The following is a 72089-nucleotide window of genomic DNA, read 5'->3' on the forward strand; positions in this document are numbered from 1 at the left end:
AATGGATTCCTTGAGATATAGTATACGAGACCCATTTTTGCACCTGGCATATGTTCGATTGTGAAGTTGTGCGGAAGTAATCTGTCTATCCATCTTGATAGTCGGCTGTTGTACGATTTATTTGATCTATGCTCTTTGAGTATGGACAGTAGGGCTCTATGGTCCGTCACCACAGTAAAATTTTTTCCATACAAATAGTATTTGAAATAGTCAATTGACCAAACTATTCCTAAAAGTTCCAGTTCGTTAACACTGTAGCGTTCCTCTGTTGAATTAAGAAATCGTGACGCAAATGCTGTTGGTTTCCAACCGTCTGGTGTATTTTGTTTCAGTGCTGCTCCCAATCCGGAACGTGAGGCATCACATTTGACTCGAAGATCAAGTTTTGGGTTATAATGGCTGTTTTCTGTGCTGTTGGCAATTTTTTCTTTGATCAAATTAAAATGTTTTGTGTGTTCTGCTGTCCAATCAAACTTTGCTGATTTTTTTAGTAGTGGTCTAAGTGGGTGACATAATTGTGCAAGATGTGGTATGAATTTACCAATATAGTGTACTGACCCTAGGAATGGTCTAAGGCGTTTTAGTGTTGTTGGTGGTGGTATTGTTAGAATTGCTGCAGCTTTACTTTCTAGAGGTGATATTCCAGTTTGTGTAAACTTATAGCCCAGCCATTCATTTTCGGTTATTGCGAAATGACATTTCTGAAGATTAATTCTTAGATTATCTTCGTCTAGCTTTTTTAAACATTTGAATACATATGCCAAATGGTCTGCTTCAGTGCCGGCACTGACGATTATGATATCGTCTAAAAAACAATATGTGTTTTGTAGACCTATGAGTTTATAGTCCATAGCTTTCTGGAATTCTGCCGGCATATCTGTAAGACCATAAAATCCAGTTTTGTATCTATATGTACCAGTAGATTCTCCACAGATGACGTTAAAATTACAGTGTTTTGCTGTGTCGTGGTGTAATTTTAATTGGCTATATGCATACTTTAAGTCTAATGTGGTGAAATACGCTGAATGTCCGTTTTGTGTGTTGGTACGGTGTTGTGATATTGTATCAATTAACATGTCAATATTGGGCATTTGATATTTATTTTTATGTATTGCTTTTTTTAGTACTTTAGAATCTAAAGCTAGTTTTATAGACTGATCTTTCTTTTTTGTGATTACGATCGGAGAGATGAAATGTTCGTCAGAGCAGCTAGATAGTTTTTCAATATGACCTTCAGTCTGTAATCTTTCCAATTCCGCCGACACTCTAAGTTGTAGATTTATCGGAACATGTCGATCTTTTTGATGCTTTGCTTTAAACTTTGCCGCTTTGCTGATGAAAATTTGATACATGTGTTTTGGACAAACCAATTCTTGATACTAAATGGGGAAATTGCTTCGCGATTGTCTCTTTAATTTTACATGTAGAACTATTAATGTTATTAACACATTTACCATTTTCTGGTTGTTATTGTACCACCGCAAGTCCAAGGGTTGTGAAAAGATCCCTCCCGATGATGTTTTTGTGACCATCTTCTACCACAGTGAACATTGCTGCTCTATCTTATCTTGCCAATGGTTGTATGCTGCTGTGGTTTCCAGATGCCCAAGAACTTTTATGGGTTCGTTTGAAAAAGTTTTTAGGTTCCTCCTTTCTTTCGTGTCTGTCCACTTGGCAGATTTTTTGGTTCTAATGATTTGGTTTGCCAATGTTTCCGTGATGATGCTAACCGCACTTCCAGAATCGATCATTGCCTGTGCTTTAACTTCTCCAAGTTGTACCTCAACATTTATTGGTTCAAGCTGATGTACTGAGTCAGACGAAATCGCCGCCACGTAATCATCCGAATCGCTGTCGTAGTTTGAGTCATACACCTGCTCATACAGTTGTTGGTAGCTTGTTCTGCAATTGACGGATTCTTCATCATCACTCTTTTCGGGAGACTGGTCAATTTGATTGACATTCGTTTGTTGAGCTTTCTGTGTCTGTCCCTGTGACGTTTTCGGTTTTCGGCATTTTCTTGCAAAATGGCCAATTATGCCACAATTATTGCCTTTCTTTCCATTCGCGGGGCAAATCTGCTTATGGTTATGACTCCAACGAAGGCCACAATTCATACAAGTACTTGTGTATTGATAATTCTGGGGCACAGTTGCGTATCGCGTGAAATCTCGCTTAGTTTGTTGAGCATTCGCGTTGCGATTCCGTCTTTGGTTACTGTTGATTGCATTCACAGAGTTTGTGCCCGACATCAAATTCTCGTTCATCATTGTTGATTCTGTGCTCCCATCTCCATTTGGATAGCTATCTCCAGTGCTTTGGACGGCTCGACTGTTTCTTTCAACAGTTCTTTCTGGGTCTCGTGATCAATCATATTCAATATGAATGCCTCGCGAATCAAGGTAGTTTCTTCACTACCTAGACTACAGTTTTCAGCAAGTTCTATAAAACGACCATAGAAACTTTCCACAGACTCCCCTTTTTGCTGCTTACAGGAATAGAAAACAAAACGATCGTAAGTTATCTTTCGAAGTTTCGTGAAATAATCCTCCATTGCCTGCCATAATTCTTTGAACGGTTGTTTTTCTATTTGAAAGTGGGGATGTTTACTCTTGAAAATTCGTCGTCCCTCCGTTCCAATACTCAAATACAATAGAGATATCGTTTTTTGCTCACACATTCCCCATGGTTTATCTCCACACAAAATCCCAATTTCCTCTATCTTTTTACAGCGATTTTGCCAGTTTACCTTCAACTGTTGATTGCGAACTCTTCGATCCCTTTCTGTCGCTTGAGTAAGGTTCTCCACCGGTTCTTCTTAGGTTGGTTCGGTCGGGTAGGTTACTGCTGCTGGTGGATCGTTTAACAGAATGTCTAATTGGATTCCCTCTTTAGCTAGTAGGGCCAGTTTCCACTGTTGAGTCCATTTGTCCCACGTCAGAGGAGGTGTTGCTGTCGGTTTTTCCCAGAATGCCTCTATATGAAGGGGTGTCTTCTTAGAGTCCGCTGCTGACTGCGCCATGTTATACTCAATTGCGATGGCTGGATCCAATTGAGTTGCGAATGCTTTATTACAAATCGAATTAGGCAATTGCGCCGCAAGTGGCAAGCCAATTTCTAATATCCGACTTTCTAATCTCTAGAGTAAACAATCGCGATGCGATTGGCACTTTTCAAATTTACTGAGCTTAATTGAAAAGACGTTTGCAAGATTTAAATTGATCTGAGTTATAGCGCTGCAAATGGGAGAATGAATTAAAATAAGTACAATTTAAAAGCAAAAGTTTTGTTCAACATGATCACGAAAAATGAAGTGAGTTACAAGGTTTGTTTACAGTATGAACAGATAATTTCCTGTGCAGGCAGTATGAACAGACATCAGATGACTAAAATTGGGAGGAAGTGAAGTTAGTTAAAATAGAAGTAGCACTTGCCCTTCAAATGGAAATAAATGATGAAACTGAACTAAATACGGTCATGGATATGTGAAGGGTATCCCTTGCCGTATGACAAAACTGGTGTTTGATATCTGTCTGCGCTGTTTTAATTCCTAACAAGCACGCCGTCATGTCTCGTAAATTATAATTTTTAGAAATATATTGCGTTACACTCAGCCTGACTACATAAAAGGTGGGAAAATTGCGCTCGATTATAATTTGCCTATGTTTATCCATGTGTCTTTACCCATGGACAGCAAGAATAAGTAAGTGTAATTCACATGACCGAAATGTGAGATCGGATCATATATGTTTGTAGGAATAACTACCGCTAGAAAAATTTTTATTGTGGTAGGTATTGAGGAAAGATTGCAATTTAATTCAGAAAAAGTTAAGTGTTGTTCCGGACCCCTCGAGCGGTGTACCTCAATTTTGTTAAGTGGACTTATTTGAGCTTAAAGAACCAAAGGATGCAGAGCGCGACCGAATCGAATTTGCAGGAAAGTTGCTCTAGCTTGGAAAAATCAAAATATGTTGCAAATCTTTATCTTTTGGTAGATAGAAATTCGATTTGCAAGATCACACAAAAAATAAATAGCTAGAGTTTTTCAAAGGATACAAGATGTCAATCTTTGATTGGTTAGCTGCAAAACTTATAAAATACCCAGCGACAGAATGAAAGAAAGTTGTAAAAAGGAAACGGAAAATAAAGAAATGAGCAACAATTTTTTCTACTTAAAATGCAAAGAAAGTAAAGATTGTGACATCGTGTCATCCCAAATTGAAGACATTGTCTATGGTCAAGCTAATTTCCAAGATAATTTTAAGATTGAGCCAATGTTGAGGACAAATTTCACGCAAAAAACACGCGAAAACAAAAAGTTGATGTCTGCACGATACTCTGATGAGGACACCTTATGTTCATAGGCTCTTTTTCGTATGCAATGACTTGGATATGGACAATTTGCCATTAGAACGGCATGGAAAAAGCAATTTCCGCCTGGCTTCACGGCCAACTTTTATCCCAACAATTTTTTTTCTATCGATCATCGTTTGATGACCAGTTTTCATGTCCAATATCGGTGGAGGGCAGCTTTTTCAGAATCTGAAAGTTGGAAAAGATAGTTGTTTTTTTTTTGCTTTAAAAAGTTGCTTTAAAATGTACGCTTTCAGATGTAGGTCCCGAGATGGTTTCAATTGGGTACCAAAATTGAAACCTTGTCAAATACCTGTAATTTTTGAGGGTGCGAAAACGAGTTCCTGATTGTTGTGTTCGCTCCCATACCACACGAACCAAGAGGAGATGACAACATTTCGTGAACAGACAGTGCGTGTTCACACAACGGTATGAACATGTTGAATGCATCATTGATCTCTCTGTCCGTTCTTATAAGGGCTAGGTTGTTGTCTGGTATGTCGTCCATAAAAAAGCTGAAAAAATCGATTTTTTATCACCGACAGCAAATTATAATTGACTCAATTTTTGAATTAGTTGGCAATAACTTGTCAGGTAAATAGAAATAACTTCCGATAACCCAGGTTGAGGTGCGCGTCAATGAACAGAACCATCCAGACGATAATCAGCTATGATCAGACATTAGCTCGTTTTTCATACGTGCTCATTCTTAAGTGGTTTTTATTGTTGATATGATCAGACCCATCGAGTTCACGGCCAGCCACGATCAGACCTTAGTTTTTTTTTGAAATTGTGCTCGTTTTTAACTCGCTGTTAAAATTTTGCTCGTTTTTACCGCGTTTTAAAATTTCTGCTCGTTTAACGTTTTTCAATAAGAACGAACATCCGAAATCAGGTGATTAGTGTATCAGTTGAAATCAGATCTTTGACTTAGTTTTTAATCAAGAAATAACTTCTAATAACAAAAATTTTTGCTGGGACTTGTCAATTAGGAGGAAAAAAGATGTACAATTGACATTTGATGACTAATATATACTTTGTAACATAACATTTTTCAATCAAATTGAGATAATTTTCCGACATAACTCCGCCGTAATTTTTCTCCACCGTAGCCGATTCCCAGCCCGGATAAGAAAAGAGGAGGGAAACACCACCAGAAAATAAAGGAAATTCCCAAAAATTGGTTTATTCAATCAACTTGAGATAATTTTTCAACATAATGTTATATTATTATCCTAATAGAAGTAATCTCGTTATTGATCAGAATTTATCTCGTTTATGATCACAATTTAGCTCGTACTTGTCAGAATTTACCCCGTTAACGATCGGAATTTAGCTCAATAATGAGCAGAATTTAGCTCGTTAATGATCAGAATTTAGCTTGATAATGATCAGACTTTAGGCTAGAAAGCTCGTTCATGCATGCAGACTTTAATTTGACGCTCGTCTATGTAATTAAAAAGGTACTTTACCCCCCCCCCCCGTGCGTTTTTAATTGTCTGATCATTAACGCGCACCTCGACCTGGGAATAGATATAACTTGATCATTTGGATAAATCATTCTAAAATTGAAAAATTGTATCAAAAAATTTTAACACGCGAGAACCAAACTTCCTATATTGATTGGAAAGATTCATAATGCATTTGGTCAAAATTTTTAAAAAGAGTTTAATCTGAAAATTTTTAGCTGGAAGTCCAAAAATTCTAACAGTTTACTCACTTGGGTGTGAAGAAGTAATCTTCAATATTGTAGATCTCCATTTGAGAGTCAACTTGAGAGAAATCTCCAACTTCAATGTTCGTGTCGTTCCCTAATTATTGTCAAATTTCAGGAAAAGTGCAAAAAAATTTAATCCGGACTTGTTCACACTGGAAGTGAGACCAGGTTGTTCAAATAGTACATACAAGAGGGTACAGATCCCATTCGAGATCCTCGTTCAAAATTACAAATGAAAAAACCAATCCAGACAAATTTTTTCTACGAAAACAACCAAACAGACCAAAATCACCATGATCCAGACTTTGACTCGTTCAATTTTTTGTGCGTTCATGTGCTCGTTCAAATATCCTTATGAAGACCCATCCTTACTCATATGCGATATGATCCAAACTCTTGCGCGTTCAAGGTATGAAAAGACTCATACAGAACGAAAAAGATCAGAATCCAGACTTTGCCTTGTTCGCATTTAAATTGTCCATGATGAAGACTCTGAAAAAGTTTTCTCAATTGATTATGCTGTCGATTTAGTTTGTATGTTCTTGTCCTCTATTTCTATGAATTAACTAAAATAGTCTAGACAGTTGAATATAGTACAAAAACGTGTAAAAAAATAGCTTTTGCGATTGCTTGCTTCTGTGTTTTTTAGCTGCAAGAAAGAATGTCAAAAAATTATTCCAGTGCTCTTGGACAGTAAAGAGAGCTCATGAAATGATAATATTTAGCTTTGACACTCAAATGGATTGTTATATTGAACCCATATATTGATATATGTTTTGTGTACCTTCGGTTTATTTGTCGGGTGCAAAAAGATTGTTTAAAAAAGGGTAAGGTGCAGACTTTAGCTCGCCTATGATAAAGTTTCTAGCTCGTCTGTGGGGCTAAAGGTGGCTAGTGTAGCTGACAGAACGTGGTTTGTCTATGTTCCAGAACTTGCGCGTCTATGGTGCAGATTTTTGCTCGACCTTAAGTACCAGGTGCGTTAATGGTGCCGCACCTGAATAACGTGGTGCATTAAAGGTGCTCGACCTGAAGTACCTGGTGCATTAATGTTGCGCGACATTAAGTACGTGCTCATTTGTGCTGCTCGTTAAATAAGGATCCTCGATCGTGTATTTTTTCAACGCACCGTACCCCCTTTGTGCGTTCAAAATTGGTGTGTGTCATAACGAGGACAAACGAAAACCTCGACCTGGGATAGCACGCTAATTCATTTCCGTTTTCAAAAATCTAATGTTGAATTTTTTTCTGTGAATACAGACTGTTTTCCTCCAGAATAGTACTTATCAACTATTTTGAGCAAAATATAAAGATTTTTTTGAAAAATCAAAAAGAGGTAAAAATGTGCTTAAACTGCATACAGCCCGAATTCAAATGAAATAAAAACAAAAAAAAATAAAAAAGATGTCACATCAATATCATAATGCAATCTAATCTAATAAATGCTTGTCAAGTCTTCAAATCTGCTTTAAATTTTTCCGTGTTTTAAAAAAATTATCTTTGAAGTTGAAAATTTTAACGTCAGTTTGTTTTTGGTGCGCATTTATGAGTTTACTGCCGCTAACAAAATTTCCAACAACCTGAAACAAAAAAAATATTTTGAAAGGGTTTGATGAAAGGTTTTGAAGACTACTTTTTATCTTCTTTTGGTATTGCTTAACTCAAGATCACATCCAGATGTAAATCTGTAATACATTTTTTCTCAACTCATATTAATTATGGTATAATTTTGTTTGGAGGCAATTACAATCAGACCACTCAAACAATCCCGAAAATCAATTAGAAAGCTCATTTTTGATGTGCTGAAATCTAATAGAACGACAAGGTATCATTAGTTTTTTTAATTGCTCCTATTCAAGCCTTTTCCTAATCTGCATAATTTTTTTTTATTGAAATCATAGTTCAGGCCAATCCTAACTCTTTATACCTTTACTGACTTTCGGATTATTCAACTTATTTCCAGTTTTTCAACGAGGTAAAGACACTGACCCATTTGACTTATTGTCCTTTCTCGGATTTTGAAAAAATAATTTATACGAAAATGTTCAGTTTGCTAGTCGCATAAGAGGTATCGATCGCATTAGAAAAACACAAAAAAACGAAGTAAGAAAAGACATTTTGAGATTTGATCTCATTTTTTGTATGTTTGCTTCATTGGAGATAATCTGATCACCCTCAAAATAAATAAGAGTTAAAAAAAGAACATCTAAAACAAAAAAATCTTTACAAGTTATTTTATGTTTTTCGAAAACACCTGGACTTGTTTTGCGGAGTTGCAATTTTTTTCCTTGCGTTGTTATTTTTGGAAGACGTTATTGTGTCAACCATGCGCACAGTCAATAATATATCCGCAAATAGAAAATAACAGTTTTTTGTTTGTTTTAAAAAAGTGTCTGATTTCTATTTCCGTTTTTAGTTAATTATAACAACATAGTGTTGTCATTTATTTTATGAATAGATAACAGAAACGTTAGTCAATATAGATAGAACAAGCATAACAAAGTTCTGCAGATTCTTATTCCTGGCTCCCACCAAATTCTCCTTGATGGCAAAGCCTGGACGAGAACTAAAAAGATTTTCGTTGCCTTTAAGGAAAATTCATGCCTTATATAACCCAGGTTGAGGTCCCAGACGGAAAGTCGATATGTCCAGACCGTCCCAGACGGAAAGTGCCTAAGTCCAGAACGTCCCAGACGGAAAGTGCCTATGTCCAGACTTTCGTGCGTTCACCAGACTTTCGTGCGTTCATGTCCAGACTTTCGTGCGTTCACCAGACTTTCGTGCGTTCATGTCCAGACTTTCGTGCGTTCATGTCCAGACCTTCGCGCATTCACCAGACTTTCGTGCGTTCACCGGACTTTCGTGCGTTTATGTCCAGACTTTCGTGCGTTCACCAGACTTTCGTGCGTTCATGTCCAGACTTTCGTGCGTTCACCAAACTTTCGTGCGTTCGCCAGACTTTCGTGCGTTCATGATCTGACTTTCGTGCGTTCACCAAACTATTCGTGCGTTCATGATCAGACTTTCGTGCGTTCACCAGACTATTCGTGCGTTCATGAGCAGACTTTCGTGCGTTCACCAGACTATTCGTGCGTTCATGATCAGACCTTCGTGCGTTCACCAGACTATTCGTGCGTTCATGATCAGACTTTCGTGCGTTCACCAGACTATTCGTGCGTTCATGTCCAGACTTTCGTGCGTTCACCAGACTTTCGTGCGTTCATGTCCAGACTTTCGTGCGTTCATGTCCAGACTTTCGTGCGTTCACCAGACTTTCGTGCGTTTATGTCCAGACTTTCGTGCGTTCATGTCCAGACTTTCGTGCGTTCACCAGACTTTCGTGCGTTTATGTCCAGACTTTCGTGCGTTCACCAAACTTTCGTGCGTTCGCCAGACTTTCGTGCGTTCATGATCTGACTTTCTTTTGTTCACCAGACTTTCGTGCGTTCAACAGACTTTCGTGCGTTCATGTCCAGACTTTCGTGCGTTCACCAGACTTTCGTGCGTTCACCAGACTTTCGTGCGTTTATGTCCAGACTTTCGTGCGTTCACCAAACTTTCGTGCGTTCGCCAGACTTTCGTGCGTTCATGTCCAGACTTTCGTGCGTTCACCAGACTTTCGTGCGTTCACCAGACTTTCGTCCCTTCATGTCCAGACTTTTGTGCGTTCACCAAACTTTCGTGCGTTCGCCAGACTTTCGTGCGTTCATGATCAGACTTTCGTGCGTTCACCAAACTATTCGTGCGTTCATGATCAGACTTTCGTGCGTTCACCAGACTATTCGTGCGTTCATGATCAGACTTTCGTCCGTTCACCAGACTATTCGTGCGTTCATGATAAGACTTTCCTGCGTTCACCAGACTATTCGTGCGTTCATGATCAGACTTTCGTGCGTTCACCAGACTATTCGTGCGTTCTTGTCCAGACTTTCGTGCCATGTAAACTTGAACGCGTTCTTTCCAGACCATGTAAACTTGAACGCACGACCCCCCCGTCGTGCGTTCATCTGAGTCTGGACATATCGACTTTCCGTCTGGGACCTCAACCTGGGAATGTGCTAAAATAGTAATCAGGAAAAGGGACTAGTGATCGCCAACAGTTCGTTTGCCTGAGTTTAATAAACAGAATCGCAATGGCATTGTCCAAAAGGTTTGAATTGACTCTAACTATAAAAAATCACAATCTCGAAATTTCTGATTAAGAACTTGAAAGAAATGGAACTAACATTAGCAATTACAAATTGATTTACGAACCTTTTTAAAGGCCTATGATACTGTGTTACCGGAACTTTTTTCCACGCTATTGGTTTTCTGCTTGCGTAAAAGAAAACTTATTTTCTTCCACATGTTGTTGACATAACAGACCAGTTGTGATTGGAAAAATGGGAAAATGATTTAATTGTTTTTTTTTCAAAGAAAAAAGTCCTATGAATTAGAATTTCTGCAAGCGTGCCAAGTTTTCGTCTACATAAGCTGTCGAGAACTGAATTTGAGTATGAACAAGATACCAATTATAACCCAGTTCATATTTTGAAGCACCAAAATTATAAATTGTGAGATGAGGCTAAGTTGTTCACAAAAGAGATATTAGAAAAAACTAACGAGTCAAGAACAGGAGACTGTAGATACAATTTGCAGCTGTTGCCAGGAATCGTTCGTTGATTATTGCAGCCCCACAGAAGGAATAGCCCAAGTTTACCCTAGCGTAGAAAACTCTAGGGGGGCTTTCCAGGCCATTAACGATAAAATTTTTTGTCTTTTCTCCAAATTTTTGAAGTTCTTTCGCGTTACCGTTTTGCTGAAGCGATACATCTGTGAATAAATTTATTAAAGAGAAATTGAGAAACAAGATTTTTGCATTCATTTTAAATTAACTCCCTGTTTAAAATAAACCAGAATAAATACTTTGAAAATGCATAAAACTAAACAATTTAGATTGACTGAACAAATCACCCAAAAGAGGTTGATCTAACTAATAGCCCCGGATCTTGTAATCAAAAGAACTTTGTCAACATTTCACGCATCTGATTTGATAATTAGAAGAGATATTTATTTGCTGGCACTTATATGTGTGTCCACACAACTGCCTTCGGTAAATATACAAAAACGAAAATAAAAGTCAAAGTGTTTGCGTCTTTATGACAATTTGGTTCAAAAATAAGATAGAAAGTTTATTGAAATTGTTTTATTTCGGCTTTCTGATGAGACAAACGGTTTATGTTTTAACACTTTATATCGATAATTTATCGAAGTAGAATAAAAAATATTGCAAAATTACTACAGTTTCTTTGGATAAACAGTTATTCAACATGCGAAAATTGTTCCTATTAAATGTAATTTACACGAGGCCAATATTTTACAATTCTTCGAATTATCATAATTTCAAAAGTTCAAATGAACTTTTTTTGTGCGTAAAGCAAAGTTGAAAGGATAATTTAGTGCGTCTCTGCAGAACCCAGGTTTAGATTTTACTCGTGAAAAGACTTATATTTCTAGTAAGGAGCTCCAATACTGTCTATAGTTACCCGGACGAGTACGAATTTAATATCGAGGTATATATATCAACGGACCCAGTTAAGATCTTTTATTAGAAAATTATAGGGGAGCACGGTCTTTTAGTGGGCCGAGCAGGAGACTAATAATGGAGCGAGGGATTAATTTTTCGGGATCAATAACGGATTTTATTTCTGTAGAACCAACCCTTTATTTCTGATCAAGAATCCACGAGCTACACCAAACTATCAAAAAATAAAGCAATCGAAGTTTAAAATTACACGGAATTTTGGCAAAAATTTATTAAAGGTTAAACTCTGAATGTGATTTACTTGTCGCTAGCCAGAAATATTGCTAAATTCGATTGAAGGGAACTAGTTAGTATATCTCTGATAATGATCATTTCATCAGCAATAAATTTAGTTGTTTTGATTACCAATAATGTGATTTTTCAATTAATACTAATCCAAAGATTGCTCTTTTCAAAAATTTCGGTCTGGATTTCGTATTTCGAAAACGTTTCAATTTATAAAAAAATCCCCCATAGGAGAGCGGAATTTATATATAAGGGTGTCTGTTTCATCTTCCGGAAAAATATAAACCATTTATCTATTTTAATAAGGAAATTTGAGCGAAAGAAGCTCATAGAATGTAGCTATCATGTTCAATTACAGAAAATTTGAAATTTATAACAACCACTCATCTTCACGTCCTCATGCACCCTTCAAACTTCTTAACGATTAACATAACTGACTACCTTTTGCCACAAGTTTGTCAAGTTGATTAATTTTAAATTTTTAATTCAAGTAAGCAAATCTAGCTGAGTGGAGATATTGTAAGCCTCTTCTTTTTCGCTTTTTCGAGAATTTTTTTTTTCTAAGAATAAAGAGTGGCTTGATGCATGTCTTTTTTGCAAAGGGCGATTGCGCCCAAGTTTATTCGGAACTGCAAAGGCGACATGTTAAGCTGTTGTGAAGCCCCAAAGATTTTTAAACTGTTGGCATTTTTTAGCTCATATAAACAGTTATTAAACTTCATCGACTTCAAAGCACAGTTTATTTCAAGAGAATTTTTTCCATCTATACATTGCAAAAGCCATTTAGGAAGAATATTGAGATTATTGTTATCATATTTTTTAATGTTTCTGTTTTGCTATTCTAATTGGTTGTCAGAAAAAAAACAGCTCGTAGTAGACAGATATTCTGCTGATTCAAAACCAAAACAGAAGCAACAACCTTGCGAACATAGAAAAGATTTTCTTTGTATACTTGCATCAATTTTCAACTAAAGGAAAGATATATTAACTCAGCTTCTAGTTTTTAACTAAAATTCCTTTCTCTAAAATCAAACTTTAGTCTGCATTTTTCAAATGGGCAAGCTTCTTCCGCAAAATTAAACAATTCTCTTGTTTTGATAACTTTTTGAGATGCTTTCTTTTTTGTTTTGTGTTTAACGGTGGTCAAAATGTTTAGCTTTGAAACTGTTTTCCACTATCGAAAAAAATCAGTAATACTGTTTTCCGTAGTTTTCGATCTATACATTGCAAAAGCCATTTACGAAGAATTTTGAGATTATTATTATCATATTTTTTAATGTTTCTGTTTTGCTATTCTAATTGGTTGTCAGAAAAAAAACAGCTCGTAGTAGACAGATATTCTGCTGATTCAAAATCAAAACAGAAGCAACAACCTTGCGAACATAGAAAAGATTTTCTTTGTATACTTGCATCAATTTTCAATTGAAGGAAAAATATATTAACTCAGCTTCTAGTTTTTAACTAAAATTCCTTTCTCTAAAATCAAATTTTAGTCTGCGTTTTTCAAATGGGCAAGCTTCTTCCGCAAAATTAAACAATTCTCTTGTTTTGATAACTTTTTGAGATGCTTTCTTTTTTGTTTTGTGTTTAACGGTAGTCAAAGTGTTTAACTTTGAAACTCTTTTCCACTATCGAAAAAAAAATCAGTAATACTTTTTTCCGTAGTTTTCGATCTTTATCCGCAACATTGGTAGGAAGCAGTGTTGTTGTTAATCAAAAGTTGACTTTCTTAGATTTGGTATATAATGGTTTTGGATCAACTTTAAAGCTTGTTTTGGATTTATTTGATTTCAAGTTGAACTGAAAGAGTTAGTGAGTTTTCGGCTCCGCAATAATCGACTCAGATGTTGGTAGCAGTGAAAATCAGCGCTGAATTATTCTGGAGACATTCTGTTTTTCTTGATGGCCCCTACTCTGACCATGTCCCAATTTACACTGGCTAGTCTTTATTTTTCAGTAAAATTTACGCCATGAAAAATATTACCTTCAGCTGAACTCCCATCAACAAAGTTTGCTTTACATGCGATGCGAACTTCCGCGTGCGTACTTGTAACATTTAAGTTGCGTAGCAAGTCATATCCACTAAGCTCAATGGTAATTGTGGTAATTCTATCTAGCTTAAGTAAAAATAGTGTGTATACTACCATGTTAATTATCAGTTATAAGGTGACATTATTCTGCTCAGACTTAATTTCGGGGTATGAGTAAATTTTAGACTATACAGGATAAGTTCGGCCTGGGTGAACTCCATGACCTCAATATAATCAGCATATGGAAAAACTGCACATGAAGAAACTTAAAGTATTCTGGAGATGCAATGTTTCAGAGCTTTAAGAAGGTTCTTACTCTTGAAATCTTCTGATTCTGAGCTGAAATGCTCTAAGACTCAAGTCCAGGGACGTCCTCAACTCGGTATCAAATCTTGTCCAAAAGTTGATCTCAACAATATAGACTTTGTATTCAACTTAGGAAATGCATATAGTGTGAGAGCTTGGCTTGGCGTTCTTCAATCTTTGCATTGTATTGGATTTATAAGCCAGAAAAAAATATTTTCTAACTTCAAATTACTTCAAATGAAATTAAGTTTGACAGAAATGTAGAAAGTTTGACGAATTTGACAAACGGTTTGAGAAACGGAAGAACAGTCAGTCGGCTCTGTGAATTGACGAACAGAAATTGTCTGCATGATGCGCCATTATAGGTAAAAATTGTCTCGATTTTTGTGAAAGTTTGGGAGAAAGTTGCTTCGAACCTCCTTCTTTGAAACGAAATTTCCTCGACTAGTTTTCTACAAATTTCATGATTGAAGTGTTTGTTTTATGTGTTGAATATGATGGTTGTGGTTATCCAGTCCCGATAGAAAGTGACACTTGCGAAATAGCTGCCCCCATTACACACAACATCACCGCTGTCAATATTCATACCCTTGTGATAAGTTGCAATTCCGTACAGACACATGGGCTGAAAAACAGAGAAAAAATAACTGACCTAAATTTGGAAAGAGATGTTTTTGCTTCATGTTTTTGCGTTCTCAAGTTGCTTCAAAGGGTTTCATAGTTATACTGGTACAGATTATTGGTAATTTGACGGCTTAATAAGTATTTTAAATTAGTCCGTGGCTTAAGTTATTCTGTTTGCATATCAGTCAATTTTCGTTCAAACCCTATTCGCCACCTCTTAATAGTCATATATGATGTCATACAAATCATAACGTAATTCCTAGTACGATCATTCTATGAGTACGAAGAAATCATACATGATCATTCTATGATTACCAAGCAATCATAAATGAACCCTTTTTGACTACCAACAATCATAGGTCGATTTTTCATAAATCTTTTTAACAATTATGTTTCTGTTCTAAACCCACTTGTAGGGGGAGGAACTGTATACTCTTGTTCAGACAATTTTGGCCGATCGATATATTCATCGTAGAGAAATGTGAGTGGTATCAATAAGAAGCTCGTCCAGCGTAGAATTCGAAAATAAACAGATCTTTTTGGTTTTTTTTTCGAGGAGTTATCGAGGTTTTAATTTTGTGTGAACACGGCAAATCTGGCATGATTTTGTTCACTTTTATCGAACTTTTCGTTCAAATTATGATTTTTCCTAACAAAATGTAAAATCAAAATTACATTTGACGCTTATTTAACATTTTAAATTACATTTAAAATGAAACAATTTTTTGTCGCCAATAGACGAAAGGCAAAAAAGGCTAGTTTTGAACTCATAGTGAAGTTTACTATAAAAAAAATTCAATTCATATTGAGGGCTTATCTAGAAGTTTTTATATTTTATTTTTTTAGTGTCCTAGAGTACGGTCACTTCTCATTTCGAGTTTCCCTAATTAAAAACCTCATTTACAGTCAAATGATGCGCAATGAACAAAAATTTCGTTTTCAAGTATACGTTCATCTTTTTTTGGCTGCGACTCTAATTTTAGTAACTTAGTGAAGTTTTGAATTTCTTTTTGAAATTTTACCAATTTTTTTGAGTACTACGGCATATACTTGTTGACTAATAGTGCAATAGGCATCCTAATGAGCATTAGGTGAAACTATCTAAAACTTTGAGTGGACAGATAACGGCATTTAAAATTTTAAAAATCATTTTTCGAAATGCTTTTATGAAAATTAATTGAAGTTCAGAATATTTTTGTGAACAGTGGGTTAGTCACAGTTATTGCAAGATCTTCAGCCTTTCAACTACAACCAAAATAATCTGGTTAGCGGTTTTATCTGCTAAAATTTTTTTATGACTTCAATGCCGCGAGTTTTCATACTTCTTCTAATTTTTGTTATTTTTTTCGTATTTTTGGTTCCCTTTGAAAAGTTATCATATTATCCTAATATTGATAGTTCGCATTGACTGAGAGAGGACGTTGAATGGATCATAGATAAAGTTTGCAGAGAAAAGCTGATGGTTTAAATGGCTTCAACTTTTTTTGGCTCCCATTTTGCTGCTGAAATTTTAGTTTTTGGCTGCATTTTGTTTGCATAGTCAAGAGACTTATTATGATGTCCTTCTGTTTATTTGCGAATGACAAACATCCTTGTGTTCACATCGAGGCAGAAATTAGCATCTTTTATAGACTTCTGTTGAAAACTATTGAATTTAATGGCGTTGATACCATGGGTTTCTCGGAAATTTTGAGGTTTTAATATATTTAGTCAAATTTATTTGTTTTTTTGAAGTCATATCGTTAAAATCAGAAAAACACCCATTGCTGTTCACAATATCAATTGAAATAAAAAAATTGCTTGTACTTAAAAGTTCGTTTCTCAATGGCTTCGACAATTTTATTGCGTTGCTGTGTTTGCCTGTTTTTTATTCCTTACGTAGCCATTAAATGCAGACCGGTGTTTTAAGCCTCTAATTGGGGATTAATTTAATCATGTTACTCAATGCAGTCAGTATATAGCGAATATTCTGAACGTTTATCATAATGTTCGTTTCCCTTTTTTTTAAAAAAAAATTTTAAGTTTTTGTTGTCCACTAATTCACTCTAAATTTAGATATTAATTTTTTGCTGTGAATTTTTTTTTATTTGCTTTTTTTGTCGTTTGTTCTTTTTCCTCGCAGTCTTGTTATTGGCTACTCACGTGAGCGTTATTTTTTGCATAGGCAAGAGACTTGTTATGAGGTTTTTTTGTTTATTTGCGAATGACAAACATCCTTGTGTTCACATCGAGGCACAAATTAGCATATTTTATTGACTTCTGTTGAAAGCTATTGAATTTAATGGCGTTGATACTATGGTTTTCTCAAAAATTCCGTGGTTTTAATATATTTAGTCAAATTTGTTGGTGTTTTTGGAGTCTTATTGTTAATATCGGAAAAACACCCATTGCTGTTCACAATATCAATTGAAGTAAAGAAATTGCTTTTACTTAAAATTCGTTTCTCAATGGCTTCGACAATTTTATTGCGTTGTTGTGTTTGCCTGTTTTTTTATTCCTTACGTAGCCGTTAAATGCAGACCGCTATCTTAAGCCTCTAATTGAGGATTAACTGAATCATGTTACTCAATGCAGTCAGTATATAGCGAATAGTCTGAGCTTTTATCCTAATGTTCGTTTCCAAATATTTTTTAAACTTTTAAGTTTCTGTTGTTCTTTTTGTCAATCTGTAGCTTATTCTCCTCATTTAGTGGTCTCAATAATTATTTGTAAATCAAAATTAACGTGTCTATTGATAATACATCGTAACTAGTGTTTTTTTGGACAATACGTGTTTTCATCAGTTATTTTTCTCTTCTTTCAGCACATTGGCGTTATAAAAGTTCCTGATGTTTTAAATGTGGCCAAATTTAAAGTATTGAATCGTTCACTACAATTTTAGTTGAACTAATATTAATATTAATTGAAATCGAAACTCCTATTATTCAGATAATAGCTAATAATTTTAATGGCTTCAATCATTTGTGTTTTCGCAAGCTTTTTGTAATTTTCCGTTATTTCTACTGCATCTATAGTCGTTTTCTCCAGTTTATCCTAAACAAAGATAGGTCCTTTTGTTTTCATAAAATAATTTTTTAGTAAATTTATCCAAACTTTTCCCCTTAAATTCTAATGGTATCAAGAATTTTAAATTTTTATGATTTAAAAAATCTTGTATGATTTTTGAACTTCGCCTCATCATTTTATCTTTTTGACGACTCGTTACCTAGTCTCATTCTTGAGAATTCCCATCTGCTGTGTAGTTAGGAAAAAGTACAATTGTATATTAGGGTTTTATCCAATTTCGTTTTGACGTTGCCACTAACTCCCTCTAAATTTAGATATTAAGTTTTTTGCTGTGAAGTTTTTTGTTTGCTTTTTTTTGTCGTTTGTTCTCTTTCCTAGCAGTCTTGTAATTATTGGCAGCACACGTGAGCGCTCTGACGACGCATAGCATTATTTAATTCACTTTTTTGCTTCGTTGTGACGATGTTTTAAACTCACATCGCTTTGTGATTATCTCTTCATTTGTTGACAATTAAGTCAAAAATGTAGATGACCAATTCGGGTCGGAACATAGAGTGCGAGCGCACATTTAAGAGCATCGTTGTTTTCTTTAAATTTGTTTGGCAGAGCATCACCTATGACATTCCCCGGTACTACTTTATGGTCCGCCGGAACACCCTAACGTACAATTTCATTTGCAAAGATGGGCACTAAACAAACGAAAAAAGTCAAAAAAAGATAACTGAAGTGTTGATAAAATCTGAAGTCAGATAAAACCTATAAATGCTCCTAACTGCTCATTTATAAGAATCATTCAAAAATTGCATATAACCTTAACTTTGTTTTTTGAATATGTTCAAATTATAAAGTTATTGTTTTAGCGCACACAAAGAATCAAAATAGATTAAAAACTATAATAATACACTTCTGAGGCTTTGAAGTTATTTTGTGACCCCTGTATGATTTCTAACAAGTCGTTTTTGACCTAGTATGACTACTAAGAATTTTGTATGATGAGCAACTCGGGTATAGATTCATTTGTTTTGAAACGGAGGCATTTTAAATTCTAGACTCTGATTTTTGTTTTTATTAAGATAGCTCAAAATTGAAGTTTAATTTATTTTAAATCCATGAAAAACTTAACCCTAAATTTAGTAACTCTAACTAGAATAACCAAAAAGAAATGAGGCAACCCTTCTGAAGAGAGAAAGAGGCTTTTCCAGTCTCCCATGTTAAGAATTGGATTTAACTTTAGAAAGTTTTTGAAATCAGTATAATTTCAACTATGAAACATTAATTGCTGGTGATTGGAGACCATTTTTTTTACTCTTGTAGTAGAAAATTATAATTAGGGTTAAATTCAACAGGGAACTAGTATTTCCTACCCGTCTAGATGAGCAATTGATCTTGTAAAGAGGACCTCCCTCATCCATACTGCAAATGTTTCCACCATCAACTAAAGGTGTTGTACACACAGTGTGGTCTTCACACGTTATAATCCCTGTAATTGTGATTCCCTCAAACACTGACTGGTGGAAAAGCATCTCCTTTAGAGGTTAAAAACAGACAAACATCAGGGCATAGTGTTGAACTGTTCTGATTTTTACTCTTTATAACTTTTGCTATTAGAGATGTATTTAGGTACAAAATCGAGTCGAAAATTAGGTACGATCTTAGTTGATTAATCAAAAAATATAACCAGATGGTTAAATATGTACGTGTTCTTCAATAATTTCATTGATGAATTTCTTGATGAACATGTACATGTTTAACCATCAGGTTATGTTCTCTGAATTTGCATGCAAAAAATATATATTTTATAGAATGCAATCACTCGCTCTAGTTAAAGTCTCCATCAAATCTGATCATAAAATGTCTAACATCTGATTGCCAATGAGCCATTGGTTAATATGTTGGCCAGGTTTTACTCGTCTCTGTCAGTTCATTAGTGAGCATTTTACGAGTTTTTTGGAGAATGTGAGAGAGTTAAAGGCTACTACTTCCCATTAAATGAACCCTAGTGCAAAGAAGCCCGTCGCACAAGTCTAAAGTTACGAGATAGATGAATGTTGTGAAGCTCTCAGTGTGGGGATGAGCTCTCCATTAACCATACCTTCAGCTTGACCAGAGACTGGCCGATCTTGGTTTCACAAAAGGTACCACGTTATAGTTTCAGATGCTAAAATGAGTACTCATAATTCATGTGCCTGGACTTGATTTTCAGAACATTTCTGCGCTGAACCAGAGTGAATCATTAGTAATTCTAAATTCGGTTCTGAAACACTAAAAGTCAAGTGAATTTTGAGTTTCTTTATGCGCAGTTTTTCCTCTTCATGATGAAATTGATTTCATTGAGTTCACGCAGGCTGAGTTTATCCTGTAAAGTCTGAATTAATACTCATGCACCGAAATTAATACTAAGCAGCATAATGCAAACTTTTGTAGATTATAACTGGAATTACTACATACACGCTCTTGACACCTATGCTAGTTGTTTGGTAACTACCACAAAGCCCATTCAGCTTAGCGGTTAGGACTTGTTGCACAAAAAAAGTTACAAGTAGGCACGCTGATTTTGGAATTGCGGCCAAAACAAACCTTATTGGAGCGAAGTGAACTATAAAATTTTCATTTTATTCTGTAGATATTGCTCAAAAACAAAGACTAGCTTATGTAATTAGAACATGAACAGAGTACTGGCCGTTCACAAAAGAAAACAGAATGTATTTAGACTGATTAGGCGCATATTTGCTATGCCACAAGCTTCCGGGTGGGGATTAATAGAAAAAGGCAGCTAAAAACGAGCTACTGTTAATGCACTGCGGATCAAATGTCTAATGTTGCTACGAAGCCTGCGCAGAAACACTAATATTGCTACCGTTTATCGGATTTTTTCCGACAGTTTTTTCAAAATGCAATATAAGTTACAATTTTAACTTTAATAAGCCAAGTATTTAAAAAAATTTGTTTATGCGTAATTTCAGTAAATTATTGTCTCCCTAAATTCAGCTTGAAAATGAAAACTGATGATATTTGGACGAATTAAAACTGAGCAGTCGTTGAAAAGCACTAAAGAATGAGAAAGCTTGGTAACCGAGTAAAAGTACGAGCACTACCTATATTTTTGAAAGATCTCTTCTAAAAAATAGATCGAAATGAAAACAAGTTAAAAGAGAGCTAGAGTGAAAAATGATACAAGCGGCTCATTGCCTGCATGCGTTTCTCCTGGACAGGTTTCTATTGTTGTTAATCTGATCGTCGTTTTTTGTTTTTTCATAAGTTTGCATCAATAATCATGTGCAAAAAGATTCTGTTGAAATTCTCAGAGTTAGTCAAAACAAAATTTTGTGTCCTAAAATATAACTTTCCGTTTTTTTTTTCAACAACCGTTGAGCATTTTAAATGATTTTAAGGTCTCTCACTGCATCACAATCGAATTCTGTTCTGGCTCTTTGTGTCTTATATTTTATCCGATTTTTTAAGATATTTTCCGGTCTTTCATGGGACCGCTGCTTTTTTTCTTTTTGGTGATCTTGTTTGAAGGTTTTAAAAGGCTCCTGACACTTTTTCATCCAATTGAAAAACATAATGTTTTGTTGGATTGAAACAATTGAAGAGTTCTCCTGAATTTCTTATTCTTTTTTGATGATAATTCTGAATGAAATAAACAATTCACGCCGTTGTGTTTTCGTCGGAACATTATTTTACCTAATTCAGTTTCATACCTGACGCTGATTGTAACGTGTTGTTTTGTTTCTGTTGCACATATATTGTAATCTCTGGAAAGTGTTTTGCTTGCACGATAGGTCTCATAAAGATCATATATGAGGGCGCATGTGTCCGGCAGGGCCCGATCAGAGGGAAAATTCAGCAAAGTAATATATATGATCATGAGTCACACAAAATTCTGACCAGAAAACGACGAAGTTCTAACACAGACTGATCATAAGTCGCAAAAAAGTTCCTGGGCACATAAAACTGGATAATTATTGTACAGTGTCTGATTTCAGGGAGTTTCAGGGAGTTGACGTAGACTGATCATAAGGTGCTATAATTTGCTATCATAAATCTATAATTTGCTATCACACGGTAATAGGTGATAATTTCCCTTTGATATTTTTTTAATTTTCTTTTTTACTCAAAATTAAGGTGGATGACACTATGAAGCAAATAATGATACTTATTTTCTTATCCAAACTAGTTGCAACGGTAAGAAGAGGTACCATATCGTTTTGAAGTTAGTTTGAAGTCTTTGAAATCTTTAGATCCGATTTGCTTGTTTATACTTTTTTCAGTAGTTATTTTTTGACTTTTTTCTAGAAGTACTTTTTTCAATTAAGCAATTTTTCAAACACTCTGAACCTGTTCTAGCTAGAAAATGTTCTGATCAGAGGTCCTATAAGTCTGCACCTAAAACTGCAGAGAAATCAGTAAAGCGTAATTTTTTAAGGTGGTGCGTTTTCAGTTGAGTTCGTTCGGGTTCCTATTCATGCGCCTAATTGTTAACTCAAACACGAGTCAATTGATGACAAACTATTCCTAGCAGTTCAAGACTAGAAGTTCATTCCTGTAGTTTCGTCGGCATGAGAAGATTGTTCGGTTGAGTTGACACAGATCCCATCCCACAAGATCCCAGACGTGTCACACTCATCACATTTCTGCATTTTAGCATCCAGGATATTTTACTACCATTTAAAAATGAACTGAAGTTTACATTTTTCAGTGTTGCGTTTGAAGCGGATATCAAACGATAGTTTTGTATGAAAGGCACTGACTGTGGAGAATTTATTTCAGAAGTCTAATTGCATGTGCTGAATGTGTTGCATAAGAAATTTTGGATCCCTTCTTTTTCGCCAAACCTCCCCCCCCCCGCCACCCCCAGCTCAGTGAGCATAAATCTTTTATGACCCCCAGGCGCACATGCTATTTTCTTACATAGAAACGTGCTATATAACAACATATAGTTTGTAACTGGGGTTCATAAAATCACTGGGGGGGGGGGGGACAGAATAGATCCGAAAATTTTCACAGTCAATGTCGACGGCTTTCTTTGTAAAGTTCAGCATACAATTCAGCAGACACATATACATAGTATACAACTTCAGCGTTTTCCCGTACTTTATCTAGACAGTGTGACCACTTAAAAAATAGAAATTCGGCACTTATAATTCACAGCGAAACATAGAAGAAAACTTGTTCCAGCAAAAAGATGTTGAAGCGGAAAATGCTGAAAGAGTAAAATTCACGAACATGAAGAGCGAAAAATATGTCCATGGAAGCACTGGTCACTTTAAAAATAAGAAGAGAGACTTCGAAGGTCATTTTTTGTAAATAAAACTTTTGACTAATCAATTAGTTTTGTTGAAAAATAAAGTGAAATGTCAATTGTTGTTGAACCAATTTTGTGCAATTGGCTAAAAATTCAAAACTTCAAATATAATTACAGAAAAATAAAAAAAAATGTGTCTTTCTCCGGCACCAATCCTTCTTACTCATTTGAAAGAATTTCATTGGAGAGCTACTTTGGCAAGTTTATATTAATGAGTTTTATAAATGACCATAATGCAAGAATTTGAAAAGCTAAAATTCGACTGGAAAGAAAAATAACGATAAATTAAAGTTACCTTAAAAAAAATTTGAGAACAACGGATTTTAATTTAGATCGCAAAACACTTGATGCAAAAAGAGTGAAACAGAAGCCGCAACTTTTTCAAAAAAAAATTATTATGACTCAAACATTTATCTGTTAGTTTTTAACGAAGAAAATTAACAGCTGTTAATTGTATTATCTCTTATGTCTTTTTGTCGTATGAGACAAAAAAGTGTGCGAAAAAAAAGGAAATTAAATCTCTCGCCAGTTGCTGATCATGCCAAAAAAATTTATTTGAATCCTGTTTTTAGCATAATGTCTTGCGATCAAACTGACAGTCTTGCAAAATAACCATTGTTGTTTTCCATTCTTTGCTTCTCAAGCCCAAAGCTTTTCTACAAGAAAAAATTTGAGAAGAATGAAACATCCTAAGAAGAAGTTAATATACGCTGAATAAGATACACTGAAATCTACGAAAATCTACTGATGGGAATTATCAAAAATAATTGGCGAGTTCACATTGTAGGGTCTTGCTAGTAATTGATCAACTTATAGTTTTAAGCGGAAAACGGTAGATGATCACTTGAGTTCAAGCCGATTTAATTTTAATGGTTTTTTAAACGCGATTTTTTGGTAAAGCAATTCTATTATAGGGAGGTTGTCGAAAGTTAGCTTTGCATGTTTGAAGGAAAGGTTTCACTACAATAAATACCAAATTTACAGGAGAAACTTTTGCGAAGTCACAAATTTTTCGCATTCTGAACAATGAGCTTGATTTCTAAAGATGAATCTTGTCTTGTGGAATTTAGTCAACAATATCATAAAATATTCGATAGGAAAACATACTGTAATCCGACTAAAATCATTCCAATAAACGCAAACAAAAATTTAAAAAAAAACTCACATAATGGTTAAACATGAATTGTTACAAGGAGAAATCGTTTGTCCGTTTGCAAATGAGAAATTACACGATTTATCTTGGACTATCGAATAATTTCTCATGAAAAATTTTTCCGTTCTTTTGCAAAAGCAGTTCATTTTTCGTATAAAATCGAATAAACTAACACTCAATTCCCTATTACAAGTTTGCAATTTGAAATAATCAATGAAAAACATTTCCACTTACTGTGGCCCTAATTTTTGCTTTCCACAACCTAGTTTAATTTTGCTGATAGATTTTCCAACTCTGAAAATATATCATCTGAGATCAAAATATATTTCAATTCCATTTTTGTGTGATGTAACTTGGGTTTCCAGTCTCAAGCCTGACCAAATTTCAATTGAAGTTTTGAATTATTTTTGTTTTCTCGGCTTTTCATGACAAAACAAAAATGTAAACAGAGAAAAAATTATGTAAAAAACTCACTTTTCTCTGGAAAGTGATACAGCTTTATTCTGCTCTGTAATGAACGTCTCGGTTTATGTCAATTTTTCTAGTGTAATGCAACGAAAAGTTTCTGGATACAAGTGAAAATGGCCTTACATTGTGGGATATATCGACAAATAAGTGCCAATGAAACTGCCCAGGTACAGACCTGTTTTTATGAACAGACCATGCTTGACCGATTAGTGCTATGAAAAGACCATGCTCGACTCAAACAGCCCATGAACAGACTTTAGCTGGATCTAATCATTCGACGAGTCCTTGACAATACTCAAAATTTTGATGCTGGACTTCAGCTCGACACCAATATGATGCTCTACTTGAACTCGACTTCAATTTTTACGCTGGACCCAAAATATTTACATTCCGATAAAAATTGGTTCATGCAAATAACGTAGTCAACGGTTATGACCGTTCAAATTTTTCAATGTCCCTAAAATTTCATCGAAAATTGATCTCTATTTTTAATCAGAAAAATGAATTTAAGAACCAAATGGACTAAATTATTGCACTCTATACTCGTGGCCAATGAAAAATCGATTGTTAGAGCTCTGTTAACTAGTTGAACTCAGTTGAACAAACTCGCATTTTAGGATCCTTGTGAAAGGTAATTTATCTTACAAACTCAATATTTCTTAACTTTTTTTGGCAATCTTTCACCCATTGTTCGGAGGTGGACTCCTTGTGGCAACGCTAGCGTGGTGTTGCCGGTAGATGTAACATATCTACAAATAGAACTATAGAAAAGTTAACTGTTATTATTCCCACAAAATTCATTCCTCGTTCAATACTCATGAAAAGACTTTTTCTGGGCCCATGAAAAGACTTTACCCTGATTTTAACTAGGAGCCGGACAATGCATTTATAGTCAGTATAGGACCACCTTTCTAAAACTATAAACTCTTTTCAAAAGTGAGGGTGGCCGTTATAAAAAGTCGTTGCCCTTTGTCGTCAAATCTTCCGCAATATTATATTTAGGTAGGGATGCTGGGCTGTAATTTAGTTGAATTTCGTCTCATCTTTAGGACGATTTTTCTCATTTCTTATTATATAAAATTTTGTTTGTTTTTCCGTCAATTATTTTATTCCTTTGGGTGTAAAATATCCTTAGTATTGGGTGTGAGCACATTGGGAGATACATATTGTTCCAGTTGTCAATAGAGGTCGAAGTTTTGACCAGAGCCAGAATGCTCTCGGCTTCATTCCACTGCATGCTAATAAACATTTTGTCGTAGGCTTTATGTTGTAATGATACCAGGTTCGAGGTTTTTTGCGAATTATGTAAGAAAGTTGCTTAAAAATCATTTTTTTAGCGGATGAATCACATTTATTTGTCTGCCTGTTGCGCAGAAGTATAGACAGTTTTTTTTAACGTAATGCCATTACTTGTTAAGACATTGAAAAGATAATTATGCAAAAACCATCCGATCGAAATAAATTTCTTTTTCAGAAACTGTCCTTGTATGTATTTCGGCTTTTCTTACATATATTTCAGCACTTTCAGCGCTTATTAAATGTTAAATGCAAGGCCAATAAAATGAGAGCAGCATGATTTCACTTTCTCATTGTTCCGATTCACTTTTGTGGGGGGACTATACACTCAATTTGGTTTCTTTTTTTTCAGTCAAATTTGGCCCACGGAAATGCTCATTGTAGAGGGTTGTGATTGTTGTCATTAGAAAGCTCGTCCAGAGTGAAATATGTAATTAAAAAGATTTTTCTGCGCTTCGTTTTCTCCTCGGAGTTTTCACGGTTTAGCATTTTGGGATTGTTTCACTGATTTCCATGCAAATTTTTTCAACAATTTTACTGAGAATTTGTTGAAAACTGTTAACAACAGTGTTTTTTGTTTCAATTCTAAGGATAAAGTAGTGTGGTTGAACGGTATTATCCTATTTTTTGGCTTGAATTTTATCTAATTTTTTTCAAATTCAGCTTCTGTTCCATCAAAAATGGCACAAAAAGAAGCTTCCATAGTCCAAATTTGCACAACTAAAAAAACTGCTGACACATTCTTCGATAGGAGATTTGTGTTAATTGCGCTTCCTTAGAAAATGTTCTTGAATTAACTTTTGCCAGTTTTATGCTAATTTAACTCAATAATTATCCAAAATACATAATTTTTGACATGCTGACTTATTTTGGAAAATTATCCGAATTCAAACTATTCAGCAGAAAATTTACGCTTTTGTGACGAACAGCAGTAGCAAGGCTTTTTTTGTTCTAAACCTTAGTTTTTTGCAGTCAACAATAATTCTGATTGTAATCAATTGCTCCTTGCCCTTTCAAAAATATATTGGCATCTTTTTGATGTTAATTACAGAACAAGACATTTCATCAAGTCTTACAAATGACAGGTCCAGTTAATTTTCTAAGGAGATTCAGCTATCTATTTTGCCTATTTTTTCAAGTCGCTTGAAAAATTATGGATAATTTCATAAATAAATGCACAAATAGACGTTTTTTTTTCAACTTTGCACTTAGCTGTTAATTTTAGTCTCCTTGTTATCTAGTATCTTTAAATACAAATATCATGTTACATAAATGGTGTTGACAAAACTCACAATTAAAGAACGAAACATATAAAATCGATCTAGTGCATTTTCTTGCTTTAACGGCTGCAAAACCGGTTTTTCGCTTTTTCGCAAAAATATATTTTCATGTCTTTTGTCTGCATTTGTCGTACCCTTTTAGAAGTACGACATATCTTGAATAATGATACATTTTAATGGCTTTAAATTGATGAATTATAAGAACCTTCTTAACAATTTCAGTTGATGGCTAATGTTTTTATAACTTTACAAAGTCTCCTTGTTTCATATCAATTCTCAGATCCCTACTGCTCTGTTTGAGTTGAACTTCCCTGATTTTTCCGGTTTTTGTATTTATTGTCCGTTTTTCATAATTTTTAACTCTGGGATAAAAAAAACCCATGACAACCTTGCCCAAGATTTTGCCTACCTATATTTTAGCGAGTTTCATTTTGAAAAGTTGCCGGATTGAAATTTCTGAGGATATTTTAAGGTAATAGTGGGTTGCGATGTGGGCCTTATTGCATCCCAATTCTCAATTCTTTTTGTCGTGGTAGTTATCCGAATCGAATAAGAGGGCAAAATGAGAAAATTCTAACTCGGGAACAAAGAAGTCGTCGATGTCGTATCTTCTTCTTATTGAACTGGGATTTGTGAAGTCACCAACCTCCAAGTACAAGTTTTCAGCTAAAACAGGAGAAAAGTTTTATTTAAAAAAGCTTGTATCTCACCGGAGCTCCGTATTACACTTAGAACAGGATACTCATGCGAATTTAAGTTTTCTACAATTTAGTCTTAATAGAATTTTTGGATTTTATTTAAAATAAACAGGCTCTCACTTCACAATTTTTGGGTACTATAAAAATTTTCAATTTTTTCAGTTTATAGAAATTGTGAAGCTTTTGCTAAATTAAGAGGCCCTGGCTTCTTTTAATTTTTGGTACATAACAATGTTGATCATCCTCTAGATATTCAAAGTTGAATCTAGTAGAAAAATCTCTTATTCATTAACGTCTCACAAAACGGACTTTTTTTTCTGTTTTGAGTTTCAATTCTGGCGTACTGTGTGCTCTTTAACTCAGGTTGCTTTTGTTGCTATATGTAAAATTCTCTTTTTTGCTTTTCCGTGAGAAACAAAAAATAGGTAGCCTTCTATTTTTTTGTTTAAAAATTAAATAAGCCTTTTACCTTAAAGAAATTCATATTTAAAGAGCTTAACTAGAATGGTTCACAAATTTTGATTCCATAAACATACCTTAATATTTTTTTCATTTCTTTGAAAAACTGTAAAAAGTCATCACATTTTTGAAAGAGTGGAAACTTGAAGCCCTGTTCTTAAAAAATAGCAATTTTTATAGGGCCATTTTGTGAAAAAAAAATCTGAAACAGGGAATTTTGGAAGAGTTTAGGATGTTTGTTTTGTTCGGAACAAATTAATTCGAAGTAGCTTGTAAAAACGTCGGTAAGATTGCTGTTATGCAGATTTGATTGACTGGAAGAAAAAGAAAAAGATAATCAGAAAGATAATCAAAAAGATAATCAAAAAGATAATCAAAAAGAAAAGAACTCATTCAAGACATTGGTTACAACTGCATATATGCGTTTAGTGAAACATGGTTGTCACAAAATCATCCGGAAGAATTTTGGCATGTAGATAAGCAAAACTTTGACTGTTTTCGAAAAGATCGCACTCAAACAACAAAAACAAAAGGTGGTGGTATTATCATGTACATTCCGAAATCATTAAAACCTCGTCTCCGCGATGATCTCAGCTGCTTTCCGGATACAAATTTTGAAAGTTTACGGGTTGAGTTGTGCATACAAAAAAAGAAATGCGTTTGGAATTTATCATACTGTCCTGAAAAAAAACTTGTTAAGATGTTTTTGGAAAAATTGGTCCTGGGAATTGATCTTGTTATGGCTGAAGGAAAATCTGTCATACTTGCTGGAGACTACAAAATAAACTATTTTGCAAAGCGCGACAGAAGTCTGCTGCAATCTGTAATTTCTCCATATGATCTTAAACCAACGAATAATAATACAGCTACAAGAATTACTACCTCTTCTTCAACACTTATCGATTATATCATAACAGACGATTACGAAACTGGCATAGTTGCGGATACGATTTTGAAAACTGATCATTTTGCAACAATCGCAGTTCTTTAATCTGTGATGCTCAAATCAAAAACAACAAAGAAAAAATTTTTTGACAAAAAAATATTCAGCCATAGCATTCCAAAATTTTATTGAAAATTCAGACTGGAGACACTTTTACGGTGCAGTGACAGGAGATATGATGTTATTAGAATTTCAAAGAATTATTGAAAGAGCATTAGCACTACATGCTCCAATTAAAGCCTGTTATTTTAGAACAGATAAACCAAAATTCTTGCTTCAAGAAAAATGGTAATGTGAGGAAACAAAAAGACAGTTTTCAAGAATTAGCGAAGATGAAACTAAAAACGATTTAATCCGTCAAAAAGAAAAACAACTTCTTTCAAGTTTTATGGAGTTAAATAGTGAAAAAGCCAGATGGAAATTATTTCAAGATCTTCGTAATAAAGAAAGGACTCAAGCAAGAATTCAATCTTTATTAAACAGTTTTGGTGATAAGATAACAAAGACCATGGAAATCGCAAATCTTCTAAATTACAGATTTTCGACTCTAGGAGAGTTCATTGGCTTGCATCAAACTAACAACATTCCTCCTAAAACTGCTCCGAGCAAGTGTTTCAATTCCGATATATAACAACCAAGGAAACAAATGTGCTCATAGATTCATTGAATACAAGTAAACCAGTCGGTCCTTCAAAAATACCAGCTTGGGCAATAAAAGATGCTAAAGCAGCGCTAGCGGAACCACTATGTTATCTCATTAATCAATTCATTACAGAAGGAAAATTTCCAGAAGATCTTAAAAAGCTTGTGTAACTCCACTCTTCAAAAAAGGGAATCCCGAAGACCCACTCAATTATAGACCTATTTCTGTCACTTCTGCTTTGTCAAAAATTTTTGAAAAGGCGTTCAGTTCACAAATCACAATTTTCCTAGAATGGGAGCAATTATTGTCGGCCAGTCAATTTGGTTATAGAAAACAAATTTCAACAATTGATGCTATCCTGAAATCGACAGAACAAATAAGATTAGAACTCAACAAGAAAAAAAATGTTACAGGGGCGTTTTTAGATCCTTCAAAGGCTTTTGATTCTATAAACCACAAAATACTGTTACATAAACTTGAAAATATAGGTTTCGATGAACATGCTACCAATTTGATAGAAAATTATTTGAGTAAAAGAACGCAAAGAGTTGTTCTGAATGGGATTGAATCGGACTGGATAAATTTGAAGAGGGGAGTTCCACAAGGTACTATTTTAGGACCTCTATTATTTAACATTTACGTCAACGATTTAGCAAAGATTGTTGAAGAGGATTGTACGGTTGTCCAGTACGCAAACGATACTTTTCTGTTTACATCCGACACTGATGAAATATTGGCAAAAACAAAATTTGAACATAACATCTCAAAAATTATTGATTTTTTGCAAAGTCCCAGTTAGTAGTGAACAAACAAAAAACAGAATATATTGTGTTCAGCACCAGGAAGAGGTTAACAAATACTGTTCTGAATGTTGACAATGAAAGAATAGCAGAATCAAATAGTGGGAAGTATCTTGGCGTAATTATAGACAGCAAACTAAAATTTGATGGAGAAGTGAAAAAGGTTCTTCAGAGACTGACTTGTGGAATAAAAGTTTTGAATACAGTAAGTAAAACTTTACCAGAGAAAACGAAAGTCTTATTACCTAATGCAATAGTAATAAGTCATCTACATTATTCTGCGCTAATTCTAATAGGGTTGCAAAAGTCATTACTCACAACTTTAGAAAAACAATTGAATTGAGGAATAAAATCCATTTTTAATAGGAGAAAATAGGATCGGTCTACAGATCTCAAACTTCGCAACAAAATACTACCAGTTTCTTTCCTCTTGAAATATTGTTGCTCAAAATATTTTATTCGCTTACTCAGCAACGATCTTCCAGCTTATAAAATTGAACCTCTCTCTACCATGAGAATAAAACAACATGACAGGTCAAAAAAAGTAACGTTCGATATAAGAAAGAACAATAAGTTTTTAACTGATTCTTATTGCACTGGCCATTCCAATTTATAATAGTCTACCTTCTAATATTAGACTGAAAACAACATCGAAAGCTTCTTTAAAAAAAGAACTTAAAGAATATTTTTGGAAAGAATTTTTGAAGGACCCAAAAGTAACAGATATAAAAGATGACATTGAGAGCATTAGATTTTAATTTTAATTTGTAATCTTCACGATGTACATATAAAAGTGTGAGAACATTTTACGCTCGCATTTTAGGCCGTTTTTTTATTTATGTAAGGTTAAATTTTTAATTAAGTAATTTAATGATTCTGTAATTTTACATAATGCTATATTCTTAACTTTACGTTGCCTCTTTTACCATTTGCTTTTTATACTTATGTGTGCCAGAGGAAATTAACAATGTTCCTTTTTTTATAATCTATCTTCTTCAAGCTGCCTTTGCTTCTTTTCAGTCAAGAAACTCTTTAAAATGAATCCTATTCCGACAAAAATGACCAAACTGAATTTTCGAAAAACCAACAATAAATGAAAACGACTAGACACTGTGGTAAACAAATGAACAGTGCGGGCTTTCCAGTTTTCATTATCATCATTAATTGATGACAAAAAGTTTACAAAGAGTTTTAATTAGAAAATTACATTTCAACCTTTTGCTGAAAAAACTGCAGCTCGTTGTGGTAACTTTTATCTTTGTTTTCTGAAGAATAGTAATTACTATGAATGGTGCATCTCCCCTATGCAAGGAACCCTAGGTATTTAGTCATCACACCTTAAGAGAAACTTATTCCAAGCCATGAATACCAGAGAATCGGTGCTCACACCGTCTGGGCTCCTAGAGGAGTTGAATCCCGTGAGCCACAAGTCTCCACAAACCATCTTTCGGGACATGTTTCGTCTGGACGCGAAATGTAGTGTAGCCACTCATTATGTTTTTAAATCTGCTATCACAGATCCGACACTACCCAGTGATATTGTTTCTGTGCCTCTCACTGCATCAATCTTGTCTGGATTTTGCACAGTATTCCCACTGGAAGGTTTTCGTTTCATACGGTATTTGTGCGCAAAAATCACACACAGTTTTCACATGCACTACTCATCAGTTTTCGTTCTTGCAGTGTAGCAGTCATCCCAAGCTCAATAACATCCTAAATTTACTGACCCAGACTTCGTTCCCTAGTAACAAGGAGGATCAGTTTCATTAGAGTTCAGAAGAGTTTTTAATTGGAGTCTAGCCAAATCACTTTTAAATGATGGAACTTCATCTACTAGTCTTGATTTCACTTTCGTTACTCTGTTGATATTCGAGTCAGTACGATAATCTTTCGTTCCTCGGAGACATTTCCAACAGGTAGTAGTCGGCGAGACATGACTACCAGAGCCACTTTTATACAGGGACCCACGAACGACCACTTATGCTCCTTTCCTTCTCTCAGGGGCACTGTTCAATGATCTGCCTCAACTCCCTCAGCTCAGGTTGTTGCCTGCGCTGAAGAGTATCGAATCAGCAAGGAGCAAATTTTGACTTTAGCTATCGATCGAAGACTTTGCCACTAAGTTAGACAACTGTCTATCCAGGATGGCCCAGGACGATATTACGACAAAAGCATAACCCTTTCCGTGTTTCTATTCCATTCCAGAATGAAAGCCAGTTCTTTTAATGCAGTGAAACTACACTTTAAATTATAACACAAAATTTACTTTTTCGAAATTAACCATTGAAGTTTTTGATATTAGTAAAATTTACAAATAGAATTCACTATTTCTCTATTTACTATTTATTATGTTTAAATCCCGGATTTCTAAATCAATCCCAACAGAAGCAATTTCATCAAGCTCTGATTTCAGAAGCTGTCTATTTGGAACCTAAAGGAGCTCAGGTGATTAGCTGGTCCTCTTCAACTTTGGGAACACAGGTGTCATTTTTGAAAAAAAAAGATAAATATTTTGCCAAAATTGTTGATTTTAATTAGGAAATACCGGCCAAACACTCTGTTTTATGAAGTTCAGAATTCATCGTTTTTTCAAAACTCAATGGCCGAGAAATTTTTCTACCTTTGAAATATGTATCAAGAATTTTTCATCTGTTAATCCAACCTAACCTCATTTACAGATTATAATAAAAAGAATAGTCGTAATTACATTTTCTGAAGAAGACACCTCGAAATATTATAAGACTGGAATCATGTTTAAAAACAGCCTGGTAAAAATCAACTCACATTTTCTCGATATTATTTAATCTTGGCAGCCGAAATTGCCATCAAGGCTCAATAAAAAAAATAACAGTGATTCATTTCAAGAGTCTAACAGTTTTTGATTTATTAGATTGGCCCTAATGAAATTATTTTATTTTTGTTGCTCCATCGTGAATATTTTTCTGTAGACATATTCGGTTTGCTTCAAAAAAGACCACAATTTTCGGGAAAAAAAGCAAAACGTTCCTCGAGTTTATCTCAGTCGATCACCAATGTTAACCTTTTGTTCACGAAAATTTCACAGAATTTCAAGATATTTCACAGAAAGAAATAAACTCGACAATATTTCGAGAAATTGGTTTTGATGCAAAGTTTCATTATCGATTTTTTGCCCAGAATTTTGTTCTTTCTAACTTTTCTATCTCTATAGTTTAATGCGTTCAAATTTTGTTATCTCCAGGCTATCCACCGCTCATTCGTGTTCCCAGACAGTATAATTTTGAACGCCCGAAAAACCATTTTAGTCTAGGGCCCAAGCTTGGGTTGGGTTGGGCAAGAGAATTGTCAGCCTGAGTTTGTTCACGGGCGACGAGTATTTGAAAAAAGTGAAAAGTTATCAACCTCCGACGAATTTTGAGGTCCCTTCATTAGTTCGTGACCTCGATTGGGGTTGTTTTTGGGGGAATTTTCTGGAAAATTATTCAGCATTATTAACATGACCAAAGATATACTCACGCTTGACAAAAAATAAAACTGAAACACAATGAGAAGCCGTCAGGACAAATCGATCAGTTAAAATGCTTGCCCCACAGAAAGCTGACCCGATATGAAGTCGTGCGAAAAATGGTTTCGGTTTGCTAATAACTCCATTTATAATCAAATTTTTAACTATTCCATTTGATCTGTAAACTGATATTTTATCAGTATCAATATACTGTCCGCGCTCGTAAATTAACGAAAACGCTGAACAAATAAAGAAATTTAATAAAACCTTCTTGAAAAACATTTGAATCCAAACTTTTTAAAAACAAAATTACGAGAATATTTCTATGAGTCGAATTCTGGAACAGGAATGAAATTTAATCTTCTAACTGAACTTAATCAAGTGAACTTTTCAAGTAATGTTTGTTTCGTCAACAAGATGAAAGTTGCAAAAGTCTTATCGAACGTTTTATATCAACATGAAAATTAATGAAATAAGAGCCACCTTATAAATGTGAATGTCTTATTGAAATTTTTATATGTTAAATTTGAAAGTTGAAGGTTATTTAGAGCGTTTTGTGGAACAAAAAATGCTCAAAACTGAGAACATCTGTTACGTTGACTGGCAAAGTTCTTTCTTTTTGTCATAGTTTTCCTGGGTTAAGATATCGATTTTTGCTCTTGGATTACAGTTACCTACAGTAGAATTATGTGATCAACTATTGTCATTATTGTCCAAAGGCCTCAAGAACACAAAAGGTTTTTTTGAAAGGTGATGCTTTTTATTATAAGTTGTTACTCGCTCACAAAAATTGCTCTGATCAGAGAATTGCGCATCTTTGTCTCTTTAAATTTTCTTACGTTGATTCCAGAAAATAGGCTGTTTTATTTCTAACTTTGCGAAAATCAGTTCTCATGAAGAAGAAACCAGTTTCAATGTTTACCGACTAAGATCAATTAAAGTGTGTTTGTAACTTTAATTGGTTGAATTTACTCAAATTGGAAAATTGAATTTGGCTAACAAGCTTGTAGCGTAAGTTCAACAATTCCAAACTTAAACAATTGTGTGGAAAGTAGCGACCAAACTCAAACTCTATTCAGAATCTTCAGAAGGCCTTGCATTAGAATCATCTTGCAGAGAATTGTTTTGGTAAAATTATCTAAAGTTCTTCCTCTAAGTCTCTGACCTATTCTGCTCTGCCCCCCCCCCCCCAGCTTAGAGGGTTTATTTTTGCGCCCCAAGTTGCGCGTGAAAACTTTTTACATAGTAACGTGCTGTATATCAATATAAAATTTGTAAGAAATAGAATAGATCCTAAGTCTCATGTATTAACATACATCACGATGCAGAGGTATACCCCAAATTTTCCGCCTTAGTAAAATTCGCCCAAAAATTAGTTACATACATTGAACGAATTTAGGTGACATCCTTTGTATCTTACTTTTCGCAAAAGGGGTTTCGCCAGTTTTACGAAATAAAAAAACATTCGGTGCGAAAAGTTGGTAACAAATCTTGTAGCACATTTCCGCTCAATTTAGGTATCTATTATTCGCGCGCATTTTGAGCATGCAAAAAACACTTTAATAAAGATTTAATTGAAACTTTAAAAACTTGAAAGTGCTTTAAATACCTGCAAACACAAAAACTAACTTTTTTCCGAAAAATCCCTCGCACATCAAAAACTTTGTATATCAATGTGGGACCGGCCATTTTTAATAAGTAGTAATAAATAGTACTAATAAGTAATAATAAGTAGTAATAAAGTACAATAAGTAGTAATAAAGTAGTAATAGAGTACTACTAGTAGTAATAAGTTAGACTTAATTAAATAAGTAGTAATTAAGTTAGGATTAATTGGGGATTATATGCGAAATCGAGCTACATTTTGTGCGAAAAATCGATACAAAAATGGAACGGATGCGTGATACAACTCGTGCGAAAAATAGATTATTAAGTTTGTACTTGTTTTTCGCGGCTAAAATTAGGGCACTTTTGCGAACACGGGATACGATATTCCCATCCGTTTGGCCGGTTTCTGCGAAAGTACCTATTTTCCGCAATATTTTTCCACTTTCAATGTATTAACATAGTAAAAATGAACACGAGATACACGCATCGGGCATATCTGCCCGTAAAGATTTCGGTATACCTCTGCATCGTAATGTAACAAAAATGAATAGAGTTACCAATTTGATGAAATTTGATGCTGACGAATTAGTTCATCATCTGCGTTTCCATGGCTTTTTTATTTATTTTTTCCGTTCTTGTAACTCACCCATTTCAGGTACAATTTTGATCGAATTTGACTTGTACGTTTCTGCTGCTGACGTGCCCGTGTCGAAATTTTATCCCAAAAATTGTAAGATTAGGGGTAATCGCGGAATTTTTAGCCTTTTCCCCTCAAAACACTTAAATCTTTTTGAGGGGGTAAATGCGAGTAACTTGTCGCAAGAGTGGGGAGCTGGTAGTTTTTGAGGTGTAATATTTTAGAGGAGGGGGGGGGGGGTAAACGGCGTAAGAGTAAGAAGTAATTGTAGGGGGTAAACTGATGCAAGATTGGGGGGGGGTATGGGGGATATAACGACGCAAGAGTAGAAAACTAATGGGCGGTAAAGCGACGCAAGAGTAAGGGTTAAGGGGAGGGGGATAAAACGATACAAGAGTAAGAGGGGTAAGGGGTCCATTACCCCCTCACTTTTTCCTCGTTTTACCTCCATTATCCGCTTTGTTTTGCTTCGTTTTATCCCCAGTTAACACCTATTCTAACAGCATTTAATTCCCCTAAAATTTAAGCCCCTAATCATATATCTTTTTTGGGGAGTAATATTTGGAGGTTAGGTCTAATAATCACCCCTGATTCCCTATAACCGCCTTCTCTTACATTCTCAGTACTACCTAAATTAAATCTAAAAGTTCCCCCTAACTCCTCATTACCCCCCCTTATCTTACATCTTTCTACATCCCTAAAAATATCCCCGGATCTTAAATCTTTATTGCGGGTAAATTTGGGAGGTAAAGTCAAAAAATACCGACTTGGATGATAGTTTTGATGGTTAAAATTGGACAATTCCACAAAATACCCCCCATTACGCCCACTTACCGCCCCAATACCCCCATCTTGCATCAAATTTACGATTAACTTTTGCTGGTCAAGTTTTAAATTTCCTCCCGTAATGCCGCACTACCGAATAATCTTACATCGTTTTGCCCCCTAAAATTACCCTTAATCTTCCTATTTTGTGGGTTAGTTTTGATTGTAAAGTAAAAAAATTCCCATCACTCCCCATTAACCGCTTGTCTTTTTTCAGTTTAACCAAATTAAAGTACACCCCCAATCGTACATCTTCTTGGATGCTAATTTTGAAGATAAAATCTAATAATTCGCCCTTATTCCTCATTACCCTTTTAATATTACATCGTTTAACGCCCGTCAAATTACCAACTTATCTTACATCATTTTGAGGGGAATTATCTTTCGGGTGGGGGGAGGGGTAAAATCTAACAATTCCCCCTATTAATCCCGTCTACCCCCTAATCTTACATTTTTTCACTCCCTTAAAATAACCCCCTAATCCTACAATTATTGGAGGTTTATTTTGGTGGGTAAATTGAAAATTGTTCTGGTCAGGTGGGATTACATGTCAAAATTGTATCTTCAACTGACTGTAGATAAGAAAGTCGACAGACTGTGTACAGTTTTCCATAATGTCACATTTTCAGTGTATATTTGATGTCATGCGACTTTGTTATCCATGCAGAAATTTTGTGTTGATTCGCAATTAGGCTGATTTGCAAACCAATCGCAAGGAATCTGATGCAACTTTGTTATGTTTTAATACTGTCTTGCTGATGCTGAGATCCTTCGAGTTTGAGTTTCACTTCATGTGTGATAATCATGTGTTTAGACAATTTACTAAATATAAAAGTTGGCAATGGAAAAAAATCAATTTGGCTTGAACGAAATGTATCAGAAGGCTTGAGATCAAAGACAAATGGGAATATTTCTAAAATAAGCAAAAGTAGAGTAAAGCTGAATAATGATTTTTGCCGACCTATAAATGGGTGAATGAATTATCCTGCAAAGAAATTTCTTTCACTTTAACATCTTAGTTTTTGGCCACCTTGAGTTGCGAGTTCAGATATACAATATGGTACTATGAACTTTTTGAGTTCAAGGGTGTTCTTTGATAAGGTGCCAGTACATCATTTACACTTTTTGACTAGCCGAATATTTGTAAAAATTTTATACGGGTTTCTCAAAACGTCTGTGTCAAATTCGTTTCAGATTTCTGGCAATTTTTTTCAAAGCCTTCCATGAAAACTGTCTGTTTTCGCAGTCGCTGCTTCAAAATCTACCATTAATTTCATTAGGATTCAGATCTGCAGTGCATGACGGCCATTTCTGTACCTTCCTTTTCTTTTCTTGAAAAGAATCGCCCATGACCTTCCATTCATGCTCAGGAGAAATATCTTGTTGAAAAATTGTTTCAAAAATGCGTTTTTCTTAAGAATTATTCAAAATTTCTCAATAACCGACAGCACTTAGCTTGTTTGGGCACCTAACAAGAGCATTTGCCGTCCATGTGATCGTATTGAACATTCAATCATATGGCTAACTGACACGAAAGATCGTTCTTAAAATGGTATGTGCGCAAATATCTGATCCCCTTCTGCATCGCAAACTGGCAATCTCATATGAACACAAGTTTAGAGCTAAGCTCCCATTATAGTATATTACTTAACTCTAAATCAAAAACAATTCATTAAGAAACATTTTTCATGCATAAAATTAAAAAATATATTTGAAATTAAATTAATTAATGAAAAATTTTAAATGCATATGAATGGCTACTTGATTATCTCCTAGGGTTCGTGTGTGTATCGGGCAAAGATTTCAATTCTAAAGTTTTGAAATTTCTCACTCATTATTGGCTAGGTTTATTTTTTCTCACCTATTGCTGATGAAATTTTCAGGCCAACTGTCATTAAAAATTAAGGAAAAGCAGCACACATACTTCTTAAGTTCGAAAAAGAGCAAAAGTTTTCTAACATAATCTTAGTTGGAAGATTATGGAATTTTATTCTTTTCAAATTAATTGCTAAAATTGATAATACATGCTTTTTGACAACTCAAGAGATTATAAAGAACCCCTTTGTTTTCATTTGTATACTTAAAATGTCATTTCGAGATTCCAGTTTTTAAGAATTTTTTTCCAGAAAATTTGAGTTAGAATGCACAGATAATCAGAAAAGACGTTGTTTAAAAGTTATTTCTGCCTTTACAGGTGCAAAATCTTTGTTTAGAGGAGGCTTTGTTTGCATTTACAAAGTTTTGGGACTGCTTTGCTCATTGAACTTATAAACAATGTTTACACTTTTGTAGCTTTTATTTCATAACATCCCGGGTTGAGGTTTGGCTGTGAATTTTCGTAAGAAATGCGGTGAAAAAAATTTTCACAGCGTTTTTCTTACATCTTTATGCGGGGAATGCGGTGAATCGCGGTGAATTATTTATTTTCACTGCGTTCTGTTTTCTTACAAAAAAGAATCCTCCACACACGTGTTCGAACCGCTTATCACCTGCATGCCTTCATCTGCTTAGTCCACTGCGGCAACTGTCACTTACATCTTTGAAATCTCTTGTGAATTTAAATCAGATTGAGTAAACTTTAGAATCGATACGCGGTGAATTTTTCTAAGAAATGCGGTGAATTTCGCCGTGAATTTTTCTAAGAAATGCGGTGAAATGTGGTGAAATATTTTTTCACCGCTTTCACCGCATTTCTTAACTTATTTTGCCACAAAGTCGATGCGGTTAATTTTTTAAAGAAATGCGGTGAATTTTGCGGTGAATTTTGAAAAAATGTGGTGAAATGCGGTGATATAATTATTTTCACTGCGTTCACCGCAATCACCGCATTTCTTACAAAAATTCACCGCATTCACCTCATTTCTTAAAAAAATTTACCACAAAACTTCGACCCGGGTTTGAACTTCGAACCTATACCAACTACACATTCAACAAAGTAAATTTTTGGTAAACCCTCATAAAGATGATGTCAAGAAGGATTAAATTGAAGGAAAAATATTTAAAAAACTCGAGAAAACTCAATGTCATTATTATATATTTCGGGTAACCACATCTCTGATCCAGTCATTGAAGCGTACAATATTTGCAAAGTAACTTCCTCCGTTGCAGATATCGGAGCTGTTTCTCTGTATGCTTCTGTAGAAACTAGCGACTCCATACAGACATTCTCTTTGAATAGTTCCAGGCCTTAATCTGTACAGTGGACTTCCTGAAAATATTGCAACCTTTGCATAGGGTAACGGTTTGATAGGCTACTGGGTTCTGGGACATCATAGGTCGAGCTGCCCAGAGCTAAGTGACTACTAAACAAAGAACCTCAGAGAGCACACACGTGCTAATCATGCGCTCAACTTTCAAGGTCTGATAAAAAATTTTCAAGCGAATGAAAAATTGGATTATAGTCTAAAACTTGTTTGACCAATAGCCGTTTTGGTTGGGGACTTTCTAATGATAATGTAATTCTGTTTGGAATTGTTAGGTCAACTTGAGCGCATGAACGCTTGACGTCATCAAAGATCACTTTGAAAGCTAAATTATCTTATCAGAGGTGGTTTTGCTTTGACAAACGTGTGATTACAGCGCTGCCTTGAGCACAGATAAAAACAGAAATTTTTGCTCAGATATCTTTATGAAGCTTGTGTTGGTTGAAACATCCTGCTTTGGCCATTAAATGAGCTGAACATTTTAGCAGTGACATCATAGAGAAGATGATGACAGATAGAGATAGTTTATCAAAAGAACCGTAAAATCATAACGAAGAGGCAACACATGATTTCGAAAATTATGTATCATGCAACTATTGAACTTCAAGGTTGAAAGAAAAAGAATTTGCTCTGATTACATTTTTTTAGCAATCAAAACATGATCATGCTTGGTTTCGAATGCGGTCTTGATTATGCTTGACAGTAGTCTGAAAATTATCTAGACATTTATAGACTATGGTCTGGAATTTGTCTGATCAGAGGTAAGTTGGCTTACGTTGCTCTGATCTTAGGTCGCTTTGGACGCACTTCGAGTGTACATGAAACTTTCAGCAAAAGATAATCTGATCAAAATAAAATTTGACATGGACAACCTCATCACATTTTTGTTTTCTCTAGTCTGATCAGAGTTAATTTCAGTCTGATCAGAGTTAATTTCAGTCTGATCAGAGTTAATTTCAATCTGATCAGAGTTAATTTCAGTCTGTTCAGAGTTAATTTCAGTCTGATCAGAGTTAATTTCAGTCTAATCAGAGTTAATTTCAGTCTAATCAGAGTTAATTTCACTCTGATCAGAGTTAATTTCAGTCTGATCAGAGTTAATTTCAGTCTGATCAGAGTTAATTTCAGTCTGATCAGAGTTAATTTCAGTCTGATCAGAGTTAATTTCAGTCTGATCAGAGTTAATTTCAGTCTGATCAGAGTTAATTGCAGTCTGATCAGAGTTAATTTCAGTCTGATCAGAGTTAATTTCAGTCTGTTCAGAGTTAATTTCAGTCTGATCAGAGTTAATTTCAGTCTGATCAGAGTTATTTTCAGTCTAATCAGAGTTAATTTCAGTCTAATCAGAGTTAATTTCAGTCTGATCAGAGTTAATTTCAGTCTGATCAGAGTTAATTTCAGTCTGATCAGAGTTAATTCCAGTCTGATCAGAGTTAATTTCAGTCTGATCAGAGTTAATTTCAGTCTAATCAGAGTTAATTTCAGTCTAATCAGAATTAATTTCAATCTGATCAGAGTTAATTTCAGTCTAATTAGAGTTAATTTCACTCTGATCAGAGTTAATTTCAGTCTGATCAGATTTAATTTCAGTCTGATCAGAGTTAATTTCAGTCTGATCAGAGTTAATTTCAGTCTGATCAGAGTTAATTTCAGTCTGATCAGAGTTAATTTCAGTCTGATCAGAGTTAATTTCAGTCTGATCAGAGTTAATTTCAGTCTGATCAGAGTTAATTTCAGTCTGTTCAGAGTTAAGTTCAGTCTGATCAGAGTTAATTTCAGTCTGATCAGAGTTAATTTCAGTCTAATCAGAGTTAATTTCAGTCTGATCAGAGTTAATTTCAGTCTAATCAGAGTTAATTTCACTCTGATCAGAGTTAATTTCAGTCTGATCAGAGTTAATTTCAGTCTGATCAGAGTTAATTTCAGTCTGATCAGAGTTAATTTCAGCCTGATCAGAGTTAATTTCAGTCTGATCAGAGCTAATTTCAGTCTGATCAGAGTTAATTTCAGTCTGATCAGAGTTAATTTCAGACTGGACTCCATGCTGGGATATAATATCATATGAAAAATTAGGAATTTTTTCATTCAGTTACAACGTTTCAGAGTTTCATTTCTTAACCAGATTCTCTAAAAAAACGAATTTTTCATTCAAAAGGCCTGCATAACCATCAGTTTTCTGCAACATTTATACAGAATTACTGATTTTCAACAAAATAGTTGTATCGTATCATATTAAAACACCTATAAGAAACTATTTTTAAAAACAATTTCCTCTCAATTATCATTTTCAAAGCCAGATTTCTACCACATGGATATTTTCTGAGAAGTAACTCATTTGAAGCAAGATTCACAATTGATTTTTCAATCAACTTCTTTTAAGATGATTAATCGACAAGATCTCTAATCGACAAGGTGGTTTTGATGGGGCAACGTTGATTACAGGCTGAATTGAGCACAGATAAAAACAGAAATTTTTTCCCCAGATATCTTTATTACACTTTCTGCTGGTTGAAACAGCTTGCTTTGACCATCCATTAATAAAAGTGAAAATTTTTGCTGTAGCATCGTAGTGTGTGTCTTATAAAGAGTTTGTAAAGAAAACTTAAAAGCACATGGGCGAGGCAAAACATTTTGAACAGTATAAATCACGGAACTATTGAAATTCAAGGCTAAAAACAAGAATTTGCTGTGATATTTTTGTGAGCGAATCAAAACTTGTTCATATGTGGTTTCTTCGAACGCCGTCTGAATTATGCTTGACAGTGGTCTGAAAGTTATCTGGGCATTTATTGACTACAGTCTGCAATTTGTCTGATCAGAGGTAAGTTGGCTTACGTTGGTCTGATCTTAGGTCGCTTTGGACGCACTTCGAGTGTACATGAAACTTTCAGCAAAAGATAATCTGATCAAAGTAAAATTAGACATGGACAGTCTCATCACATTTTTCTTTTCTCTAGTCTGATCAGAGTTAATTTCAGTCTGATCAGAGTTAATTTCAGTCTGATCAGAGTTAATTTCAGTCTAATCAGAGTTAATTTCAGTCTGATCAGAGTTAATTTCAGTCTGATCAGAGTTAATTTTAGTCTAATCAGAGTTAATTTCAGTCTGATCAGAGTTAATTTCACTCTGTTCAGAGTTAATTTCAGACTGATCAGAGTTAATTTGAGTCTGATCAGAGTTAATTTCAGTCTAATCAGAGTTAATTTCCGTCTGATCAGAGTTAATTTCAGTCTGATCAGAGTTAATTTCAGTCTAATCAGAGTTAATTTCAGTCTGATCAGAGTTAATTTCAGTCTGATCAGAGTTTATTTCAGTCTGATCAGAGTTAATTTCAGTCTGATCAGAGTTAATTTCAGTCTGATCAGAGTTAAATTTAGTCTGATCAGAGTTAATTTCAGTCTAATCAGAGTTAATTTCCGTCTGATCAGAGTTAATTTCAGTCTGATCAGAGTTAATTTCAGTCTAATCAGAGTTAATTTCAGTCTGATCAGAGTTAATTTCAGTCTAATCAGAGTTAATTTCAGTCTGATCAGAGTTAATTTCAGTCTGATCAGAGTTAATTTTAGTCTAATCAGAGTTAATTTCAGTCTGATCAGAGTTAATTTCACTCTGTTCAGAGTTAATTTCAGACTGATCAGAGTTAATTTGAGTCTGATCAGAGTTAATTTCAGTCTAATCAGAGTTAATTTCCGTCTGATCAGAGTTAATTTCAGTCTGATCAGAGTTAATTTCAGTCTAATCAGAGTTAATTTTAGTCTAATCAGAGTTAATTTCAGTCTGATCAGAGTTAATTTCACTCTGTTCAGAGTTAATTTCAGACTGATCAGAGTTAATTTGAGTCTGATCAGAGTTAATTTCAGTCTAATCAGAGTTAATTTCCGTCTGATCAGAGTTAATTTCAGTCTGATCAGAGTTAATTTCAGTCTAATCAGAGTTAATTTCAGTCTGATCAGATTTAATTTCAGTCTGATCAGAGTTAAATTTAGTCTAATCAGAGTTAATTTCAGACTGGACTCCATGCTGGGATATGATATCATAAAAAAATTAGGAAATTTTTCATTCAGCTACAATGTTTCAGAGTTTCAATTCTTAACCAGATTCTGAAAAAAAAACGAATTTTTAATTCAAAAGGCCTGCATAACCATCAGTTTTCTGCAACATTTATACAGAATTACTGATTTTCAACAAAATAGATGTATCGTATCATATTAAAACACCTATAAGAAACTATTTTTAAAAACAATTTCCTCTCAATTATCATTTTCGCCTCCAGATTTTCGCCACATGGATATTTTCTGAGAAGTAACTCATTTGAAGCAAGATTCACAATTGATTTTTCAATCAACTTCTTTTGAGATGATTAATCGACAAGATCTCTAATCGACAAGGTGGTTTTGATGGGGCAACGTTGATTACAGGCTGAATTGAGCACAGATAAAAACAGAAATTTTTTCCCAGATATCTTTAATTCGCTTTGTGTTGGTTGAAACAACTTGCTTTGACCATCCATTAATAAAAGTGAATATTTTTGCTAAAACATCGTAGTTTGTGTCTTATAAAGAGATTGTAAAGAAAACTTAAAAGCCTATGGGCCAGGCAAAACATTTCGAAAAGCATAAATCACGGAACTATTGAACTTCAAGGCTAAAAACAAGAATTTGCTGTGATACTTTTGTGAGCGAATCAAAACTTGATCATATGTGGTTTCTTCGAAAGCCGTCTGCATTATGCTTGAAAGTGGTCTGAAAGTTTTCTGGGCATTTATAGACTACGGTCTGGAATTTGTCTGATCAGAGGTAAGTTTCCTTTATGATGTCTGATCTTAGGTTGCTTTGGACGCACTTCGAATGTACATGAAACTTTCAGCAAAAGATAATCCGATCAAGTCTAGTCACCTTTTTCTTTTCTCTAGTCTGATCATAGTTAATTTCAGTCTGATCAGAGTTAATTTCAGTCTGATCAGTGTTAATTTCAGTCAAATCAGAGTTAATTTCAGTCTGAACATGGTTTTTTTCAGTCTGATCAGAGTTAAATTCAGTCTGATCAGAGTTAATTTCAGTCTAATCAGAGTTCATTTCAGTCTGATCAGAGATAATTTCAGTCTAATCGGAGCTTATTTCAGTCTGATCAGAGTTAATTTCAGTCAGATCAGAGTTAATTTCAGTCTGATCAGAGAAAATTTTAGTCTGTTCAGAGTTAGTTTCAGTCTGATCAGAGTTAACTTCATTCTGATCTGAGTTAATTTCACTCTGATCAGAGTTAATTTCAGTCTGATCAGAGTTAATTTTAGTCTGATCAGAGTTAATTTCAGTCTGATCAGAGTTAATTTCAGTCTGATCAGAGTTAATTTCAGTCTGATCAGAGTTAATTTCAGTCTAATCAGAGTTAATTTCAGTCTGATCAGAGTTAATTTCAGTCTGATCAGAGTTAATTTCAGTCTGATCAGAGTTAATTTCAGTCTGATCAGAGTTAATTTCAGTCTGCTCCCCATGCTGGGATATAATATCGTATAAAACATTAGGAAAATCATCATTCAGTTACAAAATTCCAGAGTTTCATTTTTTGTACCAGATTCTGACAAAAACGAATTGTTCTTTCAGAAGACCAGCAATACCATCAGTTTTCAGCTACATTTATGCAAAATTACTGATTTTCAAAAAAATAGTTGTATCGTATCATATTAAAACACTTATAAGAAACTATTTTTAAAAATAGGTTCCTCTCAATTATCATTTTCGCCGCCAGATTTCCACCACATGGATATTTTCGGAGAAGAAACTCTTCGGAAGCAAGATTCTTAAGTAGTTTTTCAACTTCTTCTAAGATGATTAATCGACAAGATCTCTGGTAACAAAAGACCGCATTTCAAATGCAAAGGTTTCTTTTTCACGATTAAATTTATGCTAAATTCCAGAAATTCGTGAGGAATTGTGTTGGTTTGTGAGATTCGTGAAATATTCAAACAAAATACGTTTTCTGCACGATTAATGAAAAAATGAGAACTCATGAGTCGAAAAAAATATATTTTGGGATTGGCGCACGGTGGAAAATATTAAGTTCTTCAAACTTCCTGAAAGATTTGTAATATAAGTACTTAATATTCAACTGGTTGTCAAGATCTTAAGAATTTTTGAATTTTTTTTGGAAATCTTTTATTCACAATAAATTGAAAAACAAAAACATATTTAAAATAAAAAAAATTATTTCACTTTGAATGCTGCCCAACCAAGTGATAATGGTTCATGAAAAATTAGAATTTTTGAGAAAGCGCCGTTTTGAAAATGGTATTTTTTTGCAAATGAAGTTATGAATGTATCTATTTTCAGGAGCTTCAGGAGTTTTCGTACAATATTTGGCCGCAAATAACATCACCAATATACATAAAAAAATATTTGCGGAATGCAGGCTACGTCTAAAAAAAGTATGACAGCTCTCCATAATGGCCAATCGAATCGAAAATTAATTTCGCCCAACATTTGAAATTTCTTAAAATGAGTCAGAATTCCGCGAAGCGGAAAAAACACAAGTCCCATCAAACTACAAATTATCATGCTGCTAGCATGGGGGAATGGAAAGTTCTGGATTTGACCAAAGGTTTTTTAAAAAATTAAGAAGAGATTATTTAGCACTCAATAAAACTTTAGCACTCAATCAAAAAATTTTAAGGTTAGAAACTGGCATTGAACAGTCAAGTGGGAACACCGACATAATGTCTTTGCAAATCTTGATATATCGAAACTACCAACTGCTAAATTGTGCACTTTTTTGTAATTACGATAACTTACCTGATATAGTTTTTGAGTCCTCGTACATAATGCAACAGGGAGCGGGGACGAGTAAATTTATTGCACGCAATTTTTCTCAAAATCATTCCGTATTGCAAGACCATATTGACAAAATTAGAAGTTCGTCTGTAAGATCTATACCCATATTCCAATATTTTTTTTCCTAAAAACGAAAATCCGAAGCTGGAACTATAGACTCGGCGACAAAATGTTGAATAATTTATTGCAAAAATTGTTCTGTTGAAACAATTTTCTTTCAAACAAATCATACGCTGGTAAAGTGGAACCTCCTCTTTAGGCCTTTATTTATTCGTTATCAGCTGTATTGTTCATTTGCTAACTAATGCCGTTCTTTGATATCTTTTCTTTCCACTAATCCAGAATTAAAGTCTTGTGAATATTTGACTGAAATTCGTTGTACTTGTTCACATTTTCCGAAATTTTACGCAATATTTTCTTTGCCAATTTTGCCAAAAAATTTATTACTTTTTTTATATTAGTATTGCTGATTTTTCCTTCTGAAAAGAGAAGTGTTGTTTTACTGCTTGATTCTTTTTTGGCGAAAATTTTTGCTAACTTTTTCAAAGTTTGGCATTATTTAAACAAAAATGGAAAGAAATTAGCTGTTTAGTCGACTTTGTTTGAATTTGGTGGATTACCTGAAAACTAGTGACACTAAATTCTGAGAAGACAAGCTCTACTTTTTCATTCACTGAGTGTTCTGGAATTAAAATTTTGCCTGTTGTTTTGCTAAATTAGCTCGATTGTTATGCAACGAGCATCAATTGCTTTTGATATAATGACCTTTTTAGTCAAACTAACGATATCTATACATTTCGGAACAAATAGGTCTTCCTACTGAACAAACAGCAATAACAACGCTAGTTTTGAAGTAATTACTGTTATTTGAAAGCACAAAAAATTCAGATTGTCATCGGTCTAAGTCAATAACAGAAAAATTTCAAATCCACGTGTAATAATTGCAGTTCCGAATGACATCCTAAGGAGTTTTAAGGAGCCCTATCTAGCTCTAAAGCAAAAGTTTTTGATGGTTTTATCTTTCAAAAAACATACATTTATATATATATATATATATATATATATATATATATATATATATATGTGTGTGTATGTATTTATGTATATATACACAAAATAAACGAGGTATTTTTGAGCTTTGCAAATTTTATGTTTTTTCTATGTTCATCATGTGGCTTGAAATCAATAAAGATCGGATCACATTGCCTTTGCAAGGGATTAAAACATAATTCTTTTGCGGTTTTTCATTTTAACTAAAGGCTTTCTGCTTTGATGCCGCAGTTTTAAACAATTTCCCGTCTTTGAAGATCTTTTTCTGGTCTTTTCCCATTACTGACAGCTGACAAATCTAATTTTGGCATTCAAATTCGACAGTTGAACTCATCAGATTTTAAGTGATTAGAGTACTGTTTAAATTGCTCCGAAACCGTCTTCTAGCAGAATTCAATGTAATTTATTGTCTTCAGCTTTGTTGTCTTTCTTTTTGTCTTTGTAGGGCAATTTTTAATATTTGCAGACCTTAGCGGCTTCATATTTCCTATGGATGAGCAAAGGAATTTGTCTCCCGATTTAAATAGATGGATAAAAAGTTATTCATGACTTAAGAAAGAAACTTTTTAGAAAATTTATGTGGACTTTTGCAGTTTGTTGTCCTGTTTGGTCGACTTGTTACCTATTTTCATATTTTACATAACGCCAATCATAATATTGGTTTCAAGTAACGACAAATTTGAAAATAATTAAAAATTTTAGTGCATTGCTTCTTGTTCCAACTGCTTCGATACCGGTTTTTTTTCCGCAAAATATCAATTTAATTGTTTCTTTCTGTCTATTTTTTGTTCCTTTTGCAGACGTATGACACATTCTGAATAAAAACAGATCCCAAAAACTTGTGACAAAAGGAATCCATTTAATCATTTCAGTTGATATTTAATAATTTTATTATGTCTTTGAAACTGATTATTTTTGAATAAAATTAATTATAAAGTATTTTTTTAAATACGTGCTACCTAGTCTCTTAAATCTCATTATTGGTGTTTAAATATCGCGCATTCTATTACAAATTTATATTGAATTAGATTTTCGTTTTACCGGCTTCGACAGCATTTTCTTGCAAAATTTAAATGATTTTTTGTTTCTGGTCTGAATTTGTCTTTTGTTTTTGTATACGAGCAATATATGCTTTAGAATGACACGCCTCAATGTCTCTATGTTTACGTATAAATGCGCAAAAACCGAATTAATTTTTCTATTGATATTTAATAGTTTTCCTTATTTGAAATTATTTGTTTACAAAACAATGAATTTTTAATCTAATTTTGTTGATTTTGATAGTTTTGTCTACATGTTACTGATCTCATCAAGGACTGGTCCCATGTTATTTTAGGCAGATCAATGTAAATTGATTGTGTCAGGTTTTATTTGACGCTATCTTGACATCTAAATTATCTAATTTTTCAATTGTTTGGCTTGTCTCGTAGTCCCAAACTGGCAGTTATCATCGATCCAATAATGTAGCATTATTTAACTTTCTAAGTGGTTGATTTGGCAGCAATTCTTTTATTAGTAGAGCACTTATTTCTGGTCACTATGTGAGAAGTTATCGGTCGCTTCCTCTGCTTGTTGACAACTAATCCAAAACTGTTTATAAGTGGGGCCCGAACATTATATGCGAGCGCACCTTACCCCGCCTCCTTGTTCATCTTTCCAATTCGCATATTGCTTAGTACTGCATGTGACGCTTACCAAATCAAATTTTAGCTTCAAAATCGAATTTTTGTTATACTTTAACAAACTGTTATTTTTTTCGGATCGTCAATTTTTTTTGCAGATCGTTGACGTTCACATTGTGGCTGCTTAATTAAATTACTGAATTCAACGTTTTCCGCAGAAAAAATGTGATAAGAGGAACTTTATTTAACTTTTAAAAATGACATCAAAATTTTTGGTTCTCTTTTGTTTTCAAACTATTCTAATATTTCCTAACGCTATAGATGTCTGCAAAACGATGAATTTCGTTCTGTTCAATGAGCAAAAATTGATAAACACCGATTTCAGGGAAGTAAAGTTAAACTTTCATTTTTATAAATTTGTTATTTCTTTTCTTATTGAAAAAAATATCAAATATTGCATCCAGTGGTTATCAAAGGAGGTTAAAAAAAACTTTCAATTTGATGCATTCTTGGAAGTAAACGTTCAAACGAAATGCACATTTTTCAGTAATTACTATAGAAAAAAATCAAAAACAAAAGTTTCTAACCATTTTGCTGTTTTTTACGTTAACAGTTACGTGTTCTGTACCAAACTAGCCATTTCTTATCTTTTTCTACCTAACGTATAACTTAGGGTCATAGGGTACAGTTCAACTTTCTTAGTGCCAAAGTTTATATGTTTATCCGAAAATTTGGACTATTTCGATTATTTTTTTACAGTCTTTTTACATTATCTCTTTTTTACAGTCTACGCCACTTTGAATCTGAATTAGTTTTATACGTATTTTTGACAATCTGGGAAATTTTCATAAGAGTTACAAAGATTCAGCGCATTTTAGCACATTTCTGCGCATTATTATGTAAGGTTTTTGCGCTGAACGACCCGGGTTTTCTCGACCCGGGTTTGAACGAGCAAAATTTCTCGACCCGGGTTTCTCGACCCGGGTTTGTCGACCCGGGTTTGAACGAGCCGGGTTTGAACGAGCACCCAGGTTTGAACGAAATTTCTCGACCCGGGTTTGAACGAGCACCTGAACGCACGGAAAATTTGACAAAGCCGAAATCTGGATCATAGACATTTTCGGTCTGGCTGGGTATTTTAAAAAGTAAATAGGTAGACGGGTATTTTCATAGGTCATTTTGAACGATGACCTCAACTTGGGAAGATATAAGTTAGTACCTTCGTCCATGAAACAAATGGAGCCTCCAATTACCATAGGAACAGTGCAGATCAAGTGTGGGGGGCACTCTGTCACACTGTATTGCGTAACTCCCCCGAAGAACGTCTCATGGAACAACATTTCCTGAAAAGTTGTCAATATTCTAGAAGGAAAAGTTGAAGGATTATTTTTTTGTCTAAGTAGTTCTATTTCAGAAAAAGTTGGATTTCCGTTAATTACATACTGCTAGAATTAAACATTCAGAATTTGCAAACAGTTAATTAAATAAGTCTTTGAACCCAACTGAAACGAACGAAATAAAAGAAATCGCAATTTTCGTTGAGCAGGACAGTTGAATTCGCTAAATCAAAGCTCGACCTAGAAATGACTAAAATAATTTTCTTCGAAGAAAAGACGTATTTCAATTTATTCTAACCGAAAAAAATTAAGCAAACAAAACTGCTCGAAAGAGCCTCTTTTGAACAAAATTCAACTAGCATACTTTTTCGCAACTCATTTTCTTGGTCTTCCAAAAATACGGTGAGATAACAAAAACAATTCATTTTTCGCGTGGCATAGATTAGGCGAAAACTCTATTAGACGAACTTTTTTGTATCGATAACTAAAAAAATTGTTCTGTTGGCATTAGGCGAATAAAAATAAAAACACTCGAAAGCGTTACTTCAAAATCCACTCGACACTACAAAATACTCAAAGTTCCCTCACAACTTTCTCTTTGTCTCTTCACGACAGTAGTATTGCAAACGGTCTCAACTTTTTAAGTATTGAGAAATTGCAGCATTTATTTATGTTCAGTCAGAATTTCTTGTAACACTTTTCTCAATCTTTCCATAGTTCAAAGCGGAGCAATGAATTTTTAATCATGTTCCAGTCTTCCACAATTTTTGCCTAATCACTCTGTTGTTTTTTTCAAGTTTACCAAGTTTTACCGAGATCAACGTTTATGAACAACCAAATTGCCGTTCCCTCGTCGCTAATTGTGACAGGTCCCATTATGCACAACCTAACAACAATATCAATGCCGAAATTGTCGTTCTACTCCCGAATCACGACGCCGTGCTTTGACGGTTTTCTACCAATTCCTTAGCCATCTCAATTGTTACGTTTTCGTTATTAGTTAATCGACTTAATAATTTCATACAAATAGCTCAGTTGAACCAAGTCTATTTTTTGAAAATTATTTCATAAAAAATGGAATCCTCCGACATCAAAAATGCGGAAATGTGCGACGAGATCAAAGGATTAGAGTCAATTATACTTGCCGCTAGATTACACAGACTGTAAATTCTGGAATCTACTGAATTATATACCAAAATTTGAGTGTGCCGGATTTATCCGCGCTCGCTTACTTTTTTGATTTTAAAAATTGTGTTTGGAAAACAGCAATATTGCGAAGTATATATATGCTCGAGCAAATGTACTTATGTCAACAGATTGTATTTGACCAAATGTTAATTAGGGGCAAAAACAGCCTGCAAAAATGGTTCGTTTAACATATACTTTGTTTACTAATTTCAATGTGAACACAATTGTTACGGAATTTGGAGTACTTTATAGCGTCAAGTAGTTTTTGAAGTACCACTATTGGGTGTTTTAAATGGTATTTGCCTCATAACCGAACAACTTTTATTCAAAATTCCTGCCTAATTGATACAAAAAATTTGTTCGCCTAATTGAATGTTTGCCTAATACCACATCAGTATTTGTCGTTCCACTCTCAAATTATGTTCATCCTTCCAACCAATCCGAAAGTTTTCACTCGTTTGTTTCCCTGCTTCTCAAATACACTCCAAAAAAACAGACAAATCACCAAAACTCACTCTTCTTTTGATTGTAAAAGTACAGCGTCCAAACACAGATAATAATTTTTTGGAATGTGTAAATATGTTCCCGTCAGTACAGTTTCGTTGTGAAATTGAAAATAGGCAGGCGAAAAATTGATGACGGAATTGCAAAGAAACTATGTGAAACCACAATAACTGCGGGCGATCATTATGTGTCACCTAATTCATGAAAAGGAATAAATGTTTTTAAAAACAAATGACTCAGTTACTTAAGTAATATAATTAGTAAGAGAAAAACAGATAGAATCGTGCTAACAAGATTGAATTTGCACGTATGTTGCAAAGTGAGCTTAAAACTCGCAAGTTGTTTTTTCATGTACAAGCATATTCGGTAAGGATAAAATCTTGTATGTAATTCTTTTTGCAAGAACCTCTGAAACTCTAGTGCGTTTGCCTTTGAGTTCATTTTTTCCCCAAAAAATTGATGTTTTTGGTTTTTTAAGTTGTTTGTTTTTGACAAATTAGTTGATCCAGGAAAAATATTGAACAATTGAACACAAACAGAGTTATCAAATTTTGCTTTAAAAAAATAGCCTGTCTCCAAAGGCTGAAGCGCAATGTTGGCCGAGGCTTTTGTTGTCAGAAAAACGAAAATGATCATATTTCTGCCAAAATTTACAAAATGTATATTTAATGCAAAAACACAGAAGCCAAATTTCCAATGAACATGCAACCATTTAAATTTTTTTCAAATCCAGAGCGTCCTACATAAAAAAACCTGACGGAGAGAAAACTCAAAATGTTGTCTTTAAGTCGATTTCGAAAAAAAAACGCTGTCTCTCCAATTTAATAGATTAAATCGACATGATAATGTTCTCAGATAATTTTTATAGAAAACACGAAATTTAAATTTTATTCGATACCTTTTCTTCAAGTGATTCAAACATTACACTAAATTGATTGAAATAAGTATCCAACATTTTGACGTTTTTATAGACAAATTTAATGAAAGAAGGCGACCAGTATCTTCAAGTTTTCAGCATTACAAAATTTTACTTTGAAAAAAAAATTAGACATCGTTTTTTATCCATAAACCTTTTCTAATCGAGTGAACAACACAAAAACGAACCATTTGCTGCGATGAAGGCGATCAGATAAGTTTGAAAAACGAGATGCGAAGAAAATTTCTCAAGAACTCCGACAGTTGGAAGCCATCATTGTCAGAACTCAGTGAAATAATTTAATGACACCATGTAATGATCAGAAAGGCTTCAGTGGTACCTTACGACGGATACCAAACTTACAACTCTGTTAAACGGTGAGAAAATAGCAACAAATGAAGTACTCAGTAAAACAAAGAAAAACAAAGTTAAGCTAACAGTGTTGAATCCAAAAAAATTATAAGATCCAAACTGATTATATGATATATGTCCTTTGGGCCTCAGCTGCCTGTCGTAAAAAGAGTAGGCCGAGAATTGAAAAACAATTTCCGGTTCGCTAACCTTCTGCTAAAATAACTTACAGGAAATAAGAAAAAGGTAAAATTAAAAAAAAATTGCCATTAACAATTCAAGTAATCCTTTTTTGGAAACACATGATTAAGCTAAAGCTAGTCCCGATAGTGCTGCTCTATAAGGAAGTGTAGTTGTTCCACTTGTTTGCCAAAAACTTAATTTGACGTAATTCGATTCAAAGAAGATTGTAATTTGAATATTTGTTTGCGATTAACCAAAAATAAAAGATCAATATTCGATAATTATTGAGTTATGTTGGAAAAACCGGCTAAACTTTTAAATCTAGAACACTATCATAACATTTTTTGGAGCATGTGAAAATTTTGTTAGCAGTTGTTAGATTTTTTTTCAGGCAAAATTAACTATAGAATCGTGAGTTTTCGATCAAAAAGGTTGAGTTTGTGATTTTTCGATCAAAACGGCTGAATTTTGAAAAATTTTGCAAAATTTTTCGTTGAAATTTCAAATAAAAGAGCTCAGCAACTCTCATTCAGTTGTCTTTCTAATTAAAATATTTTTTTGAAATTTTTCAAAGCCGATTTTTAAAGCAATGTCTGCGAATTATGATACCCCTTAATACACATACACACAGATACAGCTATAAGTTGAAAACTCTATCGACACCACCCGAAAAGCCTGGTAAAAATCCAATCGACCATCAAAAAAAGCAGACAGAAAATCATTAAAAAAATTAAAGACGCTCATCTGCGAGACCCTAATTGCACTTGAGTTTCAAAACCAAGGTCATTTTTTTGAGTGAGATAGATCACGCAATATCAAAATGTAATCACGCTGATCACCTCTGGAAACTTTTTCTGGAGAGAATAATAAATTTCTCTGCACGCGCAACCGCCTTTATTTCTATTACAATGTCATTCTGAAAATTTTCAGCTTTGCCGTTTGAACAAACGTAAAACAAAAAAAGAGCGTCAGACGACGAAACAAAAAACAACATAGAAGGGCATCTGAGTTACAATAAAAAAAATTACGGGACTAATGAACTGCATTTTAAAGTTTTTATCAAAAATAAAATAAGCCAGTTTACAAAACCATGGCCATATATATGCGCAAAAATAGGAACAAAAAATCTATAAACAAAAAGAAAATTGATTATTCATCCAAGATTTAGTGTTTTAAGAGTTAATAATAATAACAACAACTTATGAAATAATTGTCTCTAAGCTTCAATAAAAAACTGTGCGGTAGGACCATCAAAAAACTTGCTCTTTAAACTACGCTATAAGACCACCGGAAAAACGAAAAATGAGAGACAAAAAATTCTCATCTCCTTTTTGGAAGAAAATGTCACAGACTAAAGAACAACAAATATCAAGTGCAGCTACTATTGCGATTCACTTTATTGTCTTTAGCAAACAATATGACCTAGAATTAATGATAACACATAAGAGGACAAAACAAAAGGGATTAGCAATATTTTCAATAGAAGCAAGAAAATCTCATCGGTTCAATAAGGTTTTTCAGAAAGAAAAAGAGAATCAGTTTGAAAATACACTAGCTATTATGTGCAACATTTAACTCAATCAATGGGGAATCCTTGATAAAAGAGGAGACCTTTCTTTATAGAAACTAATTGATTACACAACAAACTGTACAAAACACAAAAACACCCCTCCAACTTGTTTTCTCACTGACTTCAAAAAGCCGAAAAAAGTGTAAGTAGATCTTGTTTAAAAAAGAGGGTATGCCAAAATAAATCAATTACATTGGACTGTGAAAAAACACGAACAACGAAAAATAGCTACACTCAGCTTACAGCTTCGCAGTTTTTTTAAATAACACTTTCTTAAAACAATTTTAGCATAATATAAAGCAAAACCAGCAAAAAAGTGATCAAGATTACGGAAAATGTGAACAAAAACAAGTTAAATCAATCATGTTCAGAAAACTATCAGCCTCTGTAAATTTTTGGAGAAAGCAAAATAAAAAAAATGTTTTAATTCTATATTCTACGCTGATGAAACCACTCACAACTATCGACAATGAATATATCGTTTGCCCAAAGTTGACTGAACAAAAAAATCATGATTGGCTTACAAAATTATTTTTCTTTCGAAGCAGACTCCTGGAAAAGCATAGGGATTTTGGAGAGCCATTTCCGAAAGAAATAAAAACAATTTTAGATCAATCATTAAATGTAACCGATTAATTCTTCGGATAAATTAGTAGTGTGTATATGGTGGCCTCCGGGCCCCCGAGCCATGGAGACATATACACACATATTACTCAAATTTTCCATTTTTCATATTTACCTTATTTTGACTGATATTTACACAAAAATTTTTTTTCTTGTAATTTTTTACTTGATTTAGAAAAAATAATATAAAAAATAATTTAATATATGTTGTCATACAAATATTATAATAATATAATAATTTATTATTTGTTCTCATACCAATATTATAATTCAACGAAGTTCTTTTGCAAATTCACTGATAGAACCTAAACTCACCATTACTATCTTTAATACCTTTATCATCAAATGGATCTATAGCTATTTTATATTGTTCTTTTGTTTCTAAATTATGCCTTTTGCTATCAATAGTATAATTAGTTACATATTTACTGACACCAACATATATAGCATTTTTAAAATCTTCCAAATTAATCTGTTTTTTAATAGTGGCTTTAGTTATACCTTTTAACTTCAAATTTTGCTATTGGCTGAATCCCTTGTTTTATCCACTACTATATATTAGCTCTAAATTCAATAAAAAATCAATTATAATAAAAAAAATAAAACAAAAAAAATTAAAAAATTAAAGCAAAATTTATATTTCACTCTTTAAGAGCGATTCACTCTTATTCGGAGTGATATCCCAGTAGAGAATATCGCTCATTTCACTCTTAAGGAGTGATTCCCTTTTTTTATATTTTTTATACTTTTATTTCAAATTATCTATACTTTTCAATAAATTTATATTTTCTTTTACTTTTTCTATATTTATTCCATTATTAATAAAAAACAATACAAAATCATAATATTTACATGAGCAATCTTCTTCATTTTGTCTAATGGCTAAAGTACTTTCAGTTCTAGAACTTTGTTTTTCAGTTAGATTTCTACTAAATCCTTTAGTTAATTCTACACCTGACTGCTGTTTCTTTACATGGGCTCGTATCCCATCATATCTCACAATAGAAGCACAATATGGACAATTAACTTTAGCTGAAGTACAACTTCTACATGTATACTTACTCTCATCAAAATCAGTTAGTGGTTTTATATAATTACATTTATTACAATTTCTGATCTGCGGGGCAGTTGGGGTACCAAGGACTTCGTCCCTTTCACTGATTAATACTTCTGAGTTATAGTTAGGGTTAGGATTAGGGTTAGGGTTAGGATTAGGGTTAGGGTTAAGGTTAGGGACTGAGTTATAGTTAGGGTTAGGGTCTGAGTTAGAACTGGTGTTATAACTAGAATCAGAACCAGAACCAGAACCAGAACTAGAGCTAGAACCAGAATCAGAAATAGAGTTAGAGCTAGAGCTAGAACTTGAGCTAGAACCAGAACCAGAACCAGAACTAGAGCTAGATTCATTTTTTAAAGAACAACCCCATGGAGAAAAATCATTAGCACAAATATCACTTATTTTTATATTACCACATATACATTTATCAATTTTATCTTTATGACATGATTCGTAATGATATTTTAAACAAGCAATGTTTCCACATTTGTAGTTACACTCAAAACATTTTATAACCATTTATAATAGGTAGATATTTGACTAACTACTAGTTAAATATTTAGCCAATATCTCAATTAAATCTTTAGTATTATCTTTAGATGTGATACAGTCTACTAAATATTTATTTCCTAACGTATTGAGTGTATTAGTTTTACATCTTCCATCTAAAATCAATTCAAGGTCTAATTCTTTTTTATCTCTAACAAAGTTTATAATCTCTTCTCTAAATTCTTCATTATTTTTATATAGATCGGTTAAAAAACTTCCTCCTCTTTTATTCAAAATCCCCGTCTTTTCATTGACGAAGTTAAAGTTACATTGATCAATGTAAATGTTTTGCTGATTTATATGTTCTTCTTGTAGGTCACGCAGATCTTCTCCAAATCCAACATTAATCAAAGTGTTTGCCCTATTCAACATAGTACTCGCTGCAGTTGCCACATGTCCGGCATTTCTTACTGTTATATCAGGACTCATGAAATTATATATCATTAAACCTGAACTTATAATACCTAAAATAGTTGAAAATAATCTAAGACCATTTGCTTTAACCACTTCCTGAGTTAAAACATCATTCTGTATTTTAATACCTTTTAATGTAAGAAGTTTATTAAAATAAAACTGATAATTATCATGACTAATAGTATTTCTATCTGTTGCATTTATCATGAGTGGTTTCATATATGCTATAAGTTTATTTATATCTTCTCTTCCTAACTCATCTTTTAAACTGAGAGCTTTTAAATCAAGGAAACCAACTCTTGAATCATATATCATTGTTCTATTACTATTAATAATAATAAAAGTATTTTCTTTCTTATTATTTTTAATTATACCATAACGAAGTTCATCTGACATTCCGTCTGTACGATTATAATGGTTACTATTTAAGTCATTAATTATTTTACTAAAGTCATGTTCACATTTATATATCTCATGAAAGTTTTTAAATAGATCAGATCCATTATAAGTTGTTAAATAAATAGTATCACAACTCATTCTTGCTGTATTATTTATTTGAGCTGGTTTATGACACATTACAATCATTTGAATATTATAATGTCTACCTTCAGTAAAATAATAGTCTATATCCTTATTTAACTTATCACCCATATCATCAAGTACTATTACACAATTTCGAAATTTTTGCATATTGTTTTTTGTGATCATATTCATATCACATTTATTAAATCCAGTATAAAACTTATTAGTCTCGGGATTTATCCAGTCTCTGTCATCTTTACACACTATAACTATATTTTGATCTTGATTTTGATTTTGTTTTTGATCTTGATTTTGATCTTGATTTTGATTTTGATTTTGATTTTGATTTTGATCCTGATCGGTGTAACCACTTCGCGGATCTTGATTTTGGACTGAGTATAATTTTAAGTATTGTCTAACAAAATATGTTTTACCCGTACCAGTTCCACCATAGACAATAGTGTGTAATGGTGACTTTTCATATTCAAATCTAACTAGACTCCTATTCATAAATCCACCAAAGCTTTCTTCTAGTTTTGCATATTTACTCGGTATTGAATCATATACTATAAAACAAAATATAATTAAGAAAATAAAAATTATAACCACGCTACCTGTCTCCATTTTTATAAATGAAAACATAGATAAATATAGACATAATTAGACTTATAATTAGACTTATAATTAGACTTATAATTAAACTTATAATTAGACTTATGGGTCTTCGACCATCCGTGTAACGGTTCCACCGATGCTTCGCAATAATTAGAGTTATAATTAAACATTAATAATATTTATAAGAAAATGCTTATCCTAACTTTTGAGGAATTCAATAATAATTTTAATATTGATAATAGTGCTATGAGTGATATCAGAATAAAAGATATAGGTAAAGATATAAGTCTAACACCAATTGAAATTGTAATGAGAGATCAGACTCCAAATAACATAAGTGAACCCAACTCCAACATTATTGTAAATTTACATCCAACTGAAGGTACACATTGGGTTTTAGTTATAAGAAGAGAAGGTGGTCCAGTGTATTACTTTGATAGTTTTGGTATAGAAACTCCTCCATTATTCTTAGAAGAGTATGTCAATCTAGGCTCTAATGAAAGAATACAACAATATGACGAATCTTATTGTGGGGCTTATTGTTTATACATGATCTATCTTATTGATAGAGGATTTAGAATTAACAATGCTTTGAATATTCTAGTTAATCAATGTAAATATCCAGGAATGTATAATGAGTGTTTTTGTTTAGGTTGTAGTAAAGATAAGGTTGATGATAATGCAAATCAGGGAACCTGCTTCGCAGATGATAATGTTAATCAGGGAACCTGCTTCACAGATGATAATGTTAATGATAATGATAATGATAATGATAATGTTAATGATAATGATAATGATAATGATATTGATAATGATAATGATAAAGATAATGATAGTGATATTGTCATTGATAAAGATCTACGAAGTAGCGTTGCTAATAATGATGATGATAATGATAATGTTAATGATACTGTTAATGATAACGATAATGATAATGATAATTTTATATATCAGGGGACCTGCTTTGCAGATCTATTTGATGAAAAATATCAAAGGAGTAAATCTAATAGGAATAGCAATAGCAATAGTCCTACTAATAATATATCTAAAAACATAAATGATGATCTACAATCATGGCTAAATGATGATGATATAATTACTGAAGCTGAATTCCCAGATAACTTTAGATGTATAATATCTGGTCCTAGTGAATGTGGTAAGACATTCTTATTGAAAAAACTAATTCTAGCTAGTACATATTTTGATAAGCTATACATCATTGGACCTACTGGTGATCAGTACCATGGTATAGAAAGAATAAACCCAAAAGCAAATGTAGAATTTATTAAAGATATAAAAGATTTACCATCTCCTGATAAACTACCCAAAGATTTAAAGAAACTAATGATATTCGATGATGTTAGAGCCAAAGAACCAATTATTAATGAATACTTTTGTAGGGGTAGACATAATAATTGTAATATGATATATCTTAATCAAAACCTGTTCTCTCTGGATAGGCAGAGTGTTAGAGAGAACTGTAATCTATTTATTTTATTTGAACAGAGAGGTAAAACCCTCATATCTATATATCAAGATTTCTTTAATAATGTGGAACTTAGTTATAATGATTTTGCTAATATATGTAATAAGGTATGGAAAGAGCCTTATAATTACATTGTCATTGATATAAATTAAAATAAAAATATTAATGGTAAACTAAGAATTAATTGGGATCGGAGAGTTTTGTAGTTTAGTTTAAGTGTAAGTCTAAGTCTAAGTCTAAATCTATGACTATGTCTAAGCCTAAGTCTAAGCAAAGTCTAAGTCTAAGTCTGTAACTAAATCAAACAGACCTTCGGTCTGCTAACTATATTAGATGTAAAGTAAAACTTAATACATCACCATTAAAGTCTATAGGTCTTCCATGCTCATCTTTAATATGAAACTCTAAATATTCTATTCTATCTTTAGTTACATTTTGATATAAGATATTAGTTGGTATAATATTTATCAAGTAACCTGGTGGTTCAATTAGATTAAAAGTATATAATATGTCTGTATCCTTACCATTATCTTTAACACCAGATATCACATTACAATGAATGTTAATATTACTAAAACCCATAATATCAACAATTTTCTGAGATGTATATTTACCTTTATTATAAACTATTTTTCTAAATCCTAGTAATGGGGCTATTGAATTTTCTATGTCAAAGTTAATTGCACCTTGTTTTACTTCCATTAAACTTTTCATTGTATTCTTATCAATTTCTATAACATTACCATTAGTTTCTTCTTTTATTAATTCTGCTACTTCATATAATTCATATGCACCTGGTGTAATACCTAAGAGACGGGTATTTGACCATGTTTCACCTTGGGTATCATATATGAGTTGATTGTTCATTCTATTCACATTAAACACTGAGTTATAAACTGATAATCTAATTAAACCTAATTTTGTTTTATTAAGTATAGGTTCACTAAAGTTAAACTTTTCTGTTGGCTTTATCATTCTAAAGTTAAGTGTGTGTTCTTCCTTAGTTTTAGTTAAAGCTTCATGTATCTTTTGTAGTTCCCATAAGATTAAATTGTCTGTCATTTTTTTATATTCAAATATAAGATTATATTTCTAGTTATAATTATCTGCGAAGCAGGTTCCCTGCTAGCTTTGGTTATGGTGAAACATCTGTGAAGCCCCATAGTCATAGTTATAGTCATAGCTATAGTTATAATTATAGTTAAACTTTTTGGTTTATAAAAATGGATTTTAATTTGGATGCAACTTATGGTTATAATAATGATATACACAAAAGTAAGATTATAAAGTATAAACCAAACAATCTGGCAACAATGAATACAATCAATACTAACATTAATATTATACTCAATAGAGAAGAGAATCATTTAAATATTCACGATTCATATCTAGAGATAGAGTTTGTTGTATCAGATGATGCTGGGGGTGTATTTGCTAATAATGCTAATATTAGATTAGTTAATTATGGTATGATGGCATTGTTTAGTTCAGTTAAACTTGAAACTAGTGGTGGTAGGACCATTGAATATATAGATCATTGTCATCCTAATCTATTGATGTATAAGGTATTAACTAGTACTGATGATGAATATGAGAGTGGTTTTGTTAGAAATCAAGGTAATAGAGATAGTCAACTTAAAGGTGACCATATTGCTGCAGAACGAGGTCATATGTATATGATGGTTAAGATGAGTGATCTATTTGGTTTTGTGAATGATTTAAAAAAGATTATATATGGTTTAGGATTTAAACTAATATTAAAAAGAAATAATAATGATAGAGCTCTATATAGAATTAATGCTGGTGCTGATGCAGTAGCTAATGATGGTAATATAGAAATTAGAGATATATCATGATGTGTGCCTAGTATTGATCCTAGTAATGACAATAGAATTATTGTACAGAAAGGATTAAATAAAAAGAATAATATAGACTTCGGTTATTATGAAAGAAAAACATTTTATAAGAACGTACCTAATGCTACTAATTTCTTGTTTGATCTAGGTATGGAAAGTGGTATGGAAAGACCACAATATATAATAGTTGGTTTTGAAAATAATAATGTCAATGAACAAACTCATGATGCAAGTACCTTTCATATAATGAATGTTACTGAATGTTATTGTAAGATTGGTAGTGAGTTTTATCCCGAAGATAGAATGAATATTAATTATGGCACTAATAATTATAATGAGGCTTTTAAAGAGATTGTTAGCTTTAATAAAGATTATAATGGGCTACCATATAATATAAAACCGTATATAAATCATAGAACATTCAAAAGTAGTTATAGAATATATGTATTTGATACTAGATATCAAAGTGATCATATAGGTCCACAACCAATACAACTTAATTTTAAATTTAGCGCTGCAGTTGCCGATGTTATATGTCATGCATTAGTATTAACTAGAAAGGTTATTAGTGTTAGTAGTGATGGTAATAAGATGGTTGATATCATATCATAGATATAATTATAATTAAAGTCCTTATCATTGTTTCCTACTAGTCTTAACAAAACCTTTAGCATAAATAGTATCTAATTTCTTTTTATTCTCTAGAGATGAGCCTCTAGCTTCAAGTTTAGTTTGTGGTTTGGGTTTGTTCTTAGGCTTAGTCTTCGAGCTTCGCTCGCGGGTGAAACCCGTACGCTTAGTCTTGACAACAAAAGGATTATACTTTTTAACTTCCATTATTTTTTATATATAGAAATGAGTCTTTTAAATAAGTTCAAAACCAATTCATATTGTGTTGGTGGCAGACATTATAGTGGCACTAATAACATAAGAGGAGTTATCTCAGCCAAAGGAACTAAGATGTTAAAAGGTAATTGTGTTAAGTGTAATAGAAGTAATTCAATGACAGTATCTGATGCAACAATAGAAGCAGAGGGATTGAAAGATTTCTTTAAAAGTGTTGGTAGAGCTACAGTTAACTTTGGAAAGAAAGTTGCTAATAATCCAATAAGAGCATTAGAGATTGCAAGTAAAATAGGAACTGCAGCGGCATCTAGAAACCCTAGAGCTGCTTTATCAGCCACACCTGATTTAATTAAATTTGCAACTACTGGTGAAGGTATAAAGGTAGTACAAAAAGGAAGAGGTTTATACTTAGGTACAAAGAAAAGATAATTATTTGAATATGATTATATTTATGTTTATGTTTATGATTAGGATTATCGGTAAATATTTATACTAATATTATTATTACTAAAGACATTGTTATTACTAAACACTAATAACTTTAGTTTAAAAAAACACTTAATTTATTTTTCTTGTTCTTCTTATAATCCTCATATACCTTGACTAATTCATTATATTCATCATTATCTATTTTATTATCATTCATTGATTTACTATAAAGTTTATTAAATTTATCACTAAACTGTTTAGCTAGAATATACATTTGTGAATACTTTATAATTTTATTTCTTATTTTAGTATTAATTGTTTTTGATAATGAACCACAAACAGTTGCTGTAGCAAAAGCTGTGGGTATAGAATAAGGTAATCCTATACCTGTTAATGCAACTGATGTTGTTGTTGCTGTTGTTGCAATTGATGATAATAGTATTTCTGTTATCTCAGCTACGTTAATATAATTTTTATATCTACTTAACTTCTTATCATAATTATTAGTTTCAGTTTCATAATAATTTCTAATATCTTTTATAATGTCAATATTGTTGTTAAATTTATTATTAGCTTGAATCTTTTCATTTATCAACCGTTCTGATACTGATGATAAATCTGGATACAGTAAGCTCTCACTCGGTGCTGTTGGCTGACTCATTTTCAATAGTAAAAACACTTTCTATTTCTTTCGTTATATCTTCTTGTTTAAATCCATAATGCATCTCAAGTCTATCTTGCTCTTTATTATCAAGTAACTTACTTCGTAAAAGTATAGAAATTATATATTGTACTATAACACCTCTAAGAGATTTATTGTATTCTTTCATTTCCCTTAGACCATTAGTAAACATATCATCTAAATGTATGTTAGTAATATTTTGATTAAATTTATTATTATCAAATTCTTGTTTTAATTGATTATATTTAGAGATAGAATCAGCAGCAACTTTATTACAAAAGTTAACAGTATTTGTGACTTCATTTGCTGATCTAATGAATTCTTTAATTAAATTTTCATTAACTTGTGTTTCATTTAGTTGTAATGTTTTAGTTGTAACTTTATCAAAATCACCTTTTCTTAGTTCAGTTATGTTTCTACTTAAAATTTCTATTTTATTAGAAGAGGATAATAAGTTATTGTCACAATACTCTTTATTAACCACATCCTTTTCATCTAACGGAGGATGTACATTTGTAATTTTATAGGTATCCTTCATGTCAATTTTATCATTATCTTCTAGGAATAACCCACGAGCCTTACTTAGTGTTAGATTGTTTGTTGATGTTAATCCGAGAAGTGAGTTCCCTGATTGGTTTTTAGCCTGGTTAAATCTATTTCTTGTCATTATTTATATTAAGAAATATCTATATTTAATGATTCTAAAACTTTATTATTAGATTCAAAGTCAAACTCGGATTTTAATAATTCCTGTTCGTAATATCTACCTTCTATTATCTCTCCATTAATATCTTCTATTTTATATGTTGGTGGTTGTGTTTTTAGAACTTCATTAACTTTAAACAGTTCTCTATTCCAATTAGAAGTGTAACCTTTAGAGAAGATATTACGTTTATCTGCGTTTCTAACATAATCACCAACTTTAAATTTTGGCTTAATATTCCTAAAATTAAAAGTGTATTTAACCTTATCAGGATTATTAGAAGCATCAACTGGTGTCATATTAATTGTTGAATGAATGTTATTGTTATATGTTAAGACTGCATCATTTAATATATTTACCCAATTACCATCACCATTGATGAACATTGGTTTATTTATTATGTGTAATAATGTTCTATTGAATCTCTCTATAAACACAGCTTTTAAATCACTATAAGTAGAATATAGTTCTGTTTCATATTCCTTAAGTAAAGATTTAAATGTTTTATTGTAAAACTCACTACCTCTATCTACCCATAACTTTTCTGGTTTTCTACTTTCAGAGCCACCTTGTGGATTTTCGCCTAATACTAATTTAAAGCCATTAGTTATAGATAAACCAGATTTATTCTTTAATGGAATAGCCCATGCATATTTTGTGAATATATCTATAACTGTTAATATAAACTTAAAATTATTATTGTATTTACTTAAAGATGACTTATCAATTAAATCAGCTGACCATGTTTCATCTTTATATAACGGTTTTATTCTTTCTCGTCTAAACTTTGTTATTTGGGGGTTGAATACTTCTTTAGCTAGGAGTTGTTGTTGTTGTTTATCCATCATTATGCGCGTAGTCAGGTTTACCCTTTATTTACCATAGTTAAAAACAAAACTATCTAGTTGTTCTTGATTAATAATATTCATAGATAATAGTTGCTTAGATATATCTAGCATTTCATCATATAATCCGTCATGACCAGCTTTTGTTTCTAGTATTAATATTTCTAATCTTTCTACTAAATTATTTGGATCTGCAAAGCAGGTTCCCTGATCCACGTAGTGGTGACAACTTTGCTGGTTGGTATCTAGCCCTCTGCCAAATATATCATCTCTTACTTCCATTATACGTTTTATTGTTCTATATCTAGCGCTTTTCTTATCCCCTTTTCCTAAATAATATCTAATATCCTTTAAAAACCTTTTAATTTTGTTTTCATCTTCTTCGATATCATCGTTATATGTTACATTTGGGTTAGTGAGAAATTCAATAAATCCTTCTGAGAATTCGTATATATTATCCCTAACTAAAAATGCACCCTGCTCTAGGGTTATATCAACACCATTCATTTTGTATCTTCTCGTAGGCAAATCTACAAGATTTAATTTTAATTGAGGATTAGTTTGAGTACCCATTTTATGAAGATTCTTGGCTATCTTTGTATCAACAAAAACTGGTGCTATTTCTTGAGTTTCCTCTATGGTCCCCTTTAACGTTTCATTAATCTTGGAAGTGTTTTCACTGATCTGGGAACCAGCTTCCTGGATCCGTGAAGCGGTTTCAACCATCTGAGAAGCAGCTTCTCCTATCTGAAAACCAGCTTATTCGATCATCTTAGTTTGTTTATCCAACTCTTGATTTTGCCAATCTATTGCTCTTAATGTTTGTTCATTATGAGCTAGCCATGTTTCATTGTTTGCATTTAGTGTTTTAGTTAAAGGATCAAATAACTCTTCTATTTCACCATAATATTCTTGTTGTTTTAATTTATCTTCTAATCTATTCTTTCTGTTTTGTTTTTCTAAATAATTTAATTCTATAAGTGTTTCTAGTTTTAGTCATTTTTATAAAAATAATTATCACAATGCATTATATAATCTAATAGCGGCTTCAATAAACTTTCTATCATCATTAATTGTTAATTCTTTAATAAACTTATTATAATTAGTTATAGCTTTACTTCAATCTGGGAACCAGCTTCGCTGATTGGTGAAACCACTTCGTGGATATTATATTTCTTTGCATGTTCTAAGAATCTTTCTTTTGTATGATGAAACCTATATCTATGGAGATATATGCATAACCTACAATAGAAATGTTTAAATCTATACTGAGAGATGTGTTTATTTACTTTACACATTCTGCATACTAAATATTGATTAGGATCAAAATGATGCTTACTCAAATGATCATGTCTCTCTCTATATGTTATAATTTCCTTACATACAAAACATTGGAATGGTTTACTCTGACAATCGTTGCAACACCAACACCATGCCTTATTTTTACATTTATCACATTTGATGCTAATCATTTTTATAGTATTGAAAAGATATATAAATAATATTATTTCAAAATTTGGTATATAAAATTGAATCAACAAGATTATACCGGTTACATTCATTCCACTAGTGAGCAAGTCCAATCTGTAAGTGAGCGAGCTCAATCTCATGGACGAGTCCAATTTGGGGGTGGACAAACTCAATCTAGTGATAGTAGTACAGCTATCCAAATGTTAAAAAAAAACAAACCAAGGGAAGAAATCAAACCTGAAGATAAAGAAGAACAAAAGAGGGAAGCAGAAAAAGGTTTAGAAGCAATCAGAAGGTTTAATCAGGTAAATGAAGAAGTAAAAGAGTTGCATGATAAACAGGTTGCTAAAACAAAACAAAGGAGTGAGGATATGAAAAATCTAATGCTTGAGGCTGAGGCTAAATATCATCCGGATTTAGATCTGCGAAGCTCGTTCACTGATCAGTCTAAAGACTTAGATCTGCGAAACAGTTTCATTGATCAATCTAAAGATTCAGATAGAGATTCAGATAGAAATTCATTTGATGATTTTGTCTATGTACAAAAGCCTAAAACAAATAAGTTTAAATGTGAAGAATGTAATGAAGAGTTAACTCAAAAGATTTCTCATAGACACACTCAATCACTTAAACATAAAAAGAATGTACGATTATACAATAGAAATAAAATTATTGAGAGTGCTAATGAGGATGGAATAAAATTTACTAATGAAGATATAGAGCAAAAGATAAATGAACAGTATTCTGAACTAGAGGGAATAAAGTATTGTGATAGTTGTGATATGTATCTTGATAACAATACTGCTTATAATAAACATGTGACAACATTAAAACATAAGAATAATGTAAGACTAAATGATGGAGAGATAATAAAAAATGGAGATAAGTTTGATTGTATAACATGCAAGACTAGTCTAAGTCAATATAGTGTGGAACAACATTTTAAAACAAAGATGCATCTAGATAATGTTGTAGGAATAACTAAAGATAATGATAATGATAGGGACAGTTCAGGTTATTGTGGTATATGTAATACTAGATATGGTAATAAAAATGAACACAATGAATCAGATCATCATAAAGAAAAGGTTAAACAGAGAAAGCTTACTGATAGAAAGTGGAGAGAGAAAATAAATGAATTAGGATTAGATCATAACATGAAGCATAATCAAATAATAATAACGAGTAGTGATCATGAAGATCCTAAATTTTTGAACATACTAGAGTCATTGCATAATATACATCCATATATTAAGTTTAACACCTTTGATGTAGTTAAGTATACAAAACCTACAGATGATCAAATAGAAGAAAACGAATTCACATTTAGACTAATGACTAGACAATATAATGGTCCTAATGATTTGGATATGTTGAATAGTGAACTAGAGACTAGAATGCAAGAACAAGAGATGAATCAATCTGGATGGAGTATGCAAAGATTTATCAAAAGAACTATGTATATACACAGGTTTTATCCTACTGGTGGATGTACTACTGAGTTACCATTCACATCTAGATATATACTTAATATAAAGAATACTGATAACAAATGTCTATTGTGGTGTTTAATTGCTTATCTACATCCTGCTAAAGATCATTCCTATAGAGTTAGTAATTATAATAAACCAGAATATATTGATGAGATAAAATTACCAAATGGGGTTACACCTCCATATGATTATTATCATTTAAAGAAAATACAAGAATTAAATAAAGATAAAGTATTATTTAATGTATTTAATCTAATTAAAAATAAAACTATTAATCCTGTATTAATCAATCATAATGATTCTAAAGGATGTAATATATTATTTTGGGATAATCATTACTTCCTATGTAAAGATGTATCATTCCTATTAAGAAAATCAACTAAACATAAATGTTATCCATGTCTGAATTGTTGTGTATCATTTAGAACAGAAGATGCATTAAATAAACATTTAGAGAGGTGTATTAATACTGGAAGAAGAACATTCCATAAAGATGAATATCTGAAGTTTGATAAGTTCCATTATAAGAATAGAGTACCATTTGCTATGTATTATGATTTTGAATGTATAATAAAAAATGGGAAACACTTACCTATTGCTTGTGGATTATATTTAAGAAGTGACTATCCTGATATATTAGAAGATAAGTATGAATGTTATTGTGGAGAAAAAGTAGTTGAATGGTTTGTAGAAAGAGTAGATTATTACAATAAATTATTTAAAGATATATTTAGTATAAATATTCCAATGAAAGAAGAGACTATTACTCCGTTATATAGTATATGTTATTATTGTAATGAGGAAATGGGTGAAGACGTTGTTAGAGATCATGATCTTCTAAATGGTAAATTTAGAGGATATGCTCACAATAAATGTAACCTCCAAGCTAAGAATAATATTGTACCAATGTATGCATTTAATTCTTCTAATTATGATAATCACCTATTTATAACTAAACTAGCAAAGAAGACCAGAGTTAAAGTATTAACTAAAACTGATGAGAATTATATTAGTATTGATGTGGGTTATGTTAAAGCATTAGATATGTTTACGTTCTTCCATCCATTTAGCTTAGATGCCATAAGTAAGACATTGAGTAATGAAGAAGGTATAACATTAAATAAATGTGGCTTAGAAAGACGTAAAGGTATATTCCCATATGAATGGTTTGATAGTATAGATAAACTACATGAAACAGCACTACCACCTAAGGGGAAGCATTCTATTCTAAGTTGAAACAAAGTGATATTACAGATAAAGAATATAAGCAAGCAATTGATTGTTGGAAAGATACTAAATGTGAGACAATAAAGGATTATATGATGTTATATCTTAAAACAGATGTATTGTTATCAGTTGATGTATTTGAGAAATTTAGAGCTATGTGTTTAGAATATTATGAAATAGATCTATGTTACACTTATTCTACTCCTGGGTTAACCTGGTTGTGTGGGTTGAAATATACTATTGTTTGGCTTAAGTATTATAAAGAAAATACAGTTAATATTTATGATACAATACAACACGGTATAAGAGGTGGGTTAGCTTCAGTATTAGGTAATTGTCATGTAAAATGTAAAAATAAAGAAATAGATCCTGAGTATACAGGGACAGAGAATTATTTAAAGTATTTAGACTTCAACTCATTGTATGCTTCTGCTATACCTACTGGTGAGATCAGAGTATGTGAAGATCTGGCATACACTAAATCTAGCTCTAATACTGGATACATCTATACAATTGATATAAAGTATAATGATGAGTTGAGACAGAAAACAAAGAAATATCCATTCTTTCCTGAAAAGACAAAAGCAAACATTGATCAGTTTACAGATTATCAAAATGAAAATAAAAAGAAAGGATATAAACCTAATGAGAAGTTAATGCTAAAGTTAACAGATAAAGAAAACTATGTAATAGATGGAGAGATGTTAGATTGCTATTTAGATCATGGTTTAAAATTGGAAGATATTACAATTAAACAAAAATTAGAATATAATAAGAGTGAATGGTTAAAACCTTATATAGAGTTCAATATTCAGAAAAGAAAAGAAGCTAAAGCTAAGGCTGATAAATTTGGAGATGTATTCTTTAAACTAATGAATAATGCCTTTTATGGAAAAACAATAGAAAATGTATATAATAGACAAGATGTAGAGTTAGTTAATGATGTAGATAGATATATTAAATTAGTAGAAAATATTAGTTTTAAATATGCTGTAGAGTTTGATGATGATCTAGTAGCTGTACATAAAACAAGAGGTAATGTTAAATTAGATAAGTTTAATTATATTGGATTTGTT

General features: G+C 32.9%; 2 protein-coding genes across 3 annotated transcripts; both read right to left on the minus strand.

Moving 5' to 3' along the window:
- Window positions 1-14293: 14293 nt before the first annotated feature.
- Window positions 14294-19368, minus strand: LOC142348086 (uncharacterized). The gene is made up of 2 exons (XM_075399250.1): window positions 19210-19368; window positions 14294-14840 (listed from the first exon to the last, which is right to left on the minus strand). The coding sequence occupies exons 1-2, from the start codon at window positions 19366-19368 to the stop codon at window positions 14697-14699; spliced, it is 303 nt and encodes a 100-aa protein (XP_075255365.1). The 3' UTR covers window positions 14294-14696.
- Window positions 19369-22286: 2918 nt separating this feature from the next.
- Window positions 22287-34731, minus strand: LOC142348741 (testisin-like). Of its 2 annotated transcripts, XM_075400221.1 has the most exons (4): window positions 34389-34731; window positions 27929-28016; window positions 25926-26012; window positions 22287-22482 (listed from the first exon to the last, which is right to left on the minus strand). In XM_075400221.1, exons 1-4 carry the CDS (start codon window positions 34657-34659, stop codon window positions 22386-22388), a joined length of 543 nt encoding a protein of 180 aa, XP_075256336.1. In that variant the 5' UTR covers window positions 34660-34731; the 3' UTR covers window positions 22287-22385. The 2 variants fall into 2 exon arrangements, with proteins under 2 accessions (XP_075256336.1, XP_075256337.1); XM_075400222.1 differs by lacking the exon at window positions 25926-26012.
- Window positions 34732-72089: the final 37358 nt, after the last annotated feature.

Source organism: Convolutriloba macropyga, chromosome 10 (assembly GCF_964194025.1).
Source record: "Convolutriloba macropyga chromosome 10, txConMacr16.3, whole genome shotgun sequence".
In the NCBI taxonomy this organism is placed as follows: Eukaryota; Metazoa; Xenacoelomorpha; order Acoela; family Convolutidae; genus Convolutriloba; species Convolutriloba macropyga.

What these genes read in the sequence shown, in the direction of transcription:
- LOC142348086 (XM_075399250.1), bottom strand. Translation starts at nt 19,368, where the DNA reads ATGCTTTTCCACCAGTCAGTGTTTGAGGGAATCACAATTACAGGGATT. An exon ending in TCAATTGCTCATCTAGACGG is followed by an intron (nt 14,841 to 19,209) that starts GTAGGAAATACT and finishes TCTGTTTTTCAG; the next exon opens with CCCATGTGTCTGTACGGAAT.
- LOC142348741 (XM_075400221.1), bottom strand. Translation starts at nt 34,659, where the DNA reads ATGTTTTTCAAGAAGGTTTTATTAAATTTCTTTATTTGTTCAGCGTTT. An exon ending in GACGACTTCTTTGTTCCCGA is followed by an intron (nt 26,013 to 27,928) that starts GTTAGAATTTTC and finishes AATGTTTATTAG; the next exon opens with CATGCAGTGGAATGAAGCCG. An exon ending in AACAATATGTATCTCCCAAT is followed by an intron (nt 22,483 to 25,925) that starts GTGCTCACACCC and finishes GCTAAAATGCAG; the next exon opens with AAATGTGATGAGTGTGACAC.